This window comes from Neoarius graeffei, chromosome 13 (assembly GCF_027579695.1).
Source record: "Neoarius graeffei isolate fNeoGra1 chromosome 13, fNeoGra1.pri, whole genome shotgun sequence".
Taxonomy (NCBI): domain Eukaryota; kingdom Metazoa; phylum Chordata; class Actinopteri; order Siluriformes; family Ariidae; genus Neoarius; species Neoarius graeffei.
The window spans coordinates 56,940,470-57,012,558 of NC_083581.1; the positions used below are offsets into that span (position 1 = coordinate 56,940,470).

At 41.5% G+C, this 72,089-nt stretch overlaps 2 protein-coding genes across 3 annotated transcripts in view; both read right to left on the bottom strand.

The window, feature by feature from the left end:
• Positions 1 to 4,457: 4,457 nt before the first annotated feature.
• On the bottom strand, positions 4,458 to 52,596 carry arhgap4b (Rho GTPase activating protein 4b). Of its 2 annotated transcripts, none has more exons than XM_060938113.1 (24): positions 52,260 to 52,596; positions 44,507 to 44,977; positions 44,109 to 44,280; positions 43,846 to 44,008; positions 43,706 to 43,768; positions 42,569 to 42,742; positions 42,318 to 42,446; positions 39,111 to 39,332; positions 38,915 to 39,016; positions 38,480 to 38,665; positions 38,229 to 38,313; positions 38,075 to 38,102; positions 37,597 to 37,693; positions 32,079 to 32,139; positions 31,897 to 31,974; positions 25,170 to 25,298; positions 24,852 to 24,957; positions 23,754 to 23,984; positions 23,601 to 23,656; positions 23,147 to 23,273; positions 11,552 to 11,650; positions 11,267 to 11,455; positions 8,591 to 8,675; positions 4,458 to 7,000 (listed from the first exon to the last, which is right to left on the bottom strand). In XM_060938113.1, exons 2-24 carry the CDS (start codon positions 44,571 to 44,573, stop codon positions 6,800 to 6,802), a joined length of 2,850 nt encoding a protein of 949 aa, XP_060794096.1. In that variant the 5' UTR covers positions 44,574 to 44,977; positions 52,260 to 52,596; the 3' UTR covers positions 4,458 to 6,799. The 2 variants fall into 2 exon arrangements, with proteins under 2 accessions (XP_060794096.1, XP_060794095.1); XM_060938112.1 differs by having other exon boundaries at positions 23,147 to 23,318.
• Positions 52,597 to 70,490: 17,894 nt separating this feature from the next.
• zgc:103759 (U8 snoRNA-decapping enzyme) overlaps positions 70,491 to 72,089 on the bottom strand; it is a 10,537-nt gene continuing 8,938 nt past the window's right edge. The window contains exons 3-4 of the mRNA XM_060938114.1: positions 71,362 to 71,587; positions 70,491 to 71,279 (exon numbers count right to left, since the gene is read on the bottom strand). Of these exons, the coding sequence (XP_060794097.1) occupies positions 71,067 to 71,279; positions 71,362 to 71,587 (439 nt within the window). The 3' untranslated portion in view covers positions 70,491 to 71,066. The remainder of the gene's footprint in view (positions 71,280 to 71,361; positions 71,588 to 72,089) is intronic.

Below are 72,089 nucleotides of genomic sequence, written 5' to 3' on the forward strand. Positions count from 1 at the left end.
TCCCCTTGAAACTGAGCTACAAGGGATAGGGCTTGAAATTCAACCCTTACGTATTGGGATAGCCCTTCAACGATCGCATACGTCATCGCGTACCTCCGTCAGCGTTTACGTTAGCAAAACGCGACCAAATGCGTCATTGGCTGCGACCAGCCGCTACAGTCAGAGCCAGAGATCTCTGCTGGCAGGGTGTGATTTGTTAACTAACACCACTGAATGGGATATCTTTGGCGCTTCGTGCACCACATCCGACAGAATGAGGTGTCAGAACACTCATGTAAACAATAAAAGCGAGAATAACAGAACAAAACGTACGCAGTAAAGCAACCGAAAACAATACTCACTCCCAAAGCTTTTTAGCAGCAGCTTGGATTTCAGAAATCGCTGCTCATTCTCAGCTCGAAAGCGAATCAAGCGGCGTGTTTCCTCTGGATAACAACTTAAAACACGTAAATAATGGAGAAAATACATTTATGACAATCTTTCGCCGCGGGAGCCGCCATCTTTCTGAAATCCGCATGAAATCTCACTGAAATCCGCATGGCATTGTGGGAAATCACTCAAACCCCTTCGTTCGGAGTCAGCTCCAGGAAAATCTCCGTTTGGAGGGGTACAGAAGCCCTACCCCTTCCCCTACCCCTCCGCGTTAACTGGGATTGGGATACCCCTACCCCTTCACGTGAACGCGCAAAATGGAGGGGAAGGGCCAAGGGGTTGGTCCAAGGGGTGAAATGGGATTCGGCCTTCAACTCAGTACAGGACAACTGAAAGTTTAGCCTGACTTGAAGCTCAGCCTTCACCATTGCAACAGAGAGTCTGTTTCTTTTATCAGTCCAAGCATCCTCCATTGCCCCTTTTCCACCAAAGCAGTTCCAGGGCTGGTTCGGGGCCAGTGCTTAGTTTGGAACCGGGTTTTCTGTTTCCACTGACAAAGAACTGGCTCTGGGGCCAGGAAAACCGGTTCCAGGCTATGCTGGGCCAGAGGAAAGAACCGCTTACGTCAGCGAGGGGGGGGCAGAGTTGTTAAGACCAACAACAATAACAAGGCCGCGAAAGATCGCCATTTTTAAGCGACGAGAAGCAGCAGCTGTACAAACGCGAAGTCAGCCATCATCATTATTATTGTTGTTGCTGCTGCTGCTTCTTCAGTGTTTTTGCTTTGATATTCGCGCCAAGGTTTATGCAAACGTAGCGCTGTAACCGACGTATACAGCGACGTAAGTGACGTATTCAGCGACGTAATGACGTGGCTCCGCTTAGCACGGCGAGCTCGGAAAAGCAAACTGGTTCTCAGCTGGCTCGCAAGTTGAAATACACATTTTGCCCATTATGTACAAAAAACCGGGACATTCAGTGTCCCGGATTTTTATTTTTATTTTCCGGGACAGACCATGAAAATCCGGGACAATCAGGAAAAACCGGGACAGGTGGCAACACTAGTTACAGGACAGCTGCTTTGGTTGAATGGTGAAATGTCTTCCATACAGGTCTCGTCATTTAGATTTATTTCTGTGGCTTTGCATTTTAACCAGTTGTGACAAGACATCAAATAATGTTACTCTATAAATTGATTGATTCATGCACTTATGAGCAATATTGCAGTGTAACTTTTTCTTCTTACTTTTTTTTCTTCCATTTTTGGGTTTTAGTGTCATGTTAGACAGAAGGTATATTTAGCATCAGTGAATATTTTCTCACTTACCCACTTCAGTTTAGTCCTGGTGTGTTCCTGTACCAAGGGCGGCTGGTGCATAAGGGCGATTGGGCGACGCACTGCCAAAACAAAAAAAAAAAGTTTTTTTTTCTTTTTTTAAAACAAACTTTCACCAGCACTGCTCGAGGCCGTTTTAATCTGTCTCTGGGTATCATTGTCCAATCAGGGTGGTCTTGCTTCTAGAGTACCGCCCCTTTTGGGGTGATTTCAGTCACGCTGAAAATCGCCCAAGAGTTCACTGATAGAGTCCCATGTTAATATATTTTTTTTCTCCTGACTGACACTTCAATGCAATCTCTATGGGTTCCGGGGGGGCTTGCCCTAACGTGCTTACGTCACTGCGAAGCGCGGCAAAGTTGCGTTCGATCCACTCAGTTTCTGAGGTGAGATGGATGCGGAAAGCAATTCAGTGCGGTCCTTAAAAGAAGTTCCATTTAGTCAGCGATCAAATCGAGCTAAATTGGCAACAAAACAAGCTGGACCCCCTCGACCAAATCTAAACATAAAACAAATTTCGACAAGGAAGGGAAAATCATATACTCGAGGTTTTACTTCAACATGGTCCCAGCGCAAATCCTGGCTAGCTGGCTGCGAGGATGCCTCAGCGGTTTTCTGCTCCCCCTGCTTACTTTTCCACCCTGGAGGTGGCTCCACGGACAACACTGCTTGGACGGTCACTGGAGTTTCGGACATGCATCATTTGTCGGAGAAAATAAAAAAACATGAGTCATCAAAGATTCACATGGGCAGCTGCCTGAAATTTTCGGCTTTTGGGAGAGTGAACATCGCTACACAACCGGATGAGGGCTACAGGCTAGCAGTTCGCTACCACAACGATGAGGTGAGCAAGAACAGGCACATATTAAACCGGCTCATCCAACGCGTGAAATTTTGTGGAGTGTTCGAGTTAGCTCTACGAGGCAAAGACGAAACTGAGGGCTCCAGTCACCGTGGCGTTTTTCTGGGTTTGGTTGATTTCGTGACACACACACACACACACACAGAATCCATTCACTTTTGATGTTTTCAATGTGCATTTTTATATTTGCCACACTTTGCTCTGAGAGTTAGCACTTCGGTAATATCCTTGGTAAATACCAGTAATTGCAAGATCTAAAGATCCACTCATCTATTTATTCAACTGCTATTATGTTAGCCAACTATTTACAATGTTTTGTTACAGTAAGTGCACTTTCCTGTTTGTCCTTAAGTTGCACAGTCTGTAAAATTCTTGCTGGTCATGGAGTTTGAAGTACAAAATCTATTTACAGAACATTCTGTAGAACAGTTGACTTGCTACCTAGGTCAATTTACTTCAGTCCTGTGGACATTTATGGTCCGTGTAGACATAACGGGGAAAAATTGCCCCCCCCCGAAAAAAAATTCAGGAGCCGCCACTGTCCTGTACAATGATTTATATCTGCTGAAACAGGTTGCACTTTATAATATGGTTATCAGATAAGTGTGAATTATATATTGGTCTGTAATATAGTGTAAACTAGAATGGAGAAGTAGACATGAGGGAGTCCTGTAGTTGTGACCTCACTTTTTTTTGTGACCACTTGGCTGTATCATATAGACTGTCTGTCAAATGCGTAGTGAGTGATCATGTTGTCTGTGTTCAGTGAAGAATTAGTCGGGGGAACATAGAGTTATTTTTGGGAAAGGAATGACATGAGACTATAGAGGAAGAGAGATCATATTACTACTGAATAGACTATTTTAAAAACAAGCACGTGCGCGCACACACTTTTTAAAGTCATCTACTAATACAGAAAAATAATTTAGTGAAAGCTTTCACTTAACAAATGACAGCATAGTTAATGTGTAATATCTAATATTATGAATGATCCTTATATTTAGAACATATATTTGGTTAGGCGGCACGGTGGTGTAGTGGTTAGCGCTGTCGCCTCACAGCAAGAAGGTCCTGGGTTCGAGCCCCGGGGCTGGCAAGGGCCTTTCTGTGTGGAGTTTGCATGTTCTCCCTGTGTCCGCGTGGGTTTCCTCCGGGTGCTCCGGTTTCCCCCACAGTCCAAAGACATGCAGGTTAGGTTAACTGGTGACTCTAAATTGACCGTAGGTGTGAATGTGAGTGTGAATGGTTGTCTGTGTCTATGTGTCAGCCCTGTGATGACCTGGCGACTTGTCCAGAGTGTACCCCGCCTTTCGCCCGTAGTCGGCTGGGATAGGCTCCAGCTTGCCTGCGACCCTGTAGAAGGATAAAGCGGCTAGAGATAATGAGATGAGATTATGAATGATCCTTATATTTAGAACATATATTTGGTTAGGCGGCACGGTGGTGTAGTGGTTAGCGCTGTCGCCTCACAGCAAGAAGGTCCTGGGTTCGAGCCCCGGGGCCGGCAAGGGCCTTTCTGTGTGGAGTTTGCATGTTCTCCCCGTGTCCGCGTGGGTTTCCTCCGGGTGCTCCAGTTTCCCCCACAGTCCAAAGACATGCAGGTTAGGTTAACTGGTGACTCTAAATTGACCGTAGGTGTGAATGTGAGTGTGAATGGTTGTCTGTGTCTATGTGTCAGCCCTGTGATGACCTGGCGACTTGTCCAGGGTGTACCCCGCCTTTCGCCCGTAGTCAGCTGGGATAGGCTCCAGCTTGCCTGCAACCCTGTAGAAGGATAAAGCGGCTAGAGATAATGAATGAATGAATGAATATATTTGGTTTCCCCCTAAATAGTTGAGTTATAAAGTTAGCAAACACAGACACAGAAAATTCATTCTTGATCAAATGTCTTTTAGAATTTACATCATTTATTGTGATAATATTGCATGTCATACAACAACAACAACACGTCATTATGTAACACATTTGTCATTATGTAACACATTATGAAACACGTTTTCAAAAAGGATATAGAAGTGAGTGGCACAAAAAGAAGAAAGGTGCAGCAAATATTGACTAAAAGGCCAGGCAGCTTGTCAGGCTGCATATCACCAAAAACACGTATAAGACCAAAGCAAATTTCATGATGCTTTTTCCTCAATTCATATAATCTCTGGAAGCATTAGGTCCATTAATATTGCTGAATATTTGAGCTTTTGGAGAGTCTTTGGCCTAATAACTAGCCAAATCTTGGATTCCAGACGCACACACATCAATCTTTCGGATTGATATTCAAATAAACAAGCTTCCTATAAGGAATGCGTTTAGCTACCTTGTCAGCCTGACAGAATTGCGGTATTTTCTCAATTCGTGTTTATATCATCCTTGAAAGTGACACAAATATCAATTTAAGTCAAACTTGCATGCTTTAGCTGGAACAACTGACAAACATAAATCAATCAGTCAGATTGGCTTGTGTTTTATGGGCTGTATGCAGCCTTACAGGCTAAGCTGCCTGTTCGTCAAAACATCTCCCCCTTCTGAGTGGAGCAGAGCAGGGGGAACCCATGAGATGTGTACACTAGGGTTTAGTAGGAAGTGAAAGTGCTGCTGTACTACCTGTGGTTGCATCAGCTCGTTCACAGTTTGGTCAGTACAGTCAATCAGTTCCTCTCCTGTCTACAACTCTTCCTTTATCTCAGTCCCACTCTCCTGAGCTATCAAATGTATCATAGACACTTGTCTCTCCCAGATATCCAGCAGACTTTGTGTGTGTGACAAAGATAAGTTGGTGGGGTGAAGTGTGGCAACATACTGTAGTTGCACTTAGTTTGGTTATCGCACCAATCCTACATGAAATGTTTGCGTGTGTGTGTGTGTGTGTGTCTCCATGTGTGTCACTTATTGCACTTGTTGTACAACGATCTTTGACTTGAAGTTTTCACATTACACATATGATTGCATAAAGACTATAGATGGAAAAAAATCACATATGGTGTAAAAATCACATAATGTATGATGTAACCAAAATAAGTGGTTTCCACTTTCGGTCTGCTTTTTTTTTTTATAATCTTTTTTTTTTCCTTCTGTGACTATTTTGCAAAGCCCAGTCCTAGATTAAATTGCATATGCCATCATTTTCAGGGGACAGTCCTGTATTCATAACAGTGGTCATATTGTTTTAATAAATGGAGGCTTGTTGCTGAGAATATGATTTTTTTTTTTTAAGGTGAGGGATTTGTCTAGTTTTAACGCATCTCCTCTTCTTTAGAAAGAGTTAAAAAAAAAGTTCAATCAGGTCAGGTCAACAAATATAAACATCTAACAAAATGAAAATAAAATAATTAATTATTTAAGCAAACAACTTGGAAATAAAAATAACCATTAAAAAACAATTACTATAAAAATATTAATTTTTGAAAAATAGTTGTCTATTCCGGTTGCAGCTAGAATGGAAATGTATGTTTACAGCCATGTTCCCTCTCTGAGTAATAGATGATAAACTCATTGCATTAATGCAATAAAGCAGTGGATTTTGTGTTTGTAGGGAGAAACCAATGAATCCCAGTGACAGTGAAAGTTACAGTACAATAAAACACTGGCTTCGAGAACTGCTTTTTACATGCCCTCATTAACTTTCACATTATTTCCCCTTAAGGGAATGAACAGCGCCTGTGAGTGGGCTGTGAGATAACGTCTTGGAGACTTGAGGGATTTAATAAACTGTAGAATATACCAGAAATTGACCAGAAGACATAAGAATATTTGAAAAAAGCATTTGGTAAATTGGGTGCTACATAGCCATGTAGCAAGCAAGTGCATTCTGGTTGAAAAAATTCAGTATCTCACGTGAGGGGCTGTTGCAAAGGCATGTTAAAAACAGTATATAAATGCAAGGAAAGAATTAAGTTACTCCACTGCACATCACTATAATGAATGATCATTGTAATGGGGCAATAACAAATTATAGATAAAGGTTCTACAATACTGTACCGTTAAGTTTATGTTAAGCAAAAACAAAACCAGTAACATGACCAGTGAATAGTTTCAATACCATTATGAATGACAGGCTGAGTCACTGGCACGACATGAACCAAAGTCACTTTTCATAAACAAAATCTTTTCAGAATTGAGGTCTCACAAACATCATATTATACTTTAGAAAAAATATATTAATCTCTGCTGTATGTTAGCTCTTTTCCTTGCCTTCCATTCATGCATTTTCTGCTCTTTCTTTTAATCCTCCTCCATCAGTCCTGCTGGTCAGAGGGTTTGAAAAGGCCTCGACTTCGCAGGACAAATCCTCCCCCCTTCCTTATGGACTGACGAGAAGGTGCACTGGACACTGGGGAGGAGGAGGAGGAGGACATAGCTGGTGAAACATTACTTTCTAGAGGAGGTTGACGGGAAAGGAGCTCTTTGAATACCGAGTTCATCTGCCGAGTGACCTCCTGAGGGAGAGAGAGAGAGAGAGAGACATATTATGCTATGTATACCATATTCAATCCCTCCATCCATTATCTATACTGTTTATCCAATAAGGATCGCGGCCGAACTGGAGCCGATTCATATTCCTCAGTTCAAATCAAATTACCGTATTTTTCGGACTATAAGTCGCACTTTTTTTCATGGTTCAGCTAGCCATGCGACTTATACTCCGGTGCGACGTATATACGGTTTTGTTTTGTTTTTTCACCGCGGAATAACTGGAGCTGATGCCGAGTCTGACGACAGCCACGCAGAAGAAGAGGAAACGGGGCTTCGTCTGCCGCTGGAGGCAGAGTTGTTCAGAAGCGACACCGAGGATGAGGAATTCAATGGATTTGCTGATTTGGAGTGAAATCGCCAGCTTGATAAACTTGATTGACCTGTGTTTTATTAATGATAGGCCTATAGTTATTTAAATAAGTTATGTAGTGATTTTAGGCAGTGCTTAATTTGTGAAGTGGGAGGTCCCAGAACGCAGGAGGTGGGTGGGTCCGGCGACTCAAAAAAAAAAAGGTGGGGGGTGGTTTACTATAACTTTACGCACACGCGCTTATTGTGTGTGTAAAATAATAATAATATCAGACATTATGATCTTAGAAAACGCTTTAGTGACGAACAGTTACAGACAGTAATATGTCGTGATATGTTATAAAATGTTATTTTTATTAGGCTATATATTAAATTATATATTAAATTTATCTTCTAAAATAACAGACTGTACTCATATCACAACCGGTTTATTTCACCATTGGAGATCAGATCACACAAGACATGAGTTAAATTACTCTTTTTAAGGATTTAAGTAGGGTATTTAAAAGCGGTTTTTTTTTTTTTTCACTAGACGGTTGTCTTTGGAGATGATATACCTATAGCCTACTTGACCTCTGATTTAATGAAATAAAATTCGACAAAAATGAAGAATGACTCTCCTCGATGATGACTACAGCTTTAATAACACAGATGAAAGAGCCATGGGGCGATAATAAGCCCTACCGGTAAAAATAATCTAAAAGCAAACTGATTAATGCATCAGTAATAGGCTACTAATATTAGTTATAATAATAATACTATAGGCTATTAGTAATAACGATAGTGATAGTATTAAAGATAGTAGTAGATATTTAAAATAATCAGACTAGGCTACTTACAGGGCAAAGGGCGCGTTATCACTGCTCAGCTGTTCGTTTATTAAATAAACAATGCAGTCGCGCAGTAACCACGCGCCGCTTATCAGATACAATCACAGATTCTATGGATAGAATAACCCTTCAAAAAAGTGCGACTTATAGTCCGGTGCGACGTATATGTTTTTTTCGTCTTCATAATGCATTTTTTGGCTGATGCGACTTAAACTCCGGAGCGACGTATAGTCCGGAAAATATGGTAAGTCAAATATAAGTCATACATGCATAATCCAGCCAAATACTGGTCACACATATTTCATTCAAAGATCAAGATCAATTAATTGAACAAATGGAATCAGAGTTACTTCGGGTCATATTAAGGAGCCCTGGGCTAAAATACAGTAAGATGGAAAATGTAGAAAGTTAGACCTTATCAACCGCCTGCACTGGCTGTCTCTCTGATGTTCCTCCAATGGGCCTGACGGTGTCCAAGGTATGTCGCCGTTCCTGTAGACTGAAATAAAAAATTGTATTTATATTTTAAAAATATTTAAAGGGTCAATCATTCGTCTCTTGATTTCAGGTGAATACGTGTACTTAGTAATTACTGATCTGTTGATTTTATGATATAATGTACTGAATGTATTTTGTGGTATAATAGACCCCTTGCACTAACGTCACACTTACATTAGCAACCATTGCCACCCTTGTCCTGGGGGACAAGTGAACTTTGTTTCCATACTGAAGACAAGCGATACTGAAGATATCAGATGTTTGTAGTTCGAAGAAAACTACAGCTAAAAAAGCTTTGCTACTGGATTACTTGGATAATCTACGTCAGAAAGAAGTAAAAGATAGATATACGCAGAAATTAGAGCTTATTAGCGGTTATGATCTGTACAAAATTCCTCAAAACGATTGGAGTGATGATGTAGATTTGTGGCCTAGTGTTACCTACATAGATATTGGACTGTACAATGCTTTACTAGCATGTAAGGATCTATCGTATCACAAAGAACAACTTAATGAAAGTATCTTGACCGTTCATTGGCCTTTAAACTGCGAAACTAGTCACAGATGGTTTCACAAGCTCTTTGCATAACAGCAGCCCAATCGGTTTGTCTGACCACCACTTCATTCACCAGAAGTAAACTCGCAAGCAAAAGTCACGTGACTGAATATGACCTATATTCTATTCCAGGTTAACCACTCGCAATGAATGACCAAAAAACCTTTAACTCCATGGATTGTTAGTGAAGAAAATGGCAAGATCGTAGCCGCACACTGCGACTTTAAGGCAGGCCTTGGAGAGAGCTGTTCTCACATAGCATCGTTGTTGTGAGCTATCGAAGCTGGAGTGAAACAAAGGGATTCCCAGACAGTTACTGATAAAAATGCATACTGGGTTCTTCCTACTGCTGTGAAAAAATCTCCTACTTCCAGATCAGAGATACTTCCTTTCTAAAGAAATGTCTGAGTCAAGTTCCTCAGCCACAAACAGAAGTTCAAGACAAAATTCCAGGGAGACGGTAATACCTTTTATCTTTTTCTCTATTTGAACGATTGGGAAAACCAAAAACAGTGCAAAAATGAACCACATTTAAGACAGATTAAGCTTTGCTTACAGGGAAGATGGTGTCTGGTTGTCCCCCGGGAGAAATTGTCATGTGATGCGTGATGCCACGCACAAGGGGTCTATAGGCTAAGAGGTAATAACTGAGTAGACTATTCAAATTTCACATACGTGCACACTGCAGATTAGATAGATATAGGTTAGATATAATTTGATTACAGTTTGAGATGGTTTGTAGTCAACTGGGAAGGTTTATAACAACTGCTGGATTATAGCAATTAATCTAATCTGGCAACCCTAATTTCTTCATAATCAGCTTCTCTGCAGACACTTGTGTGCTTTACATCAGTACTAAATTAATTCATCTAATGCAAACGAATTCCAGACTCTAGAGTAAATATCAAATAAGGATTTAATTACAATAATCATAATTAATCCAAAGAGGACAGAAATGGGAGATTACAGTTTTGTAATTATTTTAACCAAGGAAATGGCTTCCCCTCATATTCTCCCCTAAAATAAGCACTTTTAGAAGCAGAAGCTTTTATTTGTAATGTGTATATATAGTGAAATTTTTCTATGCATATCTCAGTTTCTCAGAAAATATGAGTCAGAGTGCAGGGTCAACAATGATAAGGTCGCACCTGGAGCAGATAAGATTAAGGGTCTTTGCTGAAGGGTCTAGTGGCAGCAACCTTATGATCAGTCAACCTTCTGTGCCGAGTTTACCAAACACATCGTAGCACAAAGCTCATCGTTAAATGATAGAGCGAGCGGCACAATGAACACTTTCTTTCCTAGTTAAGATGCTCTTAATGTTAAGAGGCTTTTGGGAAACCCACTACTGATCAGTCAACCTTCTGGGGTGGGTTTCCCAAAAGCCTCGTAATGCTAAGAGCATCTTAACTAGCAGAGAGAGTGTTCATTGTGATGCTCGCTCTCCCATTTAACGATGATCTTTGTGCTACAATGCTTTTGGGAAACCCACCCCTGATCAGTAACCTCATCTCATCTCATCTCATTATCTCTAGCCGCTTTATCCTTCTACAGGGTCGCAGGCAAGCTGGAGCCTATCCCAGCTGACTACGGGCGAAAGGCGGGGTACACCCTGGACAAGTCGCCAGGTCATCACAGGGCTGACACAGACAACCATTCACACTCACATTCACACCTACGGTCAATTTAGAGTCTCCAGTTAACCTAACCTGCATGTCTTTGGACTGTGGGGGAAACCGGAGCACCCGGAGGAAGCCCACGCGGACACGGGGAGAACATGCAAACTCCACACAGAAAGGCCCTCGCCGGCCACGGGGCTCGAACCCGGACCTTCTTGCTGTGAGGCGACAGCGCTAACCACTACACCACCGTGCCGCCCCCGATCAGTAACCAAGAGCTTTTAATTTTTTAAACAAGAGTCTTAACTTTTGGGGCTATTTAATATTATAATGTGATGATATTATATGGTGTAACAGGGGTGAGAGAATATTGTGGTGTAAAATAAATGAGTATTCTGCAATGTTCTTTTCTCCTACCCTGTGAGTTGCCGGCCCATGCCAGGTGGTTGCGATGGGAAGAAGAGCCGGCCCTCTGGTACATGTAGGGGGAATTTGCGTATTGGACTGATGTTTCCACTGCCCCCTCCTTCTCCTACCATGGCACCACTTCCACTGGCAGTCCGCTGCCTTCCCGGCAGAGATGCGCTATCACTGTTCACCCGCATGCTGGGATTGAGGTACATAAAGATATCAGCGGTTATATCTCAAGTCTTTAAAGGATCAATTAGTATATCTGTAATACGTCCTCTGCTAATGACACACCGGGTGCTGTGTTCAGCCTGCTGCTGCTCATCAGTTAGACTTCCCGTGCTGCCACCTCGGCTCTCCTCCCTCTTCCCTCGCTCCTGCTTTCGTTCCGCCCTGGGTTAGAGGAGCATAGAGTAAATGATTCTAGTTTAGGATGTGACAAAATGAATGAAAAATGAGTATGAGTGGGAAAAGGGATAAATGTATATTATTCCAAGATAAGCAAAAGTGAAGAAAACATGCACTGGGTTATGTTTAAGTTGCTATTTATGTTAAATGGGACTTAGTCTCACAGGGCCAGGCATCATGTCTAATAATAATTCAGATCTGGAGACTAGTAAGAAAGGTGGGAGGAATCTAGTGGGCAAAATAAGTGATGGTATGTGTGCATACAGGTCGTCTCTTGAAATATGAAAGGGACAGCATGTAATGCTCAAGATGTATTACTTCAGCCCTCAATATGAAGAACCAATTGCAATTTTGGTAAATATATTAAGTAGAAACTGCACTGACATACAGTGGTGCTTGAAAGTTTGCGAACCCTTTAGAATTTTCTATATTTCTGCATAAATATGACCTAAAACAGACCTGGGCATTTTACGGCCCGGGGGCCACATCCGGCCCTTTGGTTCATTCTGACCGGCCCGCGTAAGGTTAATTAGAAATTACAAAATTAACGTATTTTCTAATTTTACCTCATGCATGGACTGAATGTGCATTGCTTTTATTTTGAAGTTGTGTTCAACAAAAACGCAATGCGCGCGACATGAACATGACATGAAATCCTACGAAACCTAATCCCACGATAACTACTTCCGTAATTTGTCCAGACCAACCACAAACTTGTACGTCATCCTTCAAACGGTCCAGCCAATCACATAGTATGACGTCACCAGCAGGCGCCGGAGCCCGAGCCGATCTGTAGATCTGATACCTACACCCATAGATTTACATAGAAGACTAGATTCCTCACTGCGTATTCCAGAACGTCCGCACAGGGTGGCCATCTTACCACAGACAAGGGGTATGAAGACTTATGCAAACACAGCACAGCACTCGGGGCGGCACGGTGGTGTAGTGGTTAGCGCTGTCGCCTCACAGCAAGAAGGTCCGGGTTCAAGCCCTGTGGCCGGCGAGGGCCTTTCTGTGCGGAGTTTGCATGTTCTCCCCGTGTCCGCGTGGGTTTCCTCCGGGTGCTCCGGTTTCCCCCACAGTCCAAAGACATGCAGGTTAGGTTAACTGGTGACTCTAAATTGACTGTAGGTGTGAATGTGAGGGTGAATGGTTGTCTGTGTCTATGTGTCAGCCCTATGATGACCTGGCGACTTGTCCAGGGTGTACCCTGCCTTTCGCCCGTAGTCAGCTGGGATAGGCTCCAGCTTGCCTGCGACCCTGTAGAAGGATAAAGCGGCTAGAGATAATGAGAATGAGATGAGCACAGCACTCACATTATGATTTACAGGAAATCAAAGTACTGACTTTGATGACAAGATGATGTGTGTCTGTGTGTTTTTTAATTGTAGATGTTTATATCAGTATGTTTAGTTTTATTTTAACTGCACATTGGAGCCTAGTCAAATGAAATTTCAATCTTCTGTGCTAACGTATATTGACTTTGACATGATAATCAGCTTTGAATGTTCTTTTTGTAAATGTAAAGATATCTTTTATCCTTGGAAGTATAACCACATGTGATTGATTAAATGCTTTTTTGTCACAAACTACCGTGAGTCACTGTCACTGTTTTATACTATTACTTACTCGGGCAGTGCATTTGTTATTATGCTATGATGTGAGTTTACATTTGTTATTATGCTGTGATGTGAGTGCATTAGGTTTTTGAGGTGGATGAAGTATTTCTGAAGTTTCAGAAGTGAGTAAGCTGTTTATTTAACTTTAGCTTCCCCTACGGCCCGATCACATGCAAAAATATTTTCACTCATCTCATCTCATTATCTCTAGCCGCTTTATCCTTCTACAGGGTCGCAGGCAAGCTGGAGCCTATCCCAGCTGACTACGGGCGAGAGGCGGGGTACACCCTGGACAAGTCGCCAGGTCATCACAGGGCTGACACATAGACACAGACAACCATTCACACTCACATTCACACCTACGCTCAATTTAGAGTCACCAGTTAACCTAACCTGCATGTCTTTGGACTGTGGGGGAAACCGGAGCACCCGGAGGAAACCCACGCGGACACGGGGAGAACATGCAAACTCCGCACAGAAAGGCCCTCGCCGGCCACGGGGCTCGAACCCGGACCTTCTTGCTGTGAGGCGACAGCGCTAACCACTACACCACCGTGCTGCCCTAATATTTTCACTAAAAATTGGAAATAAATTGTATGGTTATTTGTCCTAAGGCCGCAGTTATCCATAAGTATGCAGTGTTAGGCTTCTCACAGCATAGGAATTTCAGCATGCATCCTGTCTTACAGTCTGTAGTATACTGAAATATTTTCGCCAAGCTATGCGTATTTTTTTAAAACATAAAATGATTATTAATATCATAAATACATACTTCCGTTTGTTTTTTTTATATAACAAACCAAACCGTTTGAATATCGATTGAAATTTGAGGAAGTTACGGTCATCTGAAAAGTACATATCGCTACCAACACAATGTAATGGGTAAGCCAGCTGTCTGAGGTAAGATGGCCGCCATGTGCGGACGTTCGACTTCGTTGACTGGCAACGGGGACGAGGCATCTAGTCGTCTATGTAAATCTATGCCTACACCAAATCGACTGATGATCATCTGTCAGCTGTGCTTCGCATCTCCACCTCAGACATTCAACCTGACTCTGATGCACTCATTAAAGACCAACAGAGACTAGATTTCTCTCACTGAACAAATAAAAAACTGAAAAACACCAAATGAGGTGATTAGACTACAAATGTGGGCATCATTATTATAATAGGATGTATCTTGCTTGATATTTGGAGTAGAAAGACAATATTGTGATGTCTTTTATTGTGTTTAGGGGTGAATGTGACTGAAAAAAAATGGTACAAACGTTCACATTTTGTTAACCATTGTTTTGGGAAATTTCATTGAATAAATGACATTTTTTGTAAGGCAACCTCGTTTTTTCCATACTCTTACCAGTCTTAGCAGCTTGTAAAAACAATGTTATTTATTGCTTTATATAAAGAAATACAATTAATATTATGCAGAATTTAGTTCAGCCTTTTGTTCTGGCCCTCCACAAAATTTTCTGTTTCTCATGTGGCCCCATGGAAAAAATAATTGCCCACCCCTGACCTAAAACATCATCAGATTTTCACACAAGTCCTAAAAGTAGGCAAAGAGAACCCAGTTAAACAAATGAGACAAAAAAATATTATACTTGGTCATTTATTTATTGAGGAAAATGATCCAATATTACATATCTGTGAGTGGCAAAAGTATATGAACCTCTAGGATTAGCAGTTAATTTGAAGGTGAAATTAGAGTCAGGTATTTTCAATCAATGGGATGACAATCAGGTGTGAGTGGGCACCCTGTTTTATTTAAAGAACAGGGATCTATCAAAGTCTGATCTTCACAACACGTTTGTGGAAGTGTATCATGGCACAAACAAAGGAGATTTCTGAGGACCTCAGAAAAAGTGTTGTTGATGTTCATCAGGCTGGAAAAGGTTACAAAACCATCTCTAAAGAGTTTGGACTCCACCAATCCACAGTCAGACAGATTGTGTACAAATGGAGGAAATTCAAGACCATTGTTACCCTCCCCAGGAGTGGTCGACCAACAAAGATCACTCCAAGAGCAAGGCGTGTAATAGTCGGCGAGGTCACAAAGGACCCCAGGGTAACTTCTAAGCAACTGAAAGTTTGTCTCACATTGGCTAATGTTAATTTTCATGAGTCCACCATCAGGAGAACACTGAACAACAAATGGTGTGCATGGCAGGGTTGCAAGGAGAAAGCCACTGCTCTCCAAAAAGAACATTGCTGCTCATCTGCAGTTTGATAAAGATCACGTGGACAAGCCAGAAGGCTATTGGAAAAATGTTTTGTGGATGGATGAGACCAAAATAGAACTTTTTGGTTGAAATGAGAAGTGTTATGTTTGGAGAAAGGAAAACACTCCATTCCAGCATAAGAACCTTATCCCATCTGTGAAACATGGTGGTGGTAGTATCATGGTTTGGGCCTGTTTTGCTGCATCTGGGCCAGGACAGCTTGCCATCATTGATGGAACGATGAATTCTGAATTATACCAGGGAATTCTCACACAGGGAAGATGGCGGACGCAGACGTGCACGCATGCAGCTCGGCAGGTGTTGTGTGTTTGTATCGTGTGCTTAAACCATCTAAACTCAAACTACATCACTGGATTATAATCTTTTATATTACCGCGCTGTTATTGCTGTCTGTGCAATATCGCCATAACAAAGAAAACACCTGTTTTGTTGGCAGTGGTGGTCAACACCTGCTGTATTCCAAACTCAACATCAATGGACACGCAAAGGTGTTTCCTATGTCGCGTGAAGTGCCATCTAAGTCACGCCATCTCATTCAACTCGCAATACTACTACTTCTGGCTGGTGATGTAGAACGTAACCCCGGACCGCAATCAACAACGAGCAGACAAAATGCCGTCATGGGAAGTTCACTGGAAAATGCCTTGTTCGTAACTCTCCTTTATAACCTGCTTGTGGCCAATGCTAGGCCCGAACCCCTTGCAACACTACCACTGCTGGCGCTGCCAGGTCAGTCTGTCTACGCTACACAATTAATGACCTGTCTTTACTCACTCCCTGTGCTGCCGTGGCCGTCTGTGCCGATTGTCCGGTCTTTGGCTCTTATGGGTGGCTGCTCGACGGGGCCCGCTGGGGTGGCGTTGTCGAGTGGCACTGGTCAAGGGCTGAGGGAGGCAGCATTGGCTAAAGGTCTGGAGTGTCTGCGGCCAGGAGCTGCGTCCAACTCTACAAACTCTGGGGAGGCCATCTCGTCGCAAGAGTGGAATACTGAGCTCAACATCTCCAGTGGTGGTGAGTCCCAAAACACGCCAGGTCGTCACGATGGAAAACTGACAAAGACTATGCCCATAATCAGACCTAGAAATCCCGTGATGAAAAAACATCGCACTGCAAAATTTTTTCAAACGCTTAATCAGGCTCGAACTGTATAGGACCCTCGATGTAAAGTTAAAGGGCTGTTTGGCGGACATTTAAACATCCGGAGTATGTCAACTAAACGCGAACAACTGGAAAACTTGCTTATAAACTCCAATATTGATTTTCTTGGACTGACGGAGACCTGGTTAACCCGTTCCTCTCCAGAGGCCCTTATTACCATGCCAGGATATGATGTTTTTAGGAACGACAGAGACAATGGGAGGGGAGGGGGGGTTTTATTATATGTGAAAAGCGCTATTAAATGTAAACAGATTGAATGGCAAACTGATATTGAATGTGTTGGGGTCAACATCACACTCTCACCTGAAATGACTCTCTTACTCATTTGTACTGTATGTATCGAAAGCCTTCAGCAAAACCTGAGTTTTATGATCAGTTAAAAAAGCTCCTACATAACTGTGATCTTAACAAAGAGGTTATTTTGATGGGTGATTTTAATGTCAATTGGAGTGATAAGGGTGGAAGAAAAAAGCTTAAAAACATTACAGACTATTTTAATCTTACACAGTTAATTGAACAATCCACAAGAGTAACTAATCATTCAGAAACTAAAATAGATTTGTTATTCACAAATAGACCAGAAAGAATTTTTACTAAGACATTTAATTTAATAACAGGGCTGTCAGACCATAATATAATTCTCTTTGCTAGGAAGTTAAAAAAGCATCGTTTCCACTCTTCAACCACATCCACATGTAATTTCGAATCAGTTCCAACTACAACAAAATCTTGGGGCAGTCCTAAGAGAAGTTGAATGGGATAAGGTCCTCTCTGGAGACATGGAGAATGACTGTGATCAGTTCACTTTAACAATTAAGAAAACTATGGAACCATTTTTGAAAAAGAGGAGTAAAAGGAAAAGTAGGGATACTGTGCCTTGGCTTAATGAAGAATGTAGGGAACTCATGAAGGAAAGAGACCAATCACTGAAACTGTCGCTAAAATCTGGTCTTACTATACATAGACAAAAATTTACTTCACTAAGGCTACGTTTACATTAGACCGTATCTGTCTCGTTTTCTTCGCGGATGCACTGTCCGTTTACATTAAACCGCCTGGAAACGCCGGGAAACGGGAATCCGCCAGCGTCCACGTATTCAATCCAGATCGTGTCAGCTCCGGTGCTGTGTAAACATTCAGAATACGCGGATACGCGGTGCTGAGCTCTAGCTGGTGTCTCATTGGACAACGTCACTGTGACATCCACCTTCCTGATTTGCTGGCGTTGGTCATGTGACGCGACTGCTGAAAAACGGCGCGGACTTCCGCCTTGTATCACCTTTCATTAAAGAGTATAAAAGTATGAAAATACTGCAAATACTGCCCATTGTGTAGTTATGATTGTCTTTAGGCTTGCCATCCTTCTACTTGCAAGTAGTAAGTGATATGCGCTGGGATCACACACACAGTGGCTCAGTCCCGAATCACAGCTTGTTCACTTCACTCGCGTGCTCTGTGAGCTGCGCAGGGCCGGAGTGCACACCCTCCAGAGGGCACTCCCTGTTCAGGGCGGAGTGATTTGGAGCGCAGGATGCCTGCGGAGCCGAGCGTATCCGTGTATTGGCGTTGCTATGTGCACGCAAATCGTGTATTGGTGTTGCTGTGTGCACACTAATCGTTTTAAAAACGTTAATCTGATGATCCGCTGATACGGTCTAATGTAAACATGGGCTAAGAAACAAAGTTATAAAAAAGTTACGATTAGCTAAAGCCAACTTCTTCATTAATACCATTAAAGAGGCAAGAGGAAATGGGAAAAAGATATGGCAGACCTTAAACAAGCTTATTGGTAGGAAACAGAATCTTTGCAATAAAGAATTAGAGTTGAAAATAAACAATGCTCTAGTCACAGATCCAACCATTATAGCATCAGAGTTAAACACCTTCTTTCTTAATTCTGTTTTTGAAATAACCCAACTTTTTAATCCTCCTAATTACCCCATTTGCTCCACTAATTGCTCCATTAATTATGCACAACCAGTCTTCCATTTGCAACAAATAACTGAAACAGACGTAGCTAACACCATTAGTGCCTTGAAAAATTCCAAGGCCATGGATTTCTATGGCCTTGATACAAATTTTTTAAAAAGGCACAAAGAGATCCTTGTACAGCCTATTACATGTTTGATAAATTTGTCCTTAAAACAATCTGTGGTGCCATCAGCATGGAAAATGGCCCTGGTCACACCCATTTTTAAATCAGGTGATAGATCAGACATGGCCAATTATCGGCCAATCAGTATTTTGCCTGTTGTATCAAAAATATTAGAAAAATGGGTGGTTAAATTAATGATTCAACATCTCAATAAAAGTAAAAATACACTCCACCCTATGCAATTTGGGTTCAGGACCCACCACTCAATGGAATCGGCCAACTGTTTGTTCTTAGAAAAGGTCAAAGGTTACCTCGATAGGAGCTCTTATGTTGGCGCTGTCTTCCTAGACTTAAAACGAGCTTTTGACACTGTTAATCATAACATTCTTTTATCCAAGTTATCATATTTTAATTTCTCTGAGCAAGCTCTACACTGGATAAAATCATACTTGTCTGACCGAAAACAATGTGTTCGTGTTAATGACTCAAAATCATCACCCTGTGACTGTCCAGTAGGGGTCCCTCAAGGATCCATACTTGATCCAATCCTGTTCACACTGTATATAAATGACTTACCAGACGTATGTAAAGATGTTGATGTTCAGCTGTATGCAGATGATGCTGTAATTTTTACACATGCCAAGAACTATCAACAGATAGCCACTACACTTACGTCTGCAATGTCTCATATTGATGACTGGCTGACTAAGTCATGTCTATATCTCAATACGAAAAAGACAGTCTGCATGGTTTTCTCTAAGCAAAACATGAAGGTGTTACACTCTAAAGTTTTCCTTAGAGGGCAGGAGCTTGATATTGTTAACGAATTTAAATATTTAGGAGTGATTTATGATTCAACCCTAACATTTAAAAGTCATGTAAAAAAAGTTGTAAGCAAAGTCAAATTCAACCTGCAGAATTTTAAACAAGTTAGACCATATCTTGACACAAAAGCTGCCAAGCTGTTTTTACATACTATGATTTTTTCACATATTGAGTATTGTTTTACGAATTGGTCACTAACTAACATAACCGCGCTTAAGAGTATTGAATCCCTTTTTAAGAAAGCTATAAAAATATTAGATAAAAAGCCTCTGTCATTTCATCACTGCAGCATTCTAGAGAGACACAAACTCTAAAGTTTTGAGAATTTTAAAAACTTCAAGTATGTTTGTTTTTTGTACAAAGTGTTATACAATCTTGCACCCCCTCCACTGCGTAGCTTTTTTAGAAGACTTGAAAGTGGAGGTAGCACACGGGCCTCTGTAAAACGGGACTGTATAATTCCATTTAGACGCACCTCTTTTGGGCAAAATGTATTGTCAGTAATAGGAGGTAATTTCTGGAATACTTTGCCCATCCCAATAAGAGAGTGTCCAACATACAACACTTTCAAAACTCATTTAAAACAGTGGCTCCTAGAAAACCAGAGATGCACTCACTATTAATTGCCAAATATTTCACCATTTAAAGGTCCCATGGCATTAAATTTTCACTTTCTGAGGTTTTTTAATGTTAAAATGAGTTCCTCTGACCTTCTTAAGTCACCCCAGTGGCTAGAAATGTCATAATGTGTAAACCAAACTATGCCCACCCTTTGTCAACATTTGAGAATGGCGCGTCAAAATGGCGCATTGATAGGCTCTTCCCTTTACTACGTCAGCAAGGGAGATGATCCCCACGCCCCCCCTCTGGATTCCCACCCACTGTATGGATTGCCCGCCCAGCTCAAAAGTTGCCACCATAGATACGTCACTTCAATTTTGTAGTGAGAAGACCATAGAGGACACAACAACATGGCACCACCTAAGCGAGCGAAACATGGAAATTGCACTGTACATGGATGTGACAACACAGAAAGGAGTCTGTTTTTACTGCCGACGGGAGAGCCCCTGAAGACGCAGTGGCTTAATTTTATTTACTCCAATAATACGCCGTCGAGTCTACCTTAGACGGTGTATGTTTGTCGGAAGCATTTTCCTGAGGAATGTTTCCATAACTTGGGACAGTACAGGGCAGGTTTTGCACATCAACTGTCACTGAAGCCTGGGTCCGTACCAAGCATCCCTGCCGCATCAGCCACAAACACCGAACAAGTAAGTGTATAACTGTTAAGTCGTTTTGCCGTGTTTTAAAATAGGTGCGTTAGCCTTGCAATGGCTACATTAGCTGTGCAGCTAACCGCTTCCTGCAGTTAGCCAGGTACTCTGCGCTACAAAACCAAAAAGCATGCAGCATGCTCTGTTAAACTGAGTTTAGTCTGGAAATTGACTGTAACTTATGAGCTTATGTTTGACTATTGCTCCGCAATGCATGTCTTCTGTTGGATAAGCGATATGTTGCTGTAGTTGCTGCTTCTATCCTCTTTGGTTATGGAGTGCGTGTTCAAGCCTAGGGTATTATACGTTCGTAAACTACCACTCCAAACACTCTCACTCTCTGTTCTCTGTGTCACGTTGAGTTTACGAAAGGAGTCCGAGGGAGAACGGGGTTTTGTTCAACTGCTTGCGCTTCTGCTTCGGGGTCGGACTCCAGGTCAAAAGCGAAAGCTTGGACTGTTGCTTGACCTGCCATTGCTACTGTTCACACACAAGTAGCATGCCCGCAGCTTGGTCAAGCCCCTCCCCCTCCTCCCATGGCCCGCCCCCACCCTCTACCCTTCCCCGCCTCCATGCTTCTCATTAGCAAAACTGGGAAAAGGGCTGAAATGGGGCTTTCTCCCAGGAGGCTATATCTATGTGCCGAGGGTTCATTTCAAGAAAGGCTGCGGATATAACATCCGGAAACCTCCACGAGCCCATTTAAAGCATCAACAAACCACCATGCCATGGGTCCTTTAAATGTCAATGTACAGGTGAATGAGTATTAATGTCCTTGTCTTCTTTGTTGCTTGTCGTTTTTTTGTTTTGTGTATTTGTTTTTGTGGCAATGTTTATGTCATCATTATAGTGAGTGAGTGCTGGATGAATGTTTAGCTGTCTTTTTTATGCTTTGTTTTATGTTACCTGCCTGGGGACTGCAGATGAAAAGTAGTTATTTTACTAATTCTGGCATATTTACATGCTGTATTCTTATACAACAATGTTCATCAATATGCATGGTCCCTATTAAATAAACCATTAAAATAAATAAATAAATAAATAAATAAATGAAAATGTTAGGACATCTGTCCATGAACTGAATCTCAAGAGAAGGTGGGTCATGCAGCAAGACAACGACCCTAAGCACACAAGTCATTCTACCAAAGAATGGTTAAAGAAGAATAAAGTGAATGTTTTGGAATGGCCAAGTCAAAGTCCTGACCTTAATCCAATCGAAATGTTGTGGAAGGACCTGAAGTGAGCAGTTCATGTGAGGAAACCCACCAACATCCCAGAGTTGACGCTGTTCTGTACAGAGGAATGGGCTAAAATTCCTCCAAGCCGGTGTGCAGGACTGATCAACAGTTACCGGAAACGTTCAGTTGCAGTTATTGCTACACAAGGGGGTCACATCAGATACTGAAAGCAAAGGTTCACATACTTTTGCCACTGACAGATATGTAAGATTGGATCATTTTCCTCAATAGATAAATGACCAAGTATAATATTTTTTGTCTCATTTGTTTAACTGGGTTCTCTTTATCTACTTTTAGGACTTGTGTGAAAATCTGATGTTTTAGGTCATATTTATGCAGAAATATAGACAGTTCTAAAGGGTTCACAAACTTTCAAGCACCACTGTATATGAAGATATATTTTTCCATTGGTTATAGACAAACATGTACACCGTAGCCAGAGCAACATGAAAGTTTTTTTCATATTATTGAACACCGCAAATCATTCATGTAATTTTTGTCAGAATTTAACAGGCGTTTTACACATTCACGTTAAAAATGTCATCTTGTTGATCACATTAATGCATCCCATCCATTGAAGTGGATAGGAGCTTGGCTTTGTATGACTGAAAATAACTGCCGGGGTGCATTTCCAGGATGGCTGCCAAGTGGACAGACTTTCTAGAGACTTTACAAAAATTCAGTTCTAAATTTCTAAGCCCATCCAGCAGAGATGAAAGTAGGGCAGTGACTGAAAAACGTGCACTTTTCATTGACCAGCAGCACATATGCTGGACGGAGGTAAGCCCAGATGGCTGAAAAGACACTAAATATGTCAGCATTTAAGCATGTATCTGTGAGTCATGCTAACTGAGAACAGATTATGGGCAGTAAAAAGTCATTTTCGCAAGGCAAAATGATTCACTTAAACATCCATTTTGAAGTTCTTAAAAAAAACCTGTCTGTAGACGTGTATTACATTTTACCCATTGAAACAAAACAGAAATAATGGATAATCTTGTAATAACGTCATTAGAAACGAATTCTCACCCTTCAGGCACAACGATGTACTTATGAGGAATGAGGCCTTTGACTCCTCCTACTTCTCCTTTCCACCAATCAGCAGAGGCCTTGCTGTGGAGTAGGATGTGGTCCCCCTGCTTGAATGACAGCTCGGCTGGAGACCGTGCAACATAATCAAACATAGCCACAGTCTCCCACTCTGCACAACCACACGTATGCACACACATATGCACACAAAACAGCACAGCATGGCACATGGACACAACGCACATGATGGCAAATGTGGCACGTGTAACAAACAGCACACAAGCAAGACAATGTACACACAAACACAGAGATGAGCATTTATGATCCAATATACAAGCTGTGCAAGTATTACTATATTTTATGAACGGTGAAAACATCTATAGTACAAATTCCTTTCATTATTTGAATCAAAGTTGTTTCTATGACCTTTATAAGTATAATTTTACTTCCTCACCATCCTCACTTGGAGCATGTTCAGTCTCTCCTTCACCCTCCTCTGTAATAGGTTCACTGCAGATGGAAAGACAGTTATTAATGGATATAAATCAAGGAAATTAGTCTATCATTAGCAGCAGATGTTAATGCCACCAGCGATGATGAGTCTCACCAGTATTCTTGCTCCAAGGTCATGCATTTCTCATAGACAGGGCCTGGAAGCTCAGCAGCGCTAGGGAAGATGCTCTCATGCTGGAGGATCATGCTCTTAACCAGGGCATTAATCTGGGGCTGCAGAGTTACTGCGTCACCTGACTCGGCCCCACCTCTCAGCAGACTGGGTCCAAAGCACACAGCTAGGTTATAGGGCTGCATCATGTTCTCATCACTATACTGAGAAACACTGCATGCACGCACACACACACACACACACACACACACACACACACACACACACACACACACAGGGAGGAGGGAACATGGATGTGTGAACCAAGAGTTGCTCAGAGAGTCTCAATCAGCATATATTTGAAAATGAGCAAGGTTTCACAGACTCCCACTCAGGCGTGGGGGCTGACTAGTGGGCATTAACATTCTTTTTTTAAAATAAAAATTTCATGGTGTAGACAGGTACCAAATGATCGACTTTACATCAGCATTGACCTTGTAAGGTTCAGGATGATTTAAATTAGAAGATGGTTTTTTGAGGCACTTTCAACCCATAAAATGCAGATTTTCATAAAACTGGAGATTTTGTCAATATTAACACCAGCACTGATGTGTTTCATTATAGTACAGTCATATAATTTAGTTTACAGCTCAAAAAAACACATTTAAGTGTGCAGTGTTGGCTATACCAATACTGTATCAAACATCAGAATGGTGCAAATAACAAAAAACATCCAGTTATGTGGGCAGAAACACCTTGTCCATAATTGAAGTCATAAGAGATTAGCTGGTAGAGATTGGTTCAAACTGACAGGAAGGCTATGTTATCTCAAATAAACACTCATTACAACCACGGTGAGCAGAAAAGCATCTCAGAAAGCACAACACAATGAACCTGGAGGCACATGGGCTACACTGAATTGCACTTGCACAAGCCCATCATTTCACATAGCAGGACAGGAAATGAAATTATTATTACTATTTTAAATTCCATACACAGTTTTAACTATTAATGAAATTTCAGATTGGGAAATCATTTATCGTATTGTTTCCTATTTATACTTGCAGCTCATCATGATGAGAGAAACGCAGCACTACTCACTGATGGAGGAAGGCAAATAGATAGCGCATCACTATGATGAGGGGTCTGGGGAGGGATGAGACCACTAGCTTTATCTGAGCTGCCCTCTCTGCCATGTTCTCAATTTCTGTTGATGAAACACAGAAGATGAATTAAAAAAACAGATGAATATAGTATGATCACACTGTGTGCATAAGACACGGGAGTAGCTCCAATCAACAAAATGTCATGTTCTAAATCATCATCTAAGGTATAAAGTTTGCACGGTAGCACAATTAAACACCGCAGCATCAATTCATTAGACCAAACACACACAAAAGTGCATGAGTTTTATCTTACGGACACACTCCATCAGCTGACTGAAGCGCTCCTCTGGGAAGAGAGGTTTCTCCAGGTCTCGGAAATACAGTTTCAGAACTCCTGCTACTGAGTCAATGTCACACTCACTGTCCGTCAAAGGGTCTTCCCCTGGGAGAAAGACATATTGTATTCACATACTAATGCAATAATATGTATTCTGATATTTATGATTGTTTGAAGAATAGCATTAACATTCTGTAGACTTTTGGTGTATAATAATAATAATAATGCACCCCAATATCAACAAAACCTTATGGTTATGGATTCAAAGCTTCCTAACTGGACAAACACAACAAGTAAGGCTTCCTGGGGTTCTCTCTAAAACCAAGCCCTGCCCTGCTGGTGTTCCACAGGTTTCTGTAATCTCTCCGTTGCTGTTCAATATTTTCATGAATGACATCGATGATGCAATACCAGAGGATATGCACGAGCGTATTGCTATGTACAAGTATCCTGACGATTTGTGGTTGGTAGAAGAGAGCAACTGGACTTGCTTGAAAAGTCTTGAAGACGTTTCGCCTCTCGTCCGAAAGGCATCATCAGTTCTGTCTGTCTCTGTTCAGTGATGGTCGTTCCAGGCTGACAAAATTGAACGATCCTCTCTGGCTAAGATGTCTGCCAGTTTTCTGGAAGTCCTCTCATACTCCCGCACTAGTCGAAGGGAACTCATCCCAAAGTGTGTAGAAACATATCTGTGAAGATACTCAGTCGTCCAGGTACATAGTAATCTGTGGTTGGTAGAAGAGAGCAACTGGACTTGCTTGAAAAGTCTTGAAGACGTTTCGCCTCTCGTCCGAAAGGCATCATCAGTTCTGTCTGTCTCTGTTCAGTGATGGTCGTTCCAGGCTGACAAAATTGAACGATCCTCTCTGGCTAAGATGTCTGCCAGTTTTCTGGAAGTCCTCTCATACTCCCGCACTAGTCGAAGGGAACTCATCCCAAAGTGTGTAGAAACATATCTGTGAAGATACTCAGTCGTCCAGGTACATAGTAATCTGTGGTTGGTAGAAGAGAGCAACTGGACTTGCTTGAAAAGTCTTGAAGACGTTTCGCCTCTCGTCCGAAAGGCATCATCAGTTCTGTCTGTCTCTGTTCAGTGATGGTCGTTCCAGGCTGACAAAATTGAACGATCCCCTTCGACTAGTGCGGGAGTATGAGAGGACTTCCAGAAAACTGGCAGACATCTTAGCCAGAGAGGATCGTTCAATTTTGTCAGCCTGGAACGACCATCACTGAACAGAGACAGACAGAACTGATGATGCCTTTCGGACGAGAGGCGAAACGTCTTCAAGACTTTTCAAGCAAGTCCAGTTGCTCTCTTCTACCAACCACAGATTACTATGTACCTGGACGACTGAGTATCTTCACAGATATATCCTGACGATTGTACTGTGTATGAGAGTACGTCAAAGGCCTCCAAGTCCACAATGCAAGTGGCACTTGATAATCTATATGAGTGGTTAAGTTCCAGTCAAATGGTTCTCAACAGTAAGAAAACTAAAGACATGTGGATATCCTTCAACCAGGTGTCCACTCAGCCTGACAACCTATACGTAGGAAGTGCTGCCATCAAGAGGGTCTCGACCTTTAAACTCTTAGGTGTTTGGCAACAACAGGATCTGCGCTGGAACCACCATGTTAATTAAATAATTAAGAAAGCTAACAAAAGGTTACACTACCTACGCGAATGCAGGAAGGCTAATCTACCTAAGGATGTGGGGATCACTGTTTACTGCAGTAAGATTCGTCAGGGGCTAGAGTACGCATTGCCGGTCTGGTGTGGCATCCCAAAATACCTTGCAAAGGGAATACAACAAGTGCAGGATCGCTGTATGGCCATAATTGGCATACCGAAGACAAGTCTTGCAAGTCTGGAGGAACGAAGAGATGAGGTGACCATATGTGAGCTTGAAAGAATTATAAAGGGCCCTAAGCATCCAAATCACGTGTTCCTTCCACGAACGGCGACCCACAAGTACGCAACTAGGAACAAAAGTTGTCTCACAATACCGTTATCAGGAACTGAAAGACATAAGAAGTCTTTTATTTCAAGAGCGTGTTGCCTCCTAAACAACCAGACATAGTCAAAATATATTATCTATTTTTTTGGATACGTATTTTTACGACTTTGTTGGTTTTTGTTGTAAATTCATCGTATAGTTTTTCAAGATGAATGAATAAAGTTATTATTATTATAGGACTCATAATACAGAGGTGTAGAGTTTCAGGTTTTCTGTTTGAGTCAGAAACCCTGAAGATGTCACTGAGCATGCTTGCAGAGATAGTGACTAGTCTTTATAAAGCCCTTGCTGAAAAAATGAGACCTGTTCTCATTCAAGCCTTTCGACATCATGAAGAAACAGACAATCCCCAAACCAGAACCCAAAGCAAATTGGCAACTTAACACCAGTAAATGCCAGAAACACATAGAAAAGTTGTTCTGTGCTCAGTCAACCAGCTTCTAGAAAAGGGATTCAAACTGGACAGTGTGGTAAAGCAATGCAGTGATAATGCTATCACCACAAAACTTCTTCTGTTGTGCTTCATAGACCACATCACTGCTAATTAGCTACAGAGGTTCATAAGACCACAACACTGCTCACCACAACACTGCTCACCTCTGCACACCAATTGGCTTTCCATCAACCACTGATCGAAAGTTGGCTGGTGAAGGTTTCATACATGAACTGACAGCAGTACCATGCTGAGAATCCCCAACAGTGCCATTGTTTTAGGATAACCATGGCTACAGGTCCATAACCCAACATTATCCTGGTCAGAGAATGAATTCACAGCTTGGTCTCTCCAATGTAATAGTACCTGTATATCCAGTCATAAACATATCATCCAAAGCTCTGAGATCACTCAGTCAGTCAAAATTCCAAACTGTTATTCTTAATATCAGTTTTCAGTAAAAATAAATTATGTGCTCTTCCTGCTCACAAACTTTTGAAATTGAATTGACTATCGTTGTCAACAAAATTACCATCAAGTACAGATATCCATTGCTCATTGTACCTTCTGATACGATATAGCCTTGTTCCAAGTGTATAAATGGTGTTCACAGGGACATGCTAGGCAGGTGTGTCACACACTACATAGTTACTACAACAATCTTGATATAATACAAATCACTGAAAATCATATCCAGTATGTTAAAAAAAATCTTGGTTAAACTCATTCATCCTGTTAAAGCTGAAAAGTGTGAATTTCACATGCCCCGAGTCACTTTCTTGGATTACATTATCAGTAATGAGTTGATCATCATGAATGACATACAAAGTTCATATAGTCACTGAATAAGAAAGAAAGCACAACTTTATTCATCACACACTTGTGAAATTTCCTCTCTGCATTTAACCCATCTGAAGCAGTGAACACACACATGCACACACACGTGAGCAATGAGCACACACACATACCCAGAGCAGTGGGCAGCCATGCTAACAGCACCCGGGGAGCAATTGGGAGTTAGGTGTCTCGCTCAAGGGCACCTCAGCCCAAGGCCATCCCATATTAACCTAACCTGCATGTCTTTGAACTGTGGGGGAAACCGGAACACCCGGAGGAAACCCATGCAGACACGGGGAGAACATGCAAACTCCACACAGGAAGGCCCTTGCCAGCTGCTGGGTTCAAACCCAGAACCTTCTTGCTGTGAGGCAACCGTGCTAACCACTACACCACCATGCCGCCCACAATAGCCAACTCCATAAAGCATAGAACAAGAAGCCTTTATTTGTCACATGTACACTCAAGCACAGTGAAATTCCTCCTCTGCATTTAACCCATAAAGCAGTGAACACATGCATGCATGCACACACAAGTGAGCAATGAGCACACGCACATACCCAGAGCAGTATGCTACAACAGTTAGGGGTTAGGTGCCTTGCTCAAGGGGACTTCAGCTATGATACAGAGGGAGGGAAAAGTGCTGTTCATTCACTCAACTCCCCTCACATTTTTCCTGCTGGTCACAGGAATCGAACCAACAACCATTTAGGCCCCAGGGTGCTTCTCTAACCTTCAGGCCATGGCCGCCCCCTCTTGATTACCTCCAGAGATTTTGAGAGTTTGTCCATTTTTATAGCAAGAACTTTAACTCATCACCTTCACCTCTCTCCAATGAACTCTGTCCAAGACATTAGTTTTGGGCCAACCAGGCCTTCTCTGCTTTTAAGTATGCATTCAGAACATTAAGCTCTGACTAACAATGGAAGGAGGTCTACGGATGCCTGGAACAGTCTGTACAACAGTATGAAGACTTCACTTACAGGCAGTGCTCTGAGATATCTGCATATGAAGTAAGGGACTGGGTGTGGCTGTCCATAAGAAACTTCCATCCATTTAGAGGTGGTCAAAAATCCCACTATCGCACACCGCCATAACAGCTAAATAATGAATAAACTATAACAACTACTGTATAATAGCTTACAGTGATCACCTCCATAATATTCAGCAGAACCACAGGTCTATGCAATTATGATGAACATACACTACCGTTCAAAAGTTTGGGGTCACCCAGACAATTTTGTGTTTTCCATGAAAAGTCACACTTTTATTTACCACCATAAGTTGTAAAATGAATAGAAAATATAGTCAAGACATTTTTCTGGCCATTTTGAGCATTTAATCGACCCCACAAATGTGATTCTCCAGAAACTCAATCTGCTCAAAGGAAGGTCAGTTTTATAGCTTCTCTAAAGAGCTCAACTGTTTTCAGCTGTGCTAACATGATTGTACAAGGGTTTTCTAATCATCCATTAGCCTTCTGAGGCAATGAGCAAACACATTGTACCATTAGAACACTGGAGTGAGAGTTGCTGGAAATGGGCCTCTATACACCTACACTTGTGTTCAAAATAATAGCAGTCCAACACGACTAACCAGATCAATCACTGTTTTTGGTGGAAATTATATTACTACATGGCAAATAATTTACCAGTAGGTGTAGTAGAGTCATAGAAAACCAACAGACCCAACATTCATGATATGCATGCTCCTGAGTCTGTGTAATCGAATAATTAAGTGAAAGGGACGTGTTCAAAATAATAGCAGTGTGGAGTTTAATTAGTGAGATCATTCTCTGTGAAAAAACAGATGTCAGTCAGGTGGCCCTAATTTAAGGATGAAGCCAGCACATGTTGTACATCCATTTCTCTCTGAAAACCTGAGAAACATGGGTCGTTCCAGACATTGTTCAGAAGAACAGCGTGCTTTGATTAAAACGTTGATTGGAGAGGTAAAACGTATACTGTAAAGAAGTGCAGAAAATGATGGGCTGCTCAGTTAAAATGATCTCCAGTGCTTTAAAATGGACAGCAAAGCCAGAGAGACGTGGAAGAAAACAGAAGACTACCATTCGAATGGATCGAAGAATAGCCAGAATGGCAAAGACTCAGCCAATGATCAGCTCCAGGGTGATCAAAGACGGTCTGAAGTTACCTGTGAGTACTGTGACAATTAGAAGATGCCTGTGTGAAGCTAATCTATCGGCAAGAAGCTCCCGCAAAGTTCCACTGTTAAAAAAAAGACGTGCTGAAGAGGATACAATTTGCCAAAGAACACATCGACTGGCCTAAAGAGAAATGGAAAAACATTTTGTGGACTGATGAAAGTAAAATTGTTCTTTTTGGGTCCAAGAGCCGCAGACAGTTTTTCAGACGACCCCCAAACACTGAATTCAAGCCACAGTACACTCTGAAGACAGTGAAGCATGGTGGTGCAAGCATCATGATATGGGGATGTTTCTCTTACTATGATGTTGGGCCCATTTATCGCATACCAGGGATCATGGATCAGTTTGCATATATCAAAATACTTGAAGAGGTCATGTTGCCTTATGCTGAAGAGGAAATGCCCTTGAAATGGGTGTTTCAACAAGATAACAACCCTAAACACACCAGTAAGCGAGCAGCATCAGGGTTCAAGACCAACAAAATGAAAGTTATGGAGTGGCCACCCCAATCCCCGGACCTTAATCCGATAGAAAACTTGTGGGGTGACATCAAAAATGCTGTTTCTGAGGCAAAACCAAGAAATGCAGAGGAATTGTGGAATGTTGTCAAATCATCCCGGGCTGGAATACCTGTTCACAGGTGCCAGAAGTTCTCAGAAACCGTGGTTATACAACTAAATATTAGTTTAGTGATTCACAGGAATACTAAATCCTTAAGATTTTTTCAGTTTATACAGTAAATATTTGGAGTTTGTAATGAAAAATGCAGACACTGCTATTTTTTTGAACAGCCCAATGTTCATTTTTCTTCATTTTCTGTAAAGTAATTAAAATATTGATACATTTTTCTTCATGTTTTGATGTAGAATATAATGTGCATTGTTCCCAATGCATGGAAATAAAAACTATTATAAGGATTTTGAGCTTTACTCACGTTTTTAAACACACTGCTATTATTTTGAACACAACTGTATGGAGATATTGCACCAAAAACCAGACATTTAGTAGAATTTAGCTAGAATAGTCATTTACCACATTAGCAATGTATAGAGTGTATTTCTGATTAGTTTAAAGTGATCTTCATTGAAAAGAACAGTGCTTTTCTTTCAAAAATAAGGAAATTTCAAAGTGACCCCAAACTTTTGAACGGTAGTATAGGAGACCTGTGTTTACTACAACTTGGTGTGGCTTTTGGAAGTGATTATACAATGAGTGAATGAATTTACAGAATTTAATGAATTTTCGTACCACTTTCAAATGCATCTCTGATATTATTGACTTCGCTCTGGGAGCCTGGCACTCTGAATATGCCTTCGTGATGCAGACCTAAAATCAAACACATTTAATTTGAAAATATATTATTCGTATGAATTACAAACGCACAATTCTTCTAGCAGCATGAGTTATGGCAGGCTGGTGCCTGGACTCACCATGGAGGTTGATGAAGCGAATACAGCTTTCCACCACTAAGGGGATCTGCTGCCCAGAGCTCTGTTCGGCAGGTAGATATGAATAAAGATCATTAGAATTGTAATGAGCACTGAGAATGAGACCATCACAATGCTGTCAAAATAACAGCATAATTACTGCATAGGTAAGCGTAAGATCGGAAATAAGAATGGCATGCATATGTAAAGCTGTGAACTAGGGAAAGTGAGTAGTGCATTAGTGTACACAGTCTGTTTGTAGGTAGTGGGGAAGACTGCCGAGGACAAGCAAAGCAGTACCTGAGTCCTAGACATCCGCCTTCTTCTTCTGATGCACCGGCCAGCCAAACAGTTATGAGGAATGAAGGTAAAAAAGGAAGAATCGAAAGAAGTAACAGAAATTGTGTGATGGGTAAAAGAAGGTTTGAGATGCACAGACAGAGAAAAAAAATACCAAGGCAACCAAAATCAAATTGAAAATGAAAAGAAAGAAGCAAGAGAAAACAGTGGGGAAAGGGGGTAGATGGTGGAGAAAGATAATGAGCAGAATCAGGAGTCAGATGAAAAGCAATTAGCACAAGACTACATTTTCTCCCTCCATTTATATTCGGCAGGCAGCAAAAGCAATTTTAATGCATTTACACAAAGGAACAGGACACCACAGCTTAAACACTCACAGTAATACACTCAAATACGAGATTGGCTCGTGGCAAACAAAGTCCTGGGGTTTTTTTTCTGCGTTAATCTAATTTCCAACCACTCAGCCAGAAATGTGTGCATTTTAGAGTCAAGAGGCCACCCACGCTGATAACTAACTTAAGAGACAAACAGTTCTGTAGTCCTGACTGCATTATACAACACAGTGTGGTGGTACATCCCATAGATTAATGTCCACTTCAGAGAAAGAGATGGCCGAGGGTTAACATAGTGCAGTCAATAGGCAGGTTGACATTCTGATTAATTAATATAAAGGAAGAGAGTCAGAGAGATGCAGAGAGGAGGAAATGGAAGATGGCACTGTGAAAAGCTGAATAAGCAAAGGCCAGATGGCGGTCCCACCAGGCTGGTGCACCTCTCTCAGTCATCTAGGAGCTATCAAGGATGCACATGTACTGTGCCACGGGCAGCCAGGACACCAGAGATAAAAAATTTCAATAAATAAATAAATGGGCTGAAAGCCGGCATGGTGGTGTAGTGATTAGCACTGTCACCTCACAGCAAGAAGGTTCTGGGTTCGAGCCCAATGGCCAACAGGAGCCTTTCTGTGCGGAGTTTGCATGTTCTCCCTGTGTCTGCATGGGTTTCCTCCGGGTGCTCCGGTTTCCCCCACAGTCCAAAGACATGCAGGTTAGGTTAACTGGTGACTCTAAATTGACCGTAGGTGTGAATGTGAGTGTGAATGGTTGTTTGTCTCTGTGTCAGCCCTGCGATGACCTGGCGACTTGTCCAGGGTGTACCTCGCCTCTCACCCATAGTCAGCTGGGATATGCTCCAGCTTGCCCGCGACCCTGTAGAACAGGATAAGCAGCTACAGATAATGGATGGATGGGCTGAAAAGAGCACCATGTGCTGCATTTCATTACTATGAATTCCTATTTTAAAAAGAAGCTAAAACTTTTTTTCAAGTCCCAGACAATTGACAGTTATTCCGCTCAATCTTGTCGTACATAGCTTATAGCTGACTCAGCGTGTACGTCGCTCTGGATAACAGCGTCTGCTAAATGCCATGTAATGTAATGTAATGTAAGTCTTATTATATCCACATTCACTGGATTTTGAGAAGCAGAGCATTTTTATTTATTTATTTATTTTGCAAATTCAATAAATAAAAACTTTATACAAAACATCCAGCAAAATCATATCTGCTTAGAATGTGAACAAACCGGCGAAATGACAGTAGCAATTTGTGAAAAATGTGATAATTCTTGGGAAAAAAAAAAGATATCCTCTTACCATCAAATACCTCCATATTTTGTTGCTTTTTTGTATTTTGGGGGGTTTTGTTTTTCTAGCAGAGTTTTTATTTTGTCCTCGGTTGGTTCAGCAACACGCTCCACCATTTTGTTTTTCTCTATTCACGGTATATGAGCTGATAGCCTAGTAGTAGAGTAGCCAATCAGAGCGTGCAATTGCTCATATCCAGTGAATGTGGAAAGAATAATGATGCTTAGCCAGTGTAAAGGATGTTTTTCTTATAATGACACAGAGGAGATTAGGAAAGCTAGCTCAATAACTTTTTTAATATCCAGATTAAACATACTGGAGTTTGCATGTTCTCCCCATTCTTGCGTGGGTTTCCTCCAGGTGCTCCTGTTTCTTTCCACAATCCAAAGACATGCATATTAGTTTAACCGACTGCTCTAAATTGCCCATAGGTTGAGCGTGAATGTGAATGGTTGTCTGTCTCTCTGCGTTAGCCCCATGATAGATTGGTGACCCGTCTCGGGTGTACCCTGCCTCTCACCCAATGTCAGCTGTGTTTGGTTCCAGCTCACCCGCGAGCAGCAACAGATAAGCAGTATAGAAAATTAATGAATTAAACAAACTTGGGACTAAAAACTTGATTCATATTAAGAAAGACTTCACAAAAGTGTTGTGTTAAGGTCCATGATTTTAGAATGGTCACATATGGGTGTGATGGTCAGGTGTCCACATAAATTTGGCCATATAGTGTACTTTATAATAAATATTATATATATATATATATATATATATATATATATATATATATATATATATATATATGATCTTCTAATCTTTTGCATATAATGCACTATGGGGCTTAGAATGAAAACCGCTATATGCTTAAAGTATATAAAGCTGTGTAAAGTCCTGATTCAAAGGGAAAGTCATTAATACATGCATAATGCAATATTAATGTGGTTATATGCAGTGGACATGCATTCATAGATCTTTGACCTTGGACAAGCTCAAACAAGCACTGATGCTCAAGGAGGACTGTTTGCACTGTTACAATGCATCATGGCACATAGGACAGCTAACTAAAGAATGAATAAGGACAGCAAGTTACATAATTGCCACAGCAATAACTGCATTGTCATGGCTTAGTTAAGACTTACACATGCCTAAAACACAAACGCAAACACTGCTCCTAAAACACATTAATCCTTCCCTGCTCTCCCTCAGATGCACATTTTTATTACAAAGAAGTAAACAGAGATGCTAATAGCTTATGCTAGTTGATGTAGTGCATACATGTCAACCTATACGGAATGTCCGTATTTTATACGGATTTGATTCAATAAACGTAGTATACGGGCGTATAAATAAAGTTATACGGATTCTTTAAAAAGACTTCAATATTTATTTAGAGCTATAATCAATTCCCACGATGATAAAAGAGCGCATAACATTTACAAACGTACTGTACACCACAGACAGCCAGCAAAGAGTCTTATGAAATCGCGCGTTATCTTGTGGTAGCGAGACTTTGTTCCACTTTTGATCATGCGCACACCGCATTGCGAGAATCCCGCCAATCATGAAGTCATAGACATATAAACATAGACGCCGCCTTCTGCGTAGAATCATACGTCATCCTCGCCGCCATATTGGATGTGGCAAAGTGGAGATTCTTCAACCGTCTCTGGTATAGTGTCTAGACAGTAGCCGAGAATAAAGATGCCTCATTCATGTGCTGCGTTTAACTGTACCAACAGGTTTACCGTCCAAACGAGATCACATGGGATTACCTTTCACAGGTGAGACTGGAAAAATACTTTTCGTTGTATTTGGTCATTATAACGTAATTTTACGAACAGATTTTTCTGACTTTGTGGCTAATATGAAGTCCCGTGCATAATAGCCGCTCGGTGAAACCTGTCTCCAAACAACGAAGTATTTCCTTCGTAACTACGCTGATAACACTGTGTTTTTGTCAAACATTGGAGCTTTGTATTCATTCTGAAGGTTTATTGTTATTAATATTGAATAAAAAGTAACTGGGATATATCATTGTTAATTATCATTCAAATTTTAGGTAAATTATTTTAATTTGCATCTTATACGGATTTTATAAGGGAAATACGGATTTTGGAGGTTGGTTATACAGGTTTGACTGACCAAAGGTTGACATGTATGGTAGTGCTGCTACCAATTTTTGTTGTTTGTTGTTGTCTTTTAAGAAGAAGAAGCCTTTATTTGTCACATGCACACTCAAGCACAGTGAAATTCATCCTCTGCATTTAACCCATCTGAAGCAGTGAACACATTCATGCACACACACAAGTGAGCAACGAGCACACACACATACCGTACATACTCAGAGCAGTGGGCAGCCATGCTACAGCAGCTGGGGAGCAATTGGGGGTTAGGTGCCTTGCTCAAGGGCACTTCAGCCCAAGCCTGACTCATGTTAACCTAACCACGTCTTTGACCTGTGGGGGAAACCGGAGCACCCGGAGGAAACCCACGCAGACACGGGGAGAACATATAAACTCCACACAGAAGGGCCCCCGTCAGCCATTGGGGTCAAACCCAGAACCTTTGTGCTGTGAGGCAACAGTGCTAACCCCTACACCACCGTGCCACTCACAGTGAGCAACTGTCCTTATTTAATTATTTTTTATTCCATTTTTCCTTTTACATCTATTTTTATTCTTTCGACATTCACTGGATATGAGCAATCGCGCACTCTGATTGGCTACTCTACTACTAGGATATCAGCTCATATCCCGTGAGTAGAGAAAAACAAAATGGCAGCTCATGTTGCTGAACCAACCGAGGATGAAAAAAAATTTTTCTTCAAGAATTATTATTATTTCATTTTTCACTAATTGCTCCTGTCATTTCGCCGGTTTGTTATTTTGTCTGACATTTTGTATAAAGTTTTTGTTAATCGAATTTGCAAAAAATACAAACAAGATGTTCTGCTTCTCAAAATCCAATGAATGTGGATAGAATGAAACAGTTATTCCACTCAATCTCGTCTCCGTACGCGCCTCGTCGGCTATCAGCTCATGTACGACTCGATGGAATAACTGTTAAATATTTACTCTGTACTTGAGCTGCTGTAACACCTGAATTTCCCCCCATGGGGATCAATAAAAGAATATCTTATCTTTTCTTATTTTATCTTAATAGCTTTTTTTAATATATATACATAAGCTTTTTTGCAAAAGCAGCAACCAGAAAGTATAGTGTCAGATAACAAATATGCAATGACATCAATTCAGAGACCTTTACACCATAATTTAAGCGTGCAAGTGCAACAGACAGCAGTTGAGCAGGAACTGTTTCGGCAGATGATCACACAAGGGAAATGGGGAAATATGATTTTAATCAAGAAACAGTTTGAGTACAGCTGCAAAATAGCATGAAAATGGCTATCACAAACAATCACAAACACCATACATTTCAGGCAGGCAAAACTCAGATAAGCAGTCAGTGACAGGAAATCTCATTTCACAGAAGCTGGAGGGAGGAGTAACGTTGCAGAAAGAGTGTTGCAGTAATGCATCAGAAATCCAGCTAAAGGCTGTTTTGGAGCACAGGGCTGTACCTGGATGAAGGACAGCATGTCTCCAGAGAAGAGTTTGTGGTTGTACTGGGAGCAAGGCCTGGCTTTCCGCACACGCACTGACCTACCAGAAGGCATTCTGGGAAATACATACACCGCACTCCACTGTGAGACTATGGCATCATTACATGCATGCAGCAAGCATGCACTCCATTTTCATGCACATACATACATACATACATACATACATGCAAACAGGTGTGCTGCTTTATGAAACTTGACGTTTGAATATATATATATATGGTTTTCTAAAGCCTTTCGGGTTAAGTCTAAACATCTACTGAGTTTGAGAGTAAACTCCAGTGGCTTTGGCTCAGGATTTTCTAAACATACAGTGATTCCTGATAGGAAAATATGAACAGATGTTGTCTGGGCTGTGGCTAGTGTCAGCAACACACCCATGTGTGAACAGTCCCAAAACCAAGGACGGATAGACAGACGGATAGAAAATAAGTTGTACCTGGAGGGATCACTGTCAACTGCCTCAGCTGGAAGACAGAAATGAGAGTAAAGACAGATAATTAGCAATAGGCAAAAGCTGTGCACCTTTACAATAGCGTAAGATAGTTCTCACGTGTCTGTTTTAGATTTAAATACTGGCTTTTTATTTGTACCTTTCTGTATGGCCTCCTTCAACAGGTCATGTTTGGCCTGGAGTTTGGAAATCAGGGAGCTACCACTGAGATACTCCTTCACTTTCTGAAAGCGTACAGATTGAACAAAACGAACACTTATAATCACACTACAGTTCACAGCTTTCTGACCTTACCAGTAATCATTTCTCTGTCAATTTTCATTCCCATAACTCTAGCATACATGCTGATATAAACTAACTTTTCATATACCAGACTTAGTTTGTGTTTACGTTAAAGTAGAAGGTCTCTGTTTCCTGCTGATTGGCTCTGCGCTTGGTTAAGCTCAGCTTGGTGTTCGGGCCATCGCCTGTGCTCTCCTGTGATAGGCTGGCTGAGATATCAGGGATGCGGTTACAGTCATCATCACAGATACTCTCCAGTAGAGCAGCATGAGTTGCCTTGAGAGTTTTGCTGACCTGTGAGAAATAAAATGACATGAGAGAAAAGTGTGGGCTAAACAGAATACGACTGACATTCACCTCTCTAGGTATGCACACATATCAATAATTTATGTGGATTTGACTTATACTTGACCTGGGTAAAATTAGACAGTAATTTGAGTGAAGGCACAGAAATGGCTGTTAAATGAATTGTTTGATGAATAGAATGTATGATTAATAGAGATGAGCTGTGATATGATGTCATTTAGGCAAGTTTATATGTACCTCCTCTGTTTCCAGGGTAACAGTAGCCAGTCTGGACTGCAACTGCTGGTATCTGGTTTCCATCTCATACCTCACCTGACAGTCAGCACTCACCTCACAAACCTGGCACACACACACACACACACACACAGTCAGATCTCACTCGCACAGATTCTGACACACACTAGGTGTGTGTGTGTGTGTGTGCGCGCGTTACCTGGTCTCCCTCATGTGACAGGTGCTGAAAGCGGAATGGCAGGCAGAAGGCCGAGTTGTGGGCTTGCAGCAGGGCATCTCGGTCCTGGCCCTGGTCCATAGCACTCACTGCACTTTCAAGCTGCTGCAGCCCATTCTTCAGGTTCTGCTGTGCCCGGTTCCTGTTTGACAGGTAACCACGCATCACCCGTGTCACAGACAGGTGGTAGCCAAGATCCGTGCACTGCAAATAAACATGGATGCAACAACAGAATGAGACTCAGAACTACTATGGGCTGTATTCAAAGTTGGGAACTTACACAAGTTGAAAGATTTACACATATAGACTAATTTGATTATATATAAATGAGAAGATGGCAAATAAACATCTAATAGGAGCCTAGTGTATTGGATATATATTGCACGAACAGTCCTCACTGTAATTATCACATTAGCCACTGCAGATGTGTCTTAATTTTACAAGATGGCTGCCACATTAATGAGCAGCTTATAAAACAGCACTTGATCCAGCACATCCTTTAACTAGAAGTACAACAGCAGAAATCCTGAAGTATAGGCAAGAGTAAAAATGCTGCATCTACTGTTCTGTTGAGAGTTGCAGCAAGTGACAAAACCTACCAGATAATATATTTATTTTACTTTTTATCATCATTACATTACAGGTATTTAGCAGATGTTCTTATCCAGAGCGACATACAACAGGATCTTGACACACCCACAGCAGTGGGCACACTGGGGAGCAGTTGGGGATTAGGTGCCTTGCTCAAGGGCACTTCAGCCATTCCTGCTGGTCCAGGGACTCAAACCAGTGACTTTTTGGTCCCAAAGCTGCTTCTAATAATTATGCATTATTAATAAAACAACTCAAAGGTGCATTTTATTTTCACTCGCTTTCATGTTTCAGTGATTTTAGTGACATTTCACGCGCTGACATCTTCATTTGCTAATTGTGCAAATAAGTTAATACGGCCACAAGGTACATCCAGGTTATGTAATCGGAATGCACGTGTATGATGTGAGCTATTTCATCATGCTTTTAAGTTGCTATGTTGAGCTCTCAAATTAATAATTAATGCCAAAGATTTTGTTAATTTTGATGTGCTCTCTATTTTAATGGCTAAGCTAACTGACTATGCAATTGCTATGATTACGACTCTGCTTAATTAAGTGTAGTTCTTAATTTGATCCATATAAAATTCAGTCCTTGAGATAAGCTATGACACCAATTAAGATGGTGTCAGTTCGGAGTTCCTTCATTTAAAAAAAAAATCCTTTCTGTGGGCAATACAAAGATTTGTAACTAACTACTTAATTAATCATATACTCTCTGTAAAGTCCACAGAATTTAACTTAATTTATTAGTGTCATGTTTATATATTATATATTTATGCCCTTGAATGGCATTCCATTAGTGTCTTTCCAGCCCTAAACCTGAATTTCAGAGTCAAGGACGGATGAAGGGCAGAATCACATTCATGCCATTCAAGGGCATAAATATATAATATATAAACGTGACACTAATAAATTAAGTTAAATTCTTTGGACTTTACAGAGAGTATATGATATATATACTAATGGCACCTACAGACTGAGATTTCAGCAATTATATAAGTTAACTGCAAGCCACACTGTGCAACATGGATCTAATAAACCTGGGTAGCAGATCAAGTTCAATGTATGTAGACTATACAATGATAACACCTACTGAATCTTAGTTTACGACGCAAGTCAATATACAGGAATAAAACATCAGTGTGCATCATCCAGCTGTGCCACTATAATGGTAAATAATGAGGCTTAGCAAGAATTGAGCCGTTGTTGGTCTGGTGCTAGTGTCTCGTTGATCAGTGTGTCATTTCATGCTACATTCCTATTGGTTAGTTGGTAGACATAAGTTGTAGCAGCAGTCACACTGCAAGATCCATCCATCCATCCATCCATCCATTATCCGTAACTGCTTATCCTGTGCAGGGTCGCGGGCAAGCTGGAGCCTATCCCAGCTGACTATGGGTGAGAGGCGGGGTACAGCCTGGACAAATTGCCAAATCATCACAGGGCTGAGACAAACAACCATTCACACCTATGGTCAATTTCAAGCCACCAATTAACCTAACCTGCACGTCTTTGGACTGTGGGGGAAACCAGAGCACCCGGAGGAAACCCACACACACATGGGGAGAACATGCAAACTCCACACAGAAAGGCCCCCGTCGACCAGTGGGCTTGAACCCAGAACTTCTTGCTGTGAGGCAACAGTGCTAACCACTATACCACCGTGCCACCCTACATTGCAAGATGGTCTTCCTAAATTTCTGACATTGTCAGAATTTTGTCCCAGCCTATCTTTGGTTGCAAGACCATGACAACTGCCATCTTTGAACCTCTCTCACAGTGTGACATAGGACCCATGTTTTCAAACCAAAACAAAAGATATCGGCACATTTTTTTCACGTTGGTCATCTTTCACCTGGGACAGCCCAAAGTTGCACAGTGTATACGTTCCATAAAACACAATTTTTTTTTTCAAATGCCTGAGTAGCATGCAAGTCTGTAGTTACATCTGAGGTCTGAATTCCAATGTGCACAATTTCAGTAGTAACTCCTCACTACGCATGCTTAGCTCTGAATATAACTAGCATGTTCTCACATACACCATGTTCTTGCATTGCTGTTACACCTCAAATGATTGTTGCCTTCTACAAGAGATACATGACTCTGCCAGATTATTTTTTAACAAATGTGGCTTCCTATATTTTGCCACTTGCAATGAGTAGCACAAAATACAATATTCATGCTTCTGTAAACTGCAGAAAATGAAAGCTTAACAAGTGAAAACTCTTGAATATAGGCCAATTTTTCTTATTTCTTATTATGAGATTATTATAAACATGTTACATAATGAAACTTATTTCTTTACAGTCTTTAATTTCCTGATGAGAAAACACATAAGTAAATCCTCCACGCATCTCCAACCACGACGCTTATAAGTTGCATTCAATTTGAATTGTAAAGTGCTGTGGACAGGTTGCAGATTGTCGTGGAAGTGTATGCATGCCAAATATTTGTGGTCCGCCTAATGAAACCATGTGTCATGAACAGAAAATTATAGAAAGGGAACCAAGCTATTATTGGTATGATGCTACCTCAGAATAAGGAAGTAAAACATCCAGTAAAACAGAGAGCAGACAGACATTATCATGGCACTCACGTCAATCAGAGTGCAGATGTCCTTGAGATAGTACTTATTCATGGCAGCGTTGGCTGCTGCGAGGTTCAGCAGGTAGTCATTACGAGCTTTAGTGCACTTCAGCTGGGTCTCTTGTACTTTCCCTTGCCTCTGCAAAACACACATACACAGAGGAAACAGCGGGTTACAGATATGAACTGATACATCTTCCTGTGCCATGCTCAGACAAAGAAAACTGTACATTGTCAACTGAAGAACACACTCAGCTCTACCTTTTCCATGAGCCTTTCCATCTTCTTTACTGAGCTGCGCCTCTGACCTCCTGATTGGCCAACACTAAGTTCAGACCCCTTGCCAGTCTGTTTCTCCTCCAGTCGTGCAGCTTCTTTGAGTTTGCCCTCAGCAGCAAGACACTCAGAGTGATACTGGTGATAAGTCTTTAGAGCCTACAGTTGGCATCAATAATGAAACACATGACTTAGCTTATTGGTTAATGACTGCTTTTATTTGGTAGCTAAGAATGTTTTGTCTTGGCCATTCTACAAAATTAAGAAAATCAATGGTACCCATAGCTCTGTCACACACACACACACACACACACACACACACAAGCCAAGAGCCTTGGCCAAGACACTTGTGACAGGCAAGCTGTTCTGTGAAAGGTGAAGGCTTTCAGAGAGAAACCAGCTGGCAGAAGGGTAGGTAGGTTTAATCAGGACATGTGACCTGGGCTTGACCACATAAGACCATTGGGGTAAGGGATCTATGCCCTACCCCAGGGATCCGAAAAAGCATGAAGATGTCTTCACGTCGAATACTGTAAAATAGCTTTAGGCTATTTTCACTCTTGGGTGTTTTCCCAGACCTGGGGTTCATTGGTTGAATATAAAAGCTGTGTTCAAATACAGGGAAAGCACTTCCAGAGCTAGTCAAGGAAGGTGCCTTGTCATGATATTTCCAATTTCAAGTTTTACAGTAACAGAGAATGGGATGTTGTGGTCTACATAGAAGAATGATTTGCAGACCTAAGGAATTCAAATGACTTATTTTTGTTGAACCATGAAGCTTTGACTGACAGACTTCATCCAAACTGTTAACCATGGTAGAGTAAATCTAACTCCACACTAATTCAAGACAAATGCATGCATTAATGTGAATTTGCATGATTGTGATGTAAACATATTTTGCAAAACTGCACGAACAGCATATTAAACATAAAAATGCATAAACATTCTGCAAGGGATGTATGTGCAGCGTCAAAACGGATGATTAAAAAAAAAGATGTTTCCCTTCCCCTAACTGGACTTGAGAATTCTGGTGAAGTGTGAAAACATGTTTAGTCAAGTTTGATCCTGTTTTAAGCACAGAGATGCATGCTGGCTAGACTGACGCAGCAAAATCGCACTCACCGTCTGCAGCTCTGTGGTGACCTTTAGGAGTTCATCCTGCGTCTGCAGACCCACTTCTTTACTCTACAACACAATCATAAAAATTCAGCCCAGTGAACTCATTAGTGAAAGAGAGACAATAGGTGTGTACGTGTTAGCACCTTCTTGGCCAGGCGGTGTGTGTCCTCGATGCAGTGAGATAGGCGCTGGGTGAAAGTGGTGCTGCAGATCTCACTGAGCGAGCTGTGGTCCCGGCTCTCCTGCTTGGTCTGCGTGAGCAGCACTGACCAGCACTGGGACACGGACTGGTCCATATGCTCCTTCCTTCAAGACAAAGGAAAAATGTTTTTAATTGGAGCTTGTAGGCAAGCTGGTGATATTGTGCCATAATATAATTTGTATTTAGGTGGTCAGGATTATGTACTTTTTGGTCTTGAGGGTGAACCTCTCGCTGAGTTTTTCCAGAGAGCGTGCATACTCAGCCTCGATCTCCCCCCGACGGCGTAGATAATCACTAAGATCCTGGAGCTGCTGCGTCTTCTGCTCCAACTGTGCATCCAACACTTTCAGCTGCTCCGAAAGCTGACTACGTACCTCTGAAAGAAAAGGGGGAGGTAAAGAGAGTCTCAGGCATTGCTCTCTTTCACCCAGATTGCACATAGCCTGGGGTAGTCATGGGACACGATAAGCAGAAACAGTATCACTAATGCAGACTATACTCAAAATCATGACCAAGTCTGACCACGAGGAGAGAAAAACAAGAACCAGAGATAGTGAAAGTGAGAGAGAAAAACAGAAAGAGTATCATGACTCCTCCTTTACCTTTGATCTGTGTCTCATACTCTGCGAGACACCCCCTTTCCTTCCTCAGTTTGCCATGTGATGTCATGGTCTTGCAGGAAAGTCCTGTGCCGTATCAGCTATCAGGTAATACGTGTCCAAATGTGTATTAATGGTCCTCCTACAACTCTTTAAACTACCTAGAGCTTTTTATATAGTGAGAAGAACCTGTCACAGTCCGATGTTGTGATTGCTCTACCTATCAGGACACACGGACACACTCAAAAATCTTCTGTGCTACTACAAAAAACAGAAAAGAGAAATGATTGTGTGTGTGTGTGTGTGTGTCTCCGTTTCAGTCAGCTTAGTGACAGTTATCAGTTTCCTCAAGGCTACAGCTGATCTCTCTTCTGTGTGCTTTTATGGTTTCAGCTGAAGAACTATGCATGCGAGAGACTCCGTCGTTTTCTTTATCTGCTTCCTGAGCGAGTGGGTAAATGTGATTGTCTTCGCCTGTGAAGCAAAAAGAAAAGAAAGAGAGAAGAAGAGAGGAATATATATAACAACGTTGTGGCAGTAAGCAAAAAAACGTTAACTTCAGCACACCTGGCCACATCCGGTTTACCTCAGACTCTCTCACCAAGACATCCTGTTAACAGAATACTAAAAGTCATGGGTTTCTGTAGAGATGTGGTTAGGATAACGTGTTTACCCCAATTTTATTGCATTAGTATCTGAGATGCCTTGTTCAGAAAGCTTCTCACACCTATGCTTTACACAATCTAACTATTCAATACTGTCCCCTTTCATTCTCTGTTTACATTGGAAAATGCTTGAAACACTTCTTTCTATGACTAATAAGAAGAATGAAATGCTTTATATTCTCTTCAGTTGATATAACTTGTATGTCATAGCAGGCAGCTGTATATACTTCATGCCAAGCTAGAGATATGACCTGTTATAAGTATACGGTAGCAGATAGCATATCCGGCTTAGCCATATATAGCCTTTTATTCTATCCACATTCACTGGATATGAGCGATCGCGCGTTCTGATTGGCTACTCTACTACTAGACTATCAGCTCATATACTGTGAGTAGAGAAAAACAAAATGGCGGAGCGTGTTGCTGAATCAACCGAGGACAAAATAAGAAATCTACTTGAAAACAAAAACCCCAAAAACACAAAAAAGCAACAAAATATTGAACGAAAGTATGTTTTTTTTTTCAAGAATTATTATTATCACATTTTTCACAAATTGCTACTGTCATTTCACCGGTTTGTTTACATTCTAAGCGGAAATGATTTTGTCGGATGTTTTGTATAAAGTTTTTATTTATCGACTTTGCAAAAAAATAAAAAGTGCTCCGTTTCTCAAAATCCACTGAATGTGGACAGAATAAAACAGTTATTCCACTCAATCCCACCGCTACATGCCTCATCAGCTATCAGCTCATGTACGACTTGATTTCGTGGAATAACTGTTAAATATACAAAACATATCATTTGATTTTAATCATGAGGGATTTGGTGAATTATTATTTTCAAATTCTGCTGAACATTTCAAATGATAACTGCAAGGTCTATAGCAAACAAAATCTCAAAATAAAAACAGTTTATTTTGCTGATTTTCCTTAGACATTATATAAACAGTTCATAAATACTTCTACAGTTATGTACAGTTTATGATGCTTTGGCCCTGTACTCCAGCTAGGGTTTATTATTATTATTATTAGACATACAAGAGTGAGTATGAAAATATCAGTTCGAACTAGAGATACAGTTCAACAAGAAAATATGAGTGTGCTTGTGGTGCAGTACAAACAAAAAGACAAGTGCGGGTCATGACGGATGGATGTGTGTATTGGGTTAGGTGGTCTGAGCTATGAAACGAAGTTTGGTGGCTCTCTGATGAAGCGTGACCAAGCAGGAAGACTTTAATTCTGAAACTCCAATCATTTCAATGGGGAAAAATAAACAACAGGAAAACAAGGGAATGAGTGCATCTTTCCAAAAGCTGTATATGAGCACACTATTTGGGCACAGGATGAACAAGTTGAAATTGGTTTGGGGTCGATATCTCAGAAACTGCGGGAGAAGACGCGGGACAAAAACATGGTCTGACAGATAATAATGTGATTGCTTGTAAATTATGAAGCAAGAAGAGAACGTGTAATTTTCCCCAGTAGTGAAGCTGCCATTTATTTATTTGGCACTTTGTTCTCAGAACTGTTGCATTTGAAATCCAATGTATAGGGACCAATAAACAAAACTGTGTCATTACTGTGTCAATTACCTGTGGTGTGTGCAGCACATTCAATATAAACTGGTATGAATACTTTCCATACTGACTATATTCGTTTTAATAATCCTCAGATGTGATTAAATGTTCACGAGGAGAGCTGAGTGAACAACAGTTCTGCAAAATATTTCCTTGGATTTCTAAAAATCACTTCTGAGCATCTGAGTCATTGTGGGGAACCGAAGTCGTCCTGGGGATCCTGCGTGGGATGTGTCAGTGTGGTGGGTGTGTTGGTCCTGTTACTGGGTGGAGGGACTTGAGTCATGTTTTTTTTTTATTCTCTCTCTCTTTCTCTTTTGAGTTGTTTAGGGTTTCAAAGAAAAGCTTTTAGGAAATACCTCATGAGGACCTGCAAAATGTCCCTGCAAGGTCCAAACTATCACGTATTCCTAGTAAGATGTGAACATCTCATCTCATTATCTCTCTAGCCGCTTTATCCTTCTACAGGGTCGCAGGCAAGCTGGAGCCTATCCCAGCTGACTACGGGCGAAAGGCGGGGTACACCCTGGACAAGTCGCCAGGTCATCACAGGGCTGACACGTAGACACAGACAACCATTCACACTCACACCTACGGTCAATTTAGAGTCACCAGTTAACCTAACCTGCATGTCTTTGGACTGTGGGGGAAACCGGAGCACCCGGAGGAAACCCACACGGACACGGGGAGAACATGCAAACTTCCACACAGAAAGGCCCTCGCCGGCCCCGGGGCTCGAACCCAGGACCTTCTTGCTGTGAGGCGACAGCGCTAACCACTACACCACCGTGCCGCCCAAGATGTGAACATATGGTGTAAATACATCTCATCTCATCTCATTATCTCTAGCCGCTTTATCCTGTTCTACAGGGTTGCAGGCAAGCTGGAGCCTATCCCAGCTGACTACGGGCGAAAGGCGGGGTACACCCTGGACAAGTCGCCAGGTCATCACAGGGCTGACACATAGACACAGACAACCATTCACACTCACATTCACACCTACGGTCAATTTAGAGTCACCAGTTAACCTAACCTGCATGTCTTTGGACTGTGGGGGAAACCGGAGCACCCGGAGGAAACCCACGCGGACACGGTGTAAATACATACTAAATAAATAACATTTTGACCACACACGCGCATGCACACAGCAGACTTTTGAAGAAACTTTAGCGCTGATGCAGCCATGATGGAAGTGGCACAGAGAGGACTTTCATCTGAGCTGTAGGAGCTTTTGCACAAAGACAGCCTATGTGCATTCTGTGTGTGTGTGGGGGGGGTGTTCGGCATGACTAAGTAACTTTCTGTGAGTGACCCTGTTACTGCACTACACTACACAGTCTCAATCAGCAGCCGAGGCTGCCCACTCTTATCCTTTCACAGCTCTGACTCAGACACTCCAGAGCATGCCCAGGGCTGAGGTTTAGAGGTCACATCCCCCAGCTATTATAAGGATGCAATTATTAGATTTTGACCAAGCTAGCAGTTTTGCATGAGATGGCCGAGACTCCAGCTTATGTGTGCACTCAAGAGTGAACTACGTCCTCTTATGGTTTGCTCTTTGTCCACAAAGGCTTATCACCACACACACACAATCACAAAAGAAAGTAGCCACTAAGACTGCATGTCTGTAAGAATAAAATGAAATGCCCATTCATCCAATTACATAACCATTTAAAATTTCCGCGCAGTCCTTTCATATTTATTTTAAATGGAAATATATTAATGAAGTAATAGGATAAATGTGTGTGAGGGCAGTATTGACTAAATAGAAGCGCTTGAATAAACCTGATCTGGCTGCTGTATTGAGTTAAGAAGCTGCAGGGAATTAGAGATCCATGGGATCAATCCTATTTTACGCTCCCTGTGGGCCAAAGATGACACCAAGAACTGGACCTTATCTCTCCCTGAGCAAGGGACCAGCTCATTGCGTACACACACACACACACACACACACACACACACACACACACACTCCCATACATCCAGCTACCCACCCACATTCACATGTACACTCACTGGTCACTTAGGAACACCTGTACATCTTCACATTCATGTAATTATCCAATCAGCCAATCATCTTGCAGCAGCGCAATGAATAAAATCATGCAGATGCAAGGGAAGAGCTTCAGTTAATGTTCACATCAAACATCAGAATGGGGAATAAATGTGATCTCAATGACTTTAACTGTGGCATGGTGGCCAGATGGGCTGCTTTGAGTATTTCAGAAACTGCTGATCTCCTGGGATTTTTTTTTTACACACAACAGTCTCTCGAGTTTACACAGAATGATGCAAAAAACCCCATCTAGTGAGCAGCAGTTACACAAGTGGAAATAAATGCCTTGTTGATAAGACAGTTCAGACGAGAATGGTCAGATGTGGGTTTGAGCTGACTGGAAAGGTACAATAAGTCAAATAACTACTTTACAACCATGGAGAGCAAAAAAGCATTTCAGAACACACAGCATGTTTTTTTTGGTAACACTGTGCCCAGCAAAAACACATTAGCAGGCCTGATGAAAAGAGACAACACACTGCAGGCTGCAAACAAATGCCAACTGGTACTCTATTAATATACACTACTGTATGAGGAGTAGAGTTATCCATCCAGCCATCCATTATGTATACCATTTATCTGTCAGGGTTGTGGGGGAAGGCGGCACGGTGGTGTAGTGGTTAATACTGTCGCTGCACAGCAAGAAGGTTCTGGGTTCGAGCCCAGTGGCCAACGGGGGCCTTTCTGTGTGGAGTTTGCATGTTCTCCCCGTGTTGCATGGGTTTCCTCTGGGTGCTCTGGTTTCCCCCACAGTCCAAAGACATGCAGGTTAGGCTAATTGGTGGCTCTAAATTGACCGTAGGTGTGAATGTGAATGTGAATGGTTGTTTGTCTCTATGTGTCAGTCCTGTGATAATCTGGCGACTTGTCCAGGGTGTACCCTAGTCTGGCTAACGCGACAAAACTCTCCGAGCTATTGGTCTGGCCAAGATATTAAGCCCAACCGTTTCCCAGAGCCCGTGGTTGACCCGCCTCCCTGAAATGCCTCAGTTTGCTACTGGTCGAAGCCAGAAAAGGCTGTGACGAAGCTTAAACCAATCACATCACCCTTTCCTCTGACGTATGCGACGCGACGGGGCTAACTGGTAGATTAAACTCTTACCGAAGCCGGTCGGGAGCAAGGCGAAAACGTCCTTCCTTTCAATAAATACCTCCAGGGCTGCTCTTTGCTCCGTTTTCAATGAGAACTTCCCGTTGAATGCTTTCAATACAGCATCTATGCGTAATAGATGCGGAAGCGTGAATGAAGCGCTTCCAGCATAGATTCTGTAAACAATCTATGGCTTCCGGTCGCAGTTCTACTACATCAGTGCCTTGAACACACCTCTACCCAGGGTCGTTGGAGATGCTCAAAGCTGATTGGTTCCCGATTTTTAGGGAGCTTGGAAGAGCTGTAGATAGCTTGCCTGGCCAGACTAAGCTCTCAACAGGCCCTCGTGTTGCGTCACGCTTAGGATGGGCGGGCCCAGGCTAGGTGTACCCCGCCTCTCGCCCATAGTCAGCTGGGATAAGCTCCAGCTTGCCCGCGACCCCGCACAGGATAAGTGGTTACCGATAATAGATGGCTGGGTTGTGGAGGAAGCTGGTATGGTGGGGTACACCCTGTGCAAGTCACCAATCTATTGCAGGGCTAACACAGAGACAAACAACCATTCATACCTCTGGGCAATTTAGAGTAGCCAGTTGTCCTAATCTGTATGTCTTTGGACTGTGGCAGAAAACCCACACAGGCACGGGGAGAACATAGAAAGGACGCGGCCGGTCAGCCACAAGGCTTGAACCCAGTACCTTCTTGGTGTGAGGCAACACTGCTAACCACTGCACCACTATGTCGCCCTAAGACATGAGCTAAACATGCAAAACTCAAAGATACAAATCTAAAGCAAGATGCTGAATCCTTCTTTATTTCAGTTTCGAGAGTCACACAACTCTGTGACAAGTGACACTATTCCTTACATTAATTTACTTACATTACTGACAAACTGCATATAAAAATAATCTGCCTCGGCACTGCAACTCCTCCTATGGTACTTCAGTAAAATCCTGAAAATACAGACACCCAGCTCTATCAAATGCAGCACACTAAAACCCTCTGGTTTTCTGCTAAACATAGGTACAAATTACAAAGCTGCAATGCGTAATACGCAAAAGGATTAAGCCAAGCGGATTATTAGCTGTGTTATAGAAGCTCCGTACAGTCTGTTTATCTTCTCACAGCATTAATGAGACATGTGTTCACTCTCACCACATCCACACTTCCTGATACCACTGTAGTCCCAAACACTGTACACATTTATGTGAAAGGCCACACTTTCATACGTATCTAGTCAGCATATGCAGAAAGCGGAGCAACATCAAACCAAATATCATACATCAATGTATAAATCAGCGTCTTTTTATGACGCGTTACAAATCTTTCCTCACTTTCTGGCAGCTGAGAATAAAATATGTGAGCTTTCGATAATAGTCCCTGTGGCTAGAATAAAAACCAAATGATGTGGACCACCAATATTTCTGCTAAACATAGGTACAATATTTAACCAATTAGGTAAAGAAGGTGTCTCTACTCGCCTGTCAGTCATGAAGCCTGACTGAACTCCAAATTCTTCCCCACTTGCACTAGCTTTGAGAATGAAGAGGTGGATGAACTCTGCCTTCATCCCTGAAGTACTATAACATGGCGTGATCCATCAGTCAGACCACACACGGACAGACAGCAAGAGACACGAGACAGAGAGAAAGGAAGTCAGTGAAAGAGATTTTATCTGAAAGAGGATGAAGAAAGAATAGTGTGAGAGGAAATGAAGAGTGAGAGATAGTGTGTGTGTGTGAGAAAGAGAGACAGATAGACACGAATGAGAGAGTGAGAGATGAGGTGAGAGAAGAGCATTAGCTCAGTGGTTACGGTTCTAATGTAGAGACTGGAAGACTGTGAGCCACTTCTGGGCTCTTGAGCAAGAATTTTTAACCCTTAACTGCTCATGAGATTAGACAGACTGAGATGATGAACGCGAAAAATTAGGAGGCGGGGCCAGCTGTCTGAAACAGATCAATGCTGAGATATAGTGAAACAGGAAGCAGCCTTATAATGTCTAACCGTTACTGGTGTTCTCCTTTTAAAACCATCACCTACACACACACACATCTGAGCAGTTCAAAGGATGAATAGCCTTAATATCCAGTACATATATGTGTAAATAGAGCTACTGAGACAAGTTTGAAGACTGCTGTTATTCTTCGATTTCTAATAAGAGTGTGTTTAGTGTTGATCAATTTTGGTGAAGTTGCAGCTGTAGAAAGCTGTCGAAGGCTTCCTGCTCATGTCAGTTTCCCTCTTGCATGCACAAGCATGTGTGTGTGTGTGTGTGTGTGTGTGTGTAAAGCAGAAGGCATTAACGGGCATTAACACACACACATACAATTTACAGCATCAATAATAAACAACACCAAAGCCTTACCTCATTCTCTGTAGCCTTCTGTCTGTCACTCTCCCTCTCTTTCTTCCTTTCCTCCTCACCCCCTCCCTCACCCCCTCCCTCACCCTTGGACACAGAGAACACTGTGTTTGTGTCACAGATTTTCAGGGACCAATTTGATTGCTCTCCCTGTGACACATTCAACACAGGCGACTCTCTCTCCTCCTTTCCTCCCTCCCTCTCTCGCTCTTGCTCACTGAGGTATGCATTCAAAATAGCCCTCCTCTCTCTTCCACACACTCTCACACATAAATACACACAAGAAAACAGCTCTCCTCCTGCTTGTTCTGACTCTCCCCCAACACACACCCTCTCAGACACACACCACACACAAACACACCACACGACTGCACCACCAATCCCTTGCCGTGAGAGGATGTCATAAACTAAGCCCCACCTCTATCTCTCCCCGCTCCCCGCAGGCTTGCTATAAATACAAGGATGGATATGAATATGCTGTCTTGTTCTCCTAGCTCTCTACTCTCCTCTGTTTTTCATCCGTCATTTTACCTTTTTCCTCATCCTCTCTCCTGCCATGTATTGATGCTTGTGACCTTGCATTGTGTTCACCGACTAGCAGCAGTCCATATGTAGATGTATGGCTTGTGATCTCTCTCTCTCTCTCTCTCTCTCTCTAACACACACAGAGAGAGAGAGAGAGAGAGAGAGAGAGCCAAGGGGGTAATTTACGGCCATGAATCCGCTAGATGCAACCACCCTGCAGATGATGTGGCTTTAAAGCAGATCCTTGGAATCAAGACCAAATCAATAAGAAGGATAACAATAACAATGCTTCCACTTGATGCTTCTGCACATAGAAGCAAGGCGACAATTATAAACACGTGCAACACATCCCGTCTCACCACAGGTGTTTTACATATCATACTGTTGTTGTGTTTTTTTTTTCTCTTCCAGATGGCTACTTCCTCTACTTGTGTATATGATGACCGTTTGAATAATAGCACTGGATCATGTGCAACAAGCAACGAGAAACTGTATCTCAGGGGAAATGAGGATGTTCAATCACTCATGGATGTTCAGTCACACAGTATAGCATTAAGAAGGTGCACAAAGACTTCCAGGCCAACAGAAGTGGGGGAGGGAAGACATGAGATCATGTATCTGTGTCGATAAGTGTGTTAGATTTCCATTAGTAAGGGTGTGTTTGTGTGGTTAAGAGAGTGGCTTAAAAGCACACGAATAGGAAATACAAAGAAATAAGCTCTGTTTGTGCACAACAGCAAAATCTTCTCTGGATAAACAGTAGGCCAGGGTGGGATTTTGACCCGGTTCTCAGGAACGTACAAGGTGCAACTCCTCTAATTCTTACTGTGACAGAGTTAAAAGAGAAGCCATACACTCTCTACACCCCCAGCTTTCCTGTGCTTGTTTCCTTCCTCTGTTACTCTGTCTGTCACTGTTTTTCTCACTCTACCTCAGGATGTGGTGACAAGACTATGAATACAGAAATCTGAAACTCACAACTCATGGAAAACATTCAGTACACTCCCTGTACTGCATTAATGTTTCAGCATGTATTTTTCCCCCCATTTTGAACAGGAAAAGGCTCAGCTCCACAGCTGCATGTGCACTTGTCACAGTAATTCATTCCTAACCAAATGCTCAACGATCTCATGAGATGCCTCACTTTAATTATGGTCAATAAACTCACAGATGTAGTAAATGCGGAAAGGAAACACGGATTACTCCACATGAATCTCTCCACCCATGTGTGGTGGGAACGATGACTCCACTGTCAGAGACACGGGGGAAGCCGGCAGGGCGTCATAAGATCAGATGTGACATGAACAGAAGAATCTGTCGCATACTAGGGGGTCTTAGGAAATCTGGCACGGAGCCTAAAAATGCACACTGAGTTAACACAAACAGTGATGCATCAGGGTTATGCTAACATGGTCAGTGGTAACTCTTCTGCCCCTACTTTGGCTATGTCCCATGATCCATCTCTTTCCCCGAGGGTCAGTTCAGTTTCCACTTGGTAAGTCAGTCCTCACATCTCTGACCTATTTCATCACTCTGGTTTTACACACACACACACTGAAGAGAACTGCATATAGTATAGCTGGACAGAAAGCAGAAAATGACCTCTCCATTAATGGTGTTATACAAAACCACAGAAGAAAAATTGCATTTTTAAAGGTCACCAATCTGGCAGTAACAAACCATTGTTGGTTGACTGAACTGAATTTGATGTTATCATGAAGGTGAAATCACCTTTCAATAAAATGCCACAGACAATACTACCTTGCCTGTGCATCCCAAAATATCTCAGGCTCTCTATCAATCATTACAATCACTACACAAATGTTGTTCCGTATTGGGCAGAGGTGGACAAAGTACCCAACTTCATTACTTAAGTCAAAGTACAGATCTCACTGGTCAAATGTTACTCCGATACAAGTGAAAGTTGTACAGTCAAATTTTTACTTACAGTGGTGCTTGAAAGTTTGTGAACCCTTTAGAATTTTCTATATTTCTGCATAAATATGACCAAAAACATCATCAGATTTTCACACAAGTCCTAAAAGTAGATAAAGAGAACCCAGTTAAACAAATGAGACAAAAAATATTCTACTTGGTCATTTATTTATTGAGGAAAATGATCCAATATTACATATCTGTGAGTGGCAAAAGTATGTGAACCTTTGCTTTCAGTATCTGGTGTGACCCCCTTGTGCAGCAATAACTGCAACTAAACATTTCCGGTAACTGTTGATCAGTCCTGCACACCGGCTTGGAGGAATTTTAGCCCATTCCTCCGTACAGAACAGCTTCAACTCTGGGATGTTGGTGGGTTTCCTCACATGAACTACTTGCTTCAGGTCCTTCCACAACATTTCGATTGGATTAAGGTCAGGACTTTGACTTGGTCATTCCAAAACATTAACTTTATTCTTCTTTAACCATTCTTTGGTAGAACGACTTGTGTGCTTAGGGTCATTGTCTTGCTGCATGACCCACCTTCTCTTGAGATTCAGTTCATGGACAGATGTCCTGACATTTTCCTTTAGAATTCGCTGGTATAATTCAGAATTCATTGTTCCATCAATGATGGCAAGCCGTCCTGGCCCAGATGCAGCAAAACAGGCCCAAACCATGATACTACCACCACCATGTTTCACAGATGGGATAAGGTTCTTATGCTGGAATGCAGTGTTTTCCTTTCTCCAAACATAACGCTTCTCATTTCAACCAAAAAGTTCTATTTTGGCCTCATCTGTCCACAAAACATTTTTTCAGTAGCCTTCTGGCTTGTCCACGTGATCTTTAGCAAACTGCAGATGAGCAACGATGCTGTTTTTGGAGAGCAGTGGCTTTCTCCTTGCAACCCTGCCATGCACACCATTGTTGTTCAGTGTTCTCCTGATGGTGGACTCATGAACATCAACATTAGCCAATGTGAGAGAGGCCTTCAGTTGCTTAGAAGTTACCCTGGGGTCCTTTGTGACCTTGCCGACTATTACATGCCTTGCTCTTGGAGTGATCTTTGTTGGTCGACCACTCCTGGGGAGGGTAACAATGGTCTTGAATTTCCTCCATTTGTACAGTCTGTCTGACTGTGGATTGGTGGAGTCCAAACTCTTTAGAGATGGTTTTGTAGCCTTTTCCAGCCTGATGAGCATCAACAACGCTTTTTCTGAGGTCCTCAGAAATCTCCTTTGTTCTTGCCATGATACACTTCTACAAACATGTGTTGTGAAGATCAGACTTTGATAGATCCCTGTTCTTTAAATAAAACAGGGTGCCCACTCACACCTGATTGTCATCCCATTGATTGAAAACATCTCATCTCATTCATCTCATTATCTCTAGCCGCTTTATCCTTCTACAGGGTCGCAGGCAAGCTGGAGCCTATCCCAGCTGACTACGGGCGAAAGGCGGGGTACACCCTGGACAAGTCGCCAGGTCATCACAGGGCTGACACATAGACACAGACAACCATTCACACTCACATTCACACCTACGGTCAATTTAGAGTCACCAGTTAACCTAACCTGCATGTCTTTGGACTGTGGGGGAAACCGGAGCACCCGGAGGAAACCCACGCGGACACGGGGAGAACATGCAAACTCCGCACAGAAAGGCCCTCGCCGGCCCCGGGGCTCGAACCCAGGACCTTCTTGCTGTGAGGCGACAGCGCTAACCACTACACCACCGTGCCGCCCTGATTGAAAACATCTGACTCTAATTTCACCTTTAAATTAACTGCTAATCCTAGAGATTCGCATACTTTTGCCACTCACAGATATGTAATATTGGATCATTTTCCTTAATAAATAAATGACCAAGTATAATATTTTTGTCTCATTTGTTTAACTGGGTTCTCTTTGTCTACTTTTAGGACTTGTGTGAAAATCTGATGATGTTTTTGGTCATATTTATGCAGAAATATAGAAAATTCTAAAGGGTTCACAAAGTTTCAAGCACCACTGTAAGTTAAAGTACTGAAGTACTTGCTTTTAAAAATACTTAAGCATTAAAAGTACATTTTCTGTCAGTGCATCGTTGTATTATTGCCACAATGATTCCAAAACCTAATGCCTCTGAAGCAACTGACTGGAATTACTGACTAACTTGTAGAACCTCTAGAATAAACGCCTGGTAGAACGTTGCAAAATGAAATAACTGAATTGACAAAAAAAGATCTATTGTCCACAAAGCAGCATGGTAATGTTCTGTTACAGCTCTGGCAGTGTCAGAATCATCAATAAGATGCTAGCTAGTTTTTCTCTTTGGCCCCTGGTAAAAAATACGTAGTAGCTATAGTAATTATGCAAGGTCACAAAAGCTACAATGTTAACGTTACCAAAGACAGAAATGTGAATTCACAAAATGAACACATTCTATAACATCATGGTGGTTTAACATTAAGCTAGCTAGTCAGTGAAGTTCCTGACATGCTAGCAAACTCTTTTCAAACTCTAAATCGTGTTGGGTAGTTAATGTTACTAGAAAAGAAAGATTTCTACATTCTGTTTATTTGGCAAGATTATGCTAAAACATATTTCTGAAAGGACTTCAGATAAGTTAACGTTATTCATTTTAGCGTAACTCCGTTTTTACATGCTAACTTAAGTCCAAGTTAACTAGCTGTGTGTTAACGTTAGCCGTGGACAAGGCTACAGCAACTTGGCAGAAAGTCATTTGACTAACCAGACTGCATGGCTGTTGCAACCTTATCACTAGCTCTAAAAGCACAGACAACTTCATTGCAAGCTTTCTCTTGGAATAAAACATTTATATACCTCAACATGCTTCTGCAGATTGGACGGTGAGTTTTTGTAGGCCGTGATGTGGTTAGTTTTTGGCAAACAAAGCAAACATTTAAAACAAAACAAATCTTTAATCCTTTCAGAAAACTGAAACATGGGTTCTAGCTATAGAACCGTGGGTGCGTGCATTCCCCAGAAGAACTGCCTCCTTCCATTCTGCCATCAATTGATCGTGTTTAAATAACGCTGCTGAGAAATTACTGAACTTGATTTTATACAGTCTATGGATGTGATGTGACCCTAGTGATTACTGATAGGCTCTCAGTGTCACCTGAGAAGAAATCAATCACGTTTTAGAAAAGAAAAGAAAAAAGCATCTACTTTCAAAGCTGCTTCATAGTAATGAGTAACGAGGACCTTGATAGAAATGTAGTGGAGTAAAAAGTACAATATTTGTCTTTCAAAAATAATACTCAAGTAAAGTACATATACTCAAAAAGTGTACTTAAGTACAGTACTCAAGTAAATGTTCTTTGTTACTGTCCACCTGTGGTATTGAGTTTGTACATGGCACATAATGATTATGAAATATAATATGGCAAGACACATACATCGTGGAACATTTGCCGTTTTCATGAGAGTTAGAGATGTTGACAAAGATGAATGAACTCAGTTAAGTTTTGAAGATAAGGCTCAAGATGCATCAGGAAATTCACAGTCACTATTACATCCGTTTGCAGTATAATTGCATGGGTCGATAATGTAGAAATGCAGAGTAAATTAGCAAACCACATGGTGAGCAGCTTAAAAACCTCTGCTTGTTTACCCTTTGTACACTTCGAACTGTGAAATCCAAGAATAACAGAAGCAAGTAGAGAAAAATACAGAAGTGTAACCACTGAATCTTCAATAAAGAGAAAATAAAAGTCAGACAAGCCTAAACTAAAACTAGTAAAAAGGAAATGGAAAAAAAATCTGTACATATATACATACATATAAAAATGTGATTTGTGGAATGGCAAGCTGTATCACTGCTTTCAACAAGAGCATGGCTCAGTTAAGTTATGAAGAAAACTGCATTACATTTTGAGTCCCAGCTGCACAATGGTGTCTAATTCTATTGATCAGCAGCTTAGAGAGTGTTCTCATTGGCAGGGGTGTGTGTGTGTGTGTGTGTGTGTGTGTGTGTGTGTGTGTGTGTGTGTGTGTGTGTGTGTGTGTGTGTGTGTGTGTGACAGAGAGAGCGAGAGATGTGACCAAGTTGAGAATCACCGTGTTTTATCTGCTACTATTGTAGCAGGGACTCTGACAAAACTGTGAGAAAGTACAATATATTTAATTATTATACATACGGGCCACTTTTTCCATGGAATAAAAACATGTACCGTATTCTATTCCCTTCTAACAGGTTTATTGATGGCATGCAATATTGTTATCATATCACTTATCCTCCATGTACAACCCCGATTCCAAAAAAGTTGGGACAAAGTACAAATTGTAAATTAAAACGGAATGCAATAATTTACAAATCTCAAAAACTGATATTGTATTCACAATAGAACACAGACAACATATCAAATGTCGAAAGTGAGACATTTTGAAATTTCATGCCAAATATTGGCTCATTTGAAATTTCATGACAGCAACACATCTCAAAAAAGTTGGGACAGGGGCAATAAGAGGCTGGAAAAGTTAAAGGTACAAAAAAGGAACAGCTGGAGGACCAAATTGCAACTCATTAGGTCAACTGGCAATAGGTCATTAACATGACTGGGTATAAAAAGAGCATCTTGGAGTGGCAGCGGCTCTCAGAAGTAAAGATGGGAAGAGGATCATCAATCCCCCTAATTCTGCGCCAACAAATAGTGGAGCAATATCAGAAAGGAGTTCGACAGTGTAAAATTGCAAAGAGTTTGAACATATCGTCATCTACAGTGCATAATATCATCAAAAGATTCAGAGAATCTGGAAGAATCTCTGTGCGTAAGGGTCAAGGCCGGAAAACCATACTGGGTGCCCGTGATCTTCGGGCCCTTAGACGGCACTGCATCACATACAGGCATGCTTCTGTATTGGAAATCACAAAATGGGCTCAGGAATATTTCCAGAGAACATTATCTGTGAGCACAATTCACCGTGCCATCCGCTGTTGCCAGCTAAAACTATAGTTCAAAGAAGAAGCCGTATCTAAACATGATCCAGAAGCGCAGGTGTCTTCTCTGGGCCAAGGCTCATTTAAAATGGACTGTGGCAAAGTGGAAAACTGTTCTGTGGTCAGACGAATCAAAATTTGAAGTTCTTTATGGAAATCAGGGACGCCGTGTCATTCGGACTAAAGAGGAGAAGGACGACCCAAGTTGTGATCAGCACTCAGTTCAGAAGCCTGCATCTCTGATGGTATGGGGTTGCATTAGTGCGTGTGGCATGGGCAGCTTACACATCTGGAAAGACACCATCAATGCTGAAAGGTATATCCAGGTTCTAGAGCAACATATGCTCCCATCCAGACGACGTCTCTTTCAGGGAAGACCTTGCATTTTCCAACATGACAATGCCAAACCACATACTGCATCAATTACAGCATCATGGCTGCGTAGAAGAAGGGTCCGGGTACTGAACTGGCCAGCCTGCAGTCCAGGTTTTTCACCCATAGAAAACATTTGGCGCATCAAAAAACGGAAGATACGACAAAAAAGACCTAAGACAGTTGAGCAACTAGAATCCTACATTAGACAAGAATGGGTTAACATTCCTATCCCTAAACTCAAGCAACTTGTCTCCTCAATCCCCAGATGTTTACAGACTGTTGTAAAGAGAAAAGGGGATGTCTCACAGTGGTAAACATGGCCTTGTCCCAACTTTTTTGAGATGTGTTGTTGTCATGAAATTTAAAATCACCTAATTTTTCTCTTTAAATGATACATTTTCTCAGTTTAAACATTTGATATGTCATCTATGTTCTATTCTGAATAAAATATGGAATTTTGAAACTTCCACATCATTGCATTCCATTTTTATTTACAATTTGTACTTTGTCCCAACTTTTTTGGAATCGGGGTTGTATTACACCACTCTCCCCAATGGAGAATGAGCATGCAATATCGTTATAATATTGCACGTTGGCAAGACAACACGACGTCATATGTCAGAGCTCATGTGAAGATCCAGTGACGAAACTTTTCTGCTGCACATGCGCACAATCATTTCTTTGTCGGCCAGGAAAGAGAGAAGATCCAATGCTACGTTTAAGCACTTAATAAATAAACCGAAAACTGAAATAAAAGACGTGCTGAACACCCGAAAGGCTACCAAAACTTCAGTATATATTTTTCATGCATATTTACAAGAGAAAAACATATCAACGGACATCAAAAAACTGGAAAAGAGGGCAATAACAGAAATATTGTCAAAGTTCTACTTGGAGGTGAGGAAAAGTGACGGAGACTTTTACAAGAGGACTTCACGCGTGGATTTCACTCAGCAAAGCCCTTTTGTTTTGAACAACTGCAATGTAACAATCAACTACTACCAAAAGTAACTTCCAACTTGAACTGTCAACTTGGAAATAGCTTGTATATAAGTTGGGTTGTTGTTCAGGCTTTTTGGACTTGTACCATTTTTATTGTTAGAACTTTGACTTTGCACATTAGATTGACAGAACGTTGAATTACATTCGATCAGAATAAGCATTCAACATTGGTAAGTTATTCCCCTGTTCTTAACTTTTTGGATCTATAATTGTTCCATCAAATGTCTACGTATAATAATAATATTGGCTGTCTTTTTTCATGGTATATCAGATACATTCCATTCAGCTAGCATGATATTGAACGAGTCGAAGACTCATTCAATATCATGCTAGCTGAATGGAATATATCTGATATACCACGAAAAAAGACAGCCAATATTATTTAAATGTATTATATTTACATATAATTGCTCAAATTCACAATACGACAGACACAGAGTAGCAGTCAAAAGTTTGGACACACCTTCTCATTCATAGGCTTTTCTGTATTTTGACTATTGTCTACATTGTATGTCAATACTGAAGACATCAAAACTATGAAATGACATGGAACATATATGGAATTATGTGGTAAACAAAAACATGTAAAAAAATCTGTTTCATATTTTAGATTCTTCATCGTAGCCAGCGTTTTCCTTGATGACACTTTGCACACTATTGACATTATCTTCACCAGTTTCGTGAGGTAATCACCTGGAATGCTGTTCTTAGTTGAGCGGTTTCTTGACATAATATGGATTACTACAGTTGTGGAATAGGGCTATTTACTGTATTTACTGTACTGTGCCTCGTCAAAAGTTAATTAGTGCAATTTCTTGCCTTCTTAATGCGTTTGAGATCAAACAGTAAATAGAATATAATAAAAATACAGTAAATAGCCCTATTCCACAACTGTAGTAATCCATATTGTCAAGAAACCGCTCAACTAAGAAAAGAGAAATGACATCCATCATTACTTTAAGACATGAAGTGTCTTTTAATTAATAAAAATTAAGAAAAACCATTGAGTTATAAAGCGTGTCCAATCTTTTAGCTGGTACTGTATCTCATCTCATCTCATTATCTCTAGCCGCTTTATCCTTCTACAGGGTCGCAGGCAAGCTGGAGCCTATCCCAGCTGACTACGGGCGAAAGGCGGGGTACACCCTGGACAAGTCGCCAGGTCGGTACTGTATTTAAAAGAAAATATTAAACTGTTAATATTATTAAGTCCCAAAATGACTGTGAATAACTTGATAACAGTTATCATGTAACACAAATACAGGACTGAATATGTGCTGAATACAAATAGAGTATTTCATTCCAATTCAAGAATACAAGTAGAGTATTTCATTCCAATTCAATCTGCTTCACTGGAGTAATTATTTGAAGCCATTATAATTTCTTGAGGGCGGCACGGTGGTGTAGTGGTTAGCGCTGTCGCCTCACAGCAAGAAGGTCCAGGTTTGAGCCCCATGGCCGGAGAGGGCCTTTCTGTGCGGAGTTTGCATGTTCTCCCCGTGTCTGCGTGGGTTTCCTCCGGGTGCTCCGGTTTCCCCCACAGTCCAAAGACATGCAGGTTAGGTTAACTGGTGACTCTAAATTGACCGTAGGTGTGAATGTGAGTGTGAATGGTTGTCTGTGTCTATGTGTCAGCCCTGCGATGACCTGGCGACTTGTCCAGGGTGTACCCCACCTTTCGCCCGTAGTCAGCTGGGATAGGCTCCAGCTTGCCTGCGACCCTGTAGAACAGGATAAAGCGGCTAGAGATAATGAGATGAGATGAGATAATTTCTTGAGGGCGGCACGGTGGTGTAGTGGTTAGCGCTGTTGCCTCACAGCAAGAAGGTCCGGGTTCAAGCCCCGTGGCCGGCGAGGGCCTTTCTGTGTGGAGTTTGCATGTTCTCCCCGTGTCCGCGTGGGTTTCCTCCGGGTGCTCCGGTTTCCCCCACAGTCCAAAGACATGCAGGTTAGGTTAACTGGTGACTCTAAATTGACCGTAGGTGTGAATGTGAGTGTGAATGGTTGTCTGTGTCTATGTGTCAGCCCTGTGATGACCTGGCGACTTGTCCAGGGTGTACCCCGCCTTTCGCCCGTAGTCAGCTGGGATAGGCTCCAGCTTCCCTGCGACCCTGTAGCACAGGATAAAGCGGCTAGAGATAATGAGATGAGATAATTTCTTGAACATAACAGGGGCAGCACGGTGTTGTAGTTGTTAGCACTGTCGCCTCACAGCAAGAAGGTCCGGGTTCGAGCCCAGCGGCCGACGAGGGCCTTTCTGTGTGGAGTTTGCATGTTCTCCCTGTGTCTGCCCGGGTTTCCTCCGGGTACTCCGGTTTCCCCCACAGTCCAAAGACATGCAGGTTAGGTTAATTGGTGGCTCTAAATTGAGTGAATGGTTGTTTGTCTATGTGTCAGCCCTGTGATAACCTGGCGACTTGTCCAGGGTGTACCCCGCCCCTCACCCATAGTCAGCTGGGATAGGCTCCAGCTTGCCTGTGACCCTGTAGAACAGGATAAGTGGCTACAGATAATGAATGGATGAATGCAACAGTGCAACACTGTGGCCATTCTGTAGACTGCAGAATTTAGGAATGATATGAAGTAATATACCCTCTACTGTGACTTATCAGGGATTTTAATCATGGAGAAATAATTTGAAGTTGAGTTTAATTGTTTTACAGTGCTGTGCAAAGTCTTAGGCACATGCAATGAAATGCTGTAGAGCAAAGATGCGTCAAAAATAATGAAATTAAATAATTCTACATTTAAAAACACTATAAAGGGCCGTAAACAGTAATAAATGAAACAAAGTCAATATTCATGTGATGACCCTATGCTTAAAAAGTAGTAGTTTCAGGTGTAATGAGTGCAGTTTTATGAGGAAATGAGTTACAGGTTTTACTGAACATCTTGCAGAACCAGCCACAGTTCTTCTGGACACTTTGACTGGTGCACTTGCTTCTGACTTTTGCAGCAAAACCCAGCAGTTGTACTAAAATAAAATAAGGTGCCTACGGTTTTTGCACAGTACTATATCCATCCATCCATTTTGGCATATCATTACAGTGACGTGGCCGATCTGACAGCTTCAGCCATCAAAGTGTCTAGGGAACATTACAGTAGTGGTTTCCTATTGCCTCCTACTGGATTATTATAGCAGTTTTCTCCTCTCAACCATTCACACCTATGGACAATTTAGAGCCACCGATTAGCCTAACCTGCATGTCCTTGGACTGTGGGAGAAACCGGAGCACCCAGAGGAAACCCACGCAGACACGGGGAGAACATGCAAACTCTACACAGAAAGGCCCCCGTCAGCGGCTGGGCTCGAACCCAGAACCTTCTTGCTGTGAGGCGACAGTACTAACCATTTAGACCATTGTGCCGCCACAATACTATATATCGAACAAAAATTAAGATGAGTTTTGATGAACCACCAATAACAACACAGGATATAATATGCAGATGGAAGTGATACAGGATCTCTGACAGAATAATAAAGATAATGGCTATCTTGCTATTAATAAAATAAATACCCTAACACACAACACATTTCTGAAATCCTCAAGGTGTTGACCATCTACATATGTAGGGAAAAAATGTTTATCATATTCTGAAGAAGCATGATACCCCTTTTGTCAAGACTGACTGAAAGTTATTTTGTTAATGGTCATTTTGGACAGCATGTTTCATTGCTTAAAGCTTTTGCTTTCATCCACAGTTTATACAGTCTACAACTGTATTTATCTGTAGCATACTTATTAATGGCATCAATAAATAACATTTTAATCACAATTTTTAAAATAATTATATCCAAACTCAACGTCACCATACTCTAATACTGTATAAACAGAATAAACTGAGTAAAACTGACTACATATTAAGATGCTGGCCTAAGTAACACTTTATAAGTAATTATTTAATTCAAGAATAATAACATGGTTTATAAAATCTTCAGCGTTTTCTGAATTCATAATCACTCTTTTCTCAAACACACTATGAACAGATGAAGTAATAAACACAGCAGAAAATCACCATTGAAGAGTACAGTGGTGCTTGAAAGTTTGTGAACCTTTTAGAATTTTCTATATTTCTGCATAAATATGACCTAAAACTTCATCAGATTTTCACACAAGTCCTAAAAGTAGATAAAGAGAACCCAGTTAAACAAATGAGACAAAAAATATCATACTTGGTCATTTATTTATTGAGGAAAATGATCCAATATTGCATATCTGTGAGTGGCAAAAGTATGTGAACCTCTAAGATTAGCAGTTAATTTGAAGGTGAAATTAGAGTCAGGTGTTTTCAATCAATGGGATGACAATCAGGTGTGAGTGGGCACCCTGTTTTATTTAAAGAACAGGGATCTATCAAAGTCTGATCTTCACAACACGTGTTTGTGGAAGTGTATCATGGCACAAACAAAGGAGATTTCTGAGGACCTCAGAATAAGCGTTGTTGATGTTCATCAGGCTGGAAAAGATTACAAAACCATCTCTAAAGAGTTTGGACTCCACCAATCAACAGTCAGACAGATTATGTACAAATGGAGGAAATTCAAGACCATTGTTACCCTCCTCAGGAGTGGTCGACCAACAAAGATCACTCCAAGAGCAAGGTGTGTAATTGTCAGCAAGGTCACAAAGGACCCCAGGATAACTTCTAAGCAACTGAAGGCCTCTCTCACATTGGCTAATGTTAATGTTCATGAGTCCACCATCAGGAGAACACTGAACAGCAATGGTGTGCATGGCAGGGTTGCAAGGAGAAAGCCACTGCTCTCCAAAAAGAACATTGCTGCTCGTCTGCAGTTTGCTAAAGATCATGTGGACAAGCCAGAAGGCTATTGGAAAAATGTTTTGTGGATGGATGAGACCAAAATAGAACTTTTTGCTTTAAATGAGAAGCATTATGTTTGGAGAAAGGAAAACACTGCATTCCAGCATAAGAACCTTATCCCATCTGTGAAACATGGTGGTGGTAATATCATGGTTTGGGCCTGTTTTGCTGAGTCTGGGCCAGGACAACTTGCCATCATTGATGGAACAATGAATTCTGAATTATACCAGTGAATTCTAAAGGAAAATGTCAGGACATCTGTCCATGAACTGAATCTCAAGAGAAGGTGCGTCATGCAGCTAGACAACGACCCTAAGCACACAAGTCGTTCTACCAAAGAATGGTTAAAGAAGAATAAAGTTAATGTTCTGGAATGGCCAAGTCAAAGTCCTGACCTTAATCCAATCGAAATGTTGTGGAAGGACCTGAAGCGAGCAGTTCATGTGAGGAAACCCACCAACATCCCAGAGTTGAGGCTGTTCTGTATGGAGGAACGGGCTAAAATTCCTCCAAGCCGGTGTGCAGGACTGATCAACAGTTAGCGGAAACGTTTAGTTACAGTTATTGCTGCACAAGGGGGTCACACCAGATACTGAAAGCAAAGGTTCACATACTTTTGCCACTCACAGATATGTAATATTGGATCATTTTCCTCAATAAATAAATGACCAAGAATAATATTTTTGTCTCATTTGTTTAACTGGGTTCTCTTTATCTGCAGTGCCTTGCAAAAGTATTCAGACCCCTTGAACTTTTTCACGTTTTTCCACCTTACAATTACAAACTTAAAAGTTTTTTATTGAGATTTTATGTGATAGACCAACACAGTAGCACATAATTGTGAAGTGAAACGAAAATGATAAATGGTCTTCAACATTTTAAACAAATAAAAATCTGAAAAATGTGGTGTGCATTAATATTCAGCCCCCTGTCCTCTGATACCTCTAAATACAATCCAGTGCAATCAATTGCCTTCAGAAGTCATCTAATTAGTTAATAGAGTCCTACTGTGTATAATTTACTCTCAGCATAAATACACTTGTTCTGTGAAGGCCTCAGTGGTTTGTTAGAGAACACTGAAGAACAAAAAGCATCATGAAAACCAAAGAACTCACCAGACAGGTCAGGGATAAAGTTCTGGAGAAGTTTAAAGCAGGGTTAGGTTATAAAAAAATATCCCAAGCTCTGAACATCTCAAGAAGCACTGTTCAATTCATCATTAAAAAATGGAAAACATATGGCACAACTGCAAACCTGCCAAGACATGGCCATCCACCTAAACTGACAGTGAGCAAGGAGAGCACTGGTCAGAGAAGCAGCCCAGAGGCCCATGATCACTCTGGAGGAGCTGCAGAAATCCACAGCTCAGGTGGGAGAATCTGTGTACAGGACAACTATAAGTTGTACACTCCACAAATCTGGCCTTTTTTTGGAAGAGTAGCAAGAAGAAAGCCATTGTTGAAAGACAGGCATAAGAAGCCATGTAGGGGACACAGCAAACATGTGGAAGAAGGTGCTTTGGTCAGATGAGACCAAAGTTGAACTTTTTGGCCTAAATGCAAAGCGCTATGTGTGGCGGAAAACTAACACTGCTCATCACCCTGCACACACCATCCCCACTGTGAAACATGGTGGTGGCAGCATCATGCTATGGGGATGCTTTTCTTCAGTGGGGACAGGGAAGCTGGTCAGAGTTGATGGGAAGATGGATGGAGCTAAATACAGGGCAATCCTGGAAGAAAACCTGTTGGAGGCTGCAAAAGACTTGAGACTGGGAAGGAGATTCACCTTCCAGCAAGACAATGACCTTAAACTTACAGCCAGAGCTACAATGGAATGGTTTAGATCAAAGAATATTCATGTGTTAGAATGGCCCAGTCAAAGTCCAGACCTAAATCCCATTGAGCATCCATGGCAAGACTTGAAAATTGCTGTTCACAGACGCTCTCCATCCAATCTGGCTGAGCTTGAGCTATTTTGCAAAGAAGAATGGGCAAAAATTTCGGTGTCTAGATGTGCAAAGCTGGTAGAGACATACCACAAAAGACTTGCAGCTGTAATTGCAGCAAAAGGTGGCTCTACAAAGTATTGACGCAGGGGGGCTGAATACTAATGCACACCACATTTTTCAGATTTTTATTTGTTTAAAATTTTGAAGACCATTCATTTCACTTCACAATTATGTGCTACTCTGTGTTGGTCCATCACATAAAATCTCAATAAAAAACTTTTAAGTTTGTGGTTGTAAGGTGGAAAAATGTGAAAAAGTTCAAGGGGTATGAATATTTTTGCAAGGCATTGTACTTTTAGGACTTGTGTGAAAATCTGATGTTGTTTTAGGTCATATTTATGCAGAAATATCGAAAATTCTAAAGGGTTCACAAACTTTCAAGCACCACTGTAAGTAACATTTTATTATTTATTCTTTGTAGTGGCTTAACACGTGATTTTAAAAAAGTAAACATCAACATTAATATTATACATATATATGCAGTGTATATTTCCCAGTCTACAGCGTTGCCCAATTTCTAAAGATGCTTCTTCAAGATGGGACGTCTTGAAAAGAATTAAAATATAAACATTTATACATAATTTGAACTCTATTCATTCTGATTTTGTTACAGTAGCACATCTTATGTATAGACGCACAATAATATGTGTAATATACAAACTAGACAGAGCAAGTCATTTTTCCTACCCCAAGCTTTTTTTTTTCAGTTCAGCTTCCTGTTTGATGCTGATCACACCCCCTTATATGATTATCAACCAGTTTCACTGCAAGTGCTTAGGAACAAAAATTTTGACTTTCACTTGTCAGGCCAGAAAATAAATGCTGCTACGTTTAAGTATACCAATATATCAAAATTCACCCCTATATATATATATATATATAAAATGGGCGGCACGGTGGTGTAGTGGTTAGCGCTGTCGCCTCACAGCAAAAATGTCCGGGTTCGAGCCCCGTGGCCGGCGAGGGCCTTTCTGTGTGGAGTTTGCATGTTCTCCCCGTGTCCGCGTGGGTTTCCTCCGGGTGCTCCGGTTTCCCCCTCAGTCCAAAGACATGCAGGTTAGGTTAACTGGTGACTCTAAATTGACCGTAGGTGTGAATGTGAGTGTGAATGGTTGTCTGTGTCTATGTGTCAGCCCTGTGATGACCTGGCGACTTGTCCAGGGTGTACCCCGCCTTTCGCCCGTAGTCAGCTGGGATAGGCTCCAGCTTGCCTGCGACCCTGTAGAACAGGATAAAGCGGCTACAGATAATGAGGTGAGATGAGATATATATATATAAAATCTTATAATAATCATAATCTTTAGTGATAAGGGAGAATGAGAGCCCATGGTAGTTACCATGTCTTATGCACTCGCAGGGGCCCTCTTAATGTGATCAGCATGCAAATAGGAGCTCACTTACAACCCCCACAGGCAAAAAAGGAAAAAGTCCTGAAAAATGATACTTGAAAGTGAACATTTTTACTCAATTAAAAGTGGATGTATCCAGCCAAAAATGTACTGAAATTAAAAAAAAAAAAGTTAGTGTTTTTGTGTGAAAATTAACTTTTATTCCATATCTAAAAGCCTCATTGGCAGAAGATGGTTTATGCAGTTTTGCCTGAAAACATCATTCAGTCTCTGGAAGTTTGCTTGTCATAAGCATGACTAATTTAACATAGCTTGTTAATGAATTAATGCTAATCTAACCTGACATTAGTTTAAAACTAGATAGAACTCAACGCCAACGGCGTCAATGGGGATGCCCGCCCGGTAGACTACACGCCTTAAGTTGTGATTTGGGGATGGACATTTGACCTCACAGTAATCTTGACCTGGTGAAATTACTTGTATTAGCCTTGGAGATACTGTGTTCACAAGGTTTTCGGACAGACATTTGACCTCACAATGACCTTGACCTTAGACCTTTTGATCTCAAAAGCTAATCAGTTTATATTTGTCCCCAAATGCACAAATGGTGAAAGTTTGGTGAAATTCCTTTGATTTGCCTTGGAGATATTGTGTTCACAAGGCTTTTGGACAGGCGGCACGGTGGTGTAGTGGTTAGCACTGTCACCTCACAGCAAGAAGGTCCGGGTTCGAGCCCCGTGGCCGACGAGGGCCTTTCTGTGCGGAGTTTGCACGTTCTTCCCGTGTCCGCGTGGGTTTCCTTCGGGTGCTCCGGTTTCCCCCCACAGTCCAAAGACATGCAGGTTAGGTTAACTGGTGACTTTAAATTGACCGTAGGTGTGAATGTGAGTGTGAATGGTTGTCTGTGTCTATGTGTCAGCCCTGTGATGACCTGGTGACTTGTCCAGGGTGTACCCCGCCTTTCGCCCGTAGTCAGCTGGGATAGGCTCCAGCTTGCCTGCGACCCTGTAGCACAGGATAAAGCGGCTAGAGATAATGAGATGAGATGAGACACACTATTTCCTCCAACAATGTCTTTTCATATACCGGTACAAGACAGAAAGGACTTCACTCTGTACACAGACTATAATGAATATTTTGTTAACTTAATATTCTCCGAAGTTTTCTTTTTATTCCTTTGGACCAGTTCTTTCTTTTTCCACTTACAACCTATCCATCTTAGTAATAACTGTTTGGCTGAAGAATTATTTTAATACCACTTACAAAGCATGTTTGGACTGATTTAATAGTCTCTGAATATTTACATGTTCCAACAATGATACATCAATAAATCTTTTCTGGCCTGGCCTACGGTTTAGCAGAAAATAAATACTCCAATTACATAAGCATTAAAATCAACCAATTACCGTATGCACACTTGAAACAGTCACATTAACACTCCGAATGTGAAACGTCAAAAAGGCCGGCTGTGCAGTATTATTTATGAACGCTTATATGGAATCAAGCCAAAAGCTTATTCCCATAAAATAAATCAAAATTCTCTAACTAAAGGCTTTACTGCAGATCATTTCATTCCATTCAAAGACGAGGTAAACAGAGGGGCCACGCTGGTTTACAAATCCTATAGTTCAAGCATTTCACATTAGTATATGCATAGATTAAGAAGTTCAAATTCTTCTTGACACACAACCAAATGTGTGATCGGAGCAGATTCTGGTTATTTAGTTTGTAAACTGACATGAAGACAAAAGAAAGATCCAGAGAGCCGAGACTAGTACGTCCCAAGCAGAAGAGTATGGTTGCTCTGCTCAGTTTGATGACGGCAAGTTCACAGAGATGAGGTCAGTGTGGGTGTGGCTCAGGCTGGACAGTGTGTCTCATTTCCTCTGCCTTTTTAACTGCTTCCTTCAGACTCTGAGGTGACACCAAGTCCAGACGCTGCAGTGCCTCCAACAGCTGGGCTCGTGAATTGCTGATGAATGAGTGAGACAGGAACCAAGGAAGACCACCACCATTCCTCAAGGTATAGAGGGGTACTCTAGTCAGACCCAGCACCTAGGAATGGACAGATTTTTAGGCCATTTTAGGGGCAAAGAAAATAAACAAAATAGTGTTAAATGAAAGCATGTGGAGTTACCTCTAAGCCGTGATCCACAGCATTACAGACTGCAGCTCTCTCAATCTCTAGCAGCTCAGGTTCTGTAATCTTCTTGATATAGAAGTGTAGGATGAGGCGAGGAGGAGACTGAGCAAGGTGAGAGGACACATAGTCGTCCATGGTCACTGGCACTGCTGCCCCCAACTCCTCCTGTAGCTCTCTGCTCAGCCCTGCCTCCAGACTCTCCTCTGAGGGTTTCACTAGCCTGCATTTGTACCCTTTCATTATTTCATCGTCATGAAAATTGTCATTGTTTCAACAGTTTACTCTGCCTTCACACTTGTAGGTAACAATGCTGCCCCCTGGTGGTCTCATGTAGGCATGTTATAATTGCTACCAAGCCTCTTTGGTGGTGTACACCCCTAAACTTTGAGATTTGTTAAAACAATGTTAAAAGCAGAATATTTAAACTACTATTTGCTAAAGATCTCAATATAATCAAGCATGTTAGGTTTGTTTAAAATATGTGCTCAAATTGCTTATATTTCTGTTAGTTAAAATGTACTTTATTTTCTTGGTAATAGCACAGCAATGGGGTGCAACAGCTGCTTCACAGGTAGGTTCAGGGTCTCTGGGGTGATCCTCCGCTTGGGTTACTGTCCGTCTGGAGTATTGCATGTTCTCTCAGTGCATGGGTTTCCTCTGGGTTCTCTGAGCCCAACAATATGCAGGTGGATGGATTGGTTCTGCTAGGTGTGAAGGAGTGT

Coding starts and splice junctions, on each gene's coding strand:
- arhgap4b (XM_060938112.1), bottom strand. CDS start 44,573: ATGACATCACATGGCAAACTGAGGAAGGAAAGGGGGTGTCTCGCAGAG. Junction 42,743..43,705: donor TCACCACAGAGCTGCAGACG/GTGAGTGCGATT, acceptor TGCCAACTGTAG/GCTCTAAAGACTTATCACCA. Junction 31,975..32,078: donor TCGCTTCATCAACCTCCATG/GTGAGTCCAGGC, acceptor GTTTGATTTTAG/GTCTGCATCACGAAGGCATA.